The sequence below is a fragment of the Aplidium turbinatum genome, chromosome 6 (assembly GCF_918807975.1).
Source record: "Aplidium turbinatum chromosome 6, kaAplTurb1.1, whole genome shotgun sequence".
Lineage (NCBI taxonomy): Eukaryota > Metazoa > Chordata > Ascidiacea > Aplousobranchia > Polyclinidae > Aplidium > Aplidium turbinatum.
This window is the reverse complement of record NC_137477.1, coordinates 11,639,574-11,691,019: the sequence shown is the minus strand read 5'-3', so window position 1 is coordinate 11,691,019 and position 51,446 is coordinate 11,639,574. Positions and strand designations below refer to the sequence as shown.

Here is a 51,446-nt window from a genome sequence, read left to right as displayed (position 1 = left end):
CCAGCTTTTTGTACAAATTGCTTGCGGTTGTAATGTTTAGGCCAAAGTGTTAGTTTTTGTAGTGTAGGCCTAACTGAATATCTGAGAATGAACATTCATGACGAATTAAATATTTAGACAACTATTATAATTGTATCATACCAGTCTAACACTTATTTCATTATTCCATTAACCATTATTCCATGTCTAACACTGGATTTTGGTCCTGCAACGTTAAAATTAAGATTGTTCATGACTTCTAAACATTAAATGGATGTATGATCACGACATGGGCGAAGCACAATTTGACAGATTTTTATTTTTGATTTGTTTTGGAAATGCTCTCAGAGCGCACCAAATTGGAAGTGTTTTTCAAAAATTTCTGGGGGAGGCCCCCCAGACCCCCCGCTGGAAATGTTGCCTTCGGCAACACACCTTCGGGCTTCGCCCGACGGTTACGCCCTTCGTGCCTACTAGCCTACCTTGCTGTAGCACAGGGGTCACCAACCTTTTTTGCATGCGGGCCACTTTGGCACTAAGGAGAGCTGTGGCGGGCCGCACTAATAAAATGTTAGGTAAGTTGACTTTTATGCTAGAAAAGAACGCATTTCGCACCCAGTATCCAGCGTTACATGTTGTTCATATTTATGTTAGAATACCGCAGCAATAAAATTAATCGAACAACGCTACTGCCAGGCCAAGCTCCTTTTACAACACTTTTGACTTTTTTAACAATGCCTAATAAACGAGGCCATTTGTTTTGTGCACTTATAGCGAGGCGAGCGGTTTCATCAGAATATACATCGCCAAGCAAGAGTGGTGTTGTTACTTCGCTTCGCAAAAGATATCTTGCAATTAACAGTTTCAGTAAACAAGGAAATGTTTGACACATCGCAATACAGGCAACAATAGTGACCTGCAAACGTATCAGCGAAAAATAGGCTGCAATAACAGGGAAAAAGAAACCAGGTACCATGAAACAAACGCTTGTGGAAATCACCGAAAAATCGTAATTCTATCGTAATTCATGAACAGTCTTCCCTCTAAAAAAGCAATGAGTTGGTTTTTCATTCTTTTTGTGAGAGTCTATAAAACCGTCTTTCTTTGATTACTAGACAACTGTCACTTGCGGTGCTTATCAGCGTGGCAAGAATTTGTTGATTAACAACATTTTGCAATACTTGCTTTGGCAGTAGCCTACATATACTATAATTGGAACGATACACAGAAGATTAGCATGGCTTCTGCGCAAGGATGACACGCAAAATCGTGAAGCGTTCCATATTTCTTAAAAAAAAACGTTTTGCAGTAGAAGCTAAATATTTTCATAATACAACCAGAAAAAGTCTCTAAATTTATATATAATATTTTGCCAATTTATTATAAATTGAGTTGGCACACCGACCTATTTTGCAAACAAAAACTTGCATAAAGAGAACACTGCTCGTGAAGCACAATAACGGTGAAACTCGCACTAGTGTTTACATAACATTTACAAACTTAAAATAAGCAACCCTATGCTCACAGACAATTTCGAAGTTCAAAAAATTTAATCAACCACTGGGACAGTGTGGCTGGACATCGCATTGGAATAACTTTAAGCAACCCCCACCTAGCTAGAACTAAGTTATAATCTGATTGGTTGGTCGGTGGAATCGTATGCAATGCGAATTTATGCTTCCCGGAAAGTATTTTTTGCCTTCGTGCTCTTTAACTCCTCAAGAAAAGTATTTTTGGTTATACTGGTACGCTGATACCTTCCGCGGGCCGCAGCGATACAGCGTGGCGGGCCGCATGCGGCCCGCCATTTGGTGACCCCTGCTGTAGCATATTTCCAAGTTGCTTTCCCAACGGTTTAAGCCACCGAACGTCACTGCTTTATATCATTACACAGAAGCCTCAGAAAGCTGAAAATATAGCAACACGTGTATATAATTAGGCTATAGATCGCCATGGGCTATACACATATACACAGTAGCGTACCTAGGGTGTGGCAGGCATGGTTCGAGCCATGGGCGCCACATTGAAAAGGGGGGGCGCAAAAATCGGTTGGTAAAAGAAAAATTTGTGACTTACACTTTCTTCAAAATCTAGCCTAATTTGCGCCCAATACAAAAGGTTCCCATTATACTAAGCCTTCGGCACTAACAAGAGTAGGGTGGCCAGTTCCTTTCTTTTGGGCGCCTTTCCTTCAGCAACTACGCCCACCCAATTTATTACACCTTGGGTTAAGGTGAGCGGTGTTTTTCAACAACCAGCTTAAGACGGGAGTCGAGCTAGGTTTGCATGATTGGAAAGCGAGCGCCTTATCCGCTGCGCCATCCCAGTCAACAACAATAATTGGAAGTTTAGTAAAGTCGCTAAGCAGCGATTAGTTGAAGTTTAGAAGTAGCAACAGAACTTATTTATTAATTTTTATAAGAATTTATAAATCTAATCTGTTTGACTTCAATTTGGCCTGACCAGAGCACTCAGTCTGTTCTAGGAGGAAATTAGAAGTAGGCCTAAAGTATTATTGAGCCTATAAGCATAATTATACCGTACGAAATTCTGAGGCCAAGAATTAGGCTAGGTAGGCTATGACTTACTTTTACTTTCTATGCTGGCGCTGCCTAGCACTTAGCAGTCTAAAGTTTTGAGGTTCATTCACAACTTCACAAGCTGTGCTTTATAAATATACGCCGGTACCGTACTTTTACCTAACTTCTTTTCAATGGAATAGTGTCTTTCGAGCGCCAGTTACTATCGTAATATAGGCTACGACATGCAACAAATAACTTAATGTAACATACCTTCCAATCTAAATGTGTTTCATTTACAAAGAAATTGCAGTTTTAATATGTTGTATATAATTTTTTTGTAAGATTGTCAATTTGGTTTGCCAGTAGCCTACTACCGTATGATAATGTGCCTATTTGAAGATGTTATGGTCCATATGAATATTTCATACAATGATTTTATTTGCAGGGAAGTTTTGCTTAAGTTATTTTGTTGCTTAGGCGGAACATTTTATTGCGGCTACGGTCAATCGAGAGTTAAACCACAATAGACTTCCACCCTTCGTTTAGGGACAAGTAGATTGACGCGCTTTAGTTGGTTGGTAGCGGTAGGGCCTAATCTGTATTTAAAACAAGACCAGTATGCAGGGCCGGATTTAGACAGTGAGAGGCCCTAGGCTATTCCATTTGTGAGGCCCCTCCCTATTTTTTAGCTCAGAATTTCTCTCTAAACAACATCACATGTCATTGCTTAATATTAAAAATATGAGTGCATTAAACTCTTCGTTCTTTTCTTTTTCCACATTCGTGGGTGCAAATTTTTAATGAAAAGAATAAAAATTTAGTTAGGGCAGTTTTGCTTTTAATTTTAATTTCTTTGATCAAACAACCGTTACAATAATTGTAAAGTTTATTTACGAGGACATAAGAAATAGTTACCGCCATCAAATAGAGTAAGACTACAGACTAGGCTACCAATTTTTTTTCTAGCTTTCGTCAAAGCAAAATCATGCAAAAGTTCATCAAAATTTATCTGTTTAAGTTTGTCACTCTCAATACACAGAATGCTCAGTGCGGACAATCTTTCTTGAGACATTGTGGATCTCAGTTTATTTTTGATGCTTTTGAGCCTTGAGAAAGATCTCTCTCCTGAGCAGTTATTGACCATTAAGCTTGTTTCCACATTAGGAAAGGCAGTGTTAATTTTTTCCTTGCACATAATTTCATAAAAGTCTCCATGAGACAAGGAAATAGATTGCTCTTCTGTACCGGTAAGCCCTTGGTTTTGTGTTTGTCTCACGTACAAATGAAAATGTAGAAGTTCATCAGTAAGTTTCGGGTCAACATCTTCCGGATACGCTTCTACGTTTCCTTTAAAAGTTCTACGCCTCGTACAATTTCTACCTTAGTTGCTTTCAGATTAGCAAGAAAGAGAAACATTTCCGCAGTGTCACTGTACGCATTAGCTCTTCTCCATTAGCTTCAAGTGCGTCGAGCATACCCGCACAGCAAACAATGTCGGCTGATCGTTGGCCAACGGTCGCGAACGTCGCGGTCGGCTTTTCGTTGCAAAACAACCGTTTGCCAACTAACATTATTTCTTTAACTGTACAAAGAATCACTAAAAAAGGGTACCCCATGTTATAATTTGGTGATATAAACCACATAAAACATTTTTTTACCAAATATATATTGTGTAAAACTTGGTTGTTGACACAATGCTAAGGCAATGGTGGGCCAACGTCGCATTTGTCGTCGTGGGCATTCAGTTGAAAACCAACCTCCAGCCATCGATTGTTTATTTTGATATTCCGGGTGAAATAATGTTACATAATGAAAAGTACCCATTACAATTCTGTGAATTGAAGCTTTTATAAATTTTTATTTCAACAAACGTCAATATCATAAATAGGTTGTTAACACAACGTTGAACCAACGAAGAACCAACGTCACGTACGTCACCGTGGGCATTCGGTTGTCAGCCAACCTTTTGAGCATAAATCTCAATTTTGGTGTTTCTGGCAAACGAATTAAGAAATATGGCAAGTATGTATTATAAGTCTGTGAAATGAAGAATTTTTAAAGTTTATTTCAACAAAAATTTAATATGACTAATGTAGTTGTTGACGCGACGTTGTGCCAATGGTGGATCCCACAGCGCGTTCGTCGCCGTGGGCATTCGGTTGTGAACCAACCTTTTTACAACAAATATCATTTTTCGTATTCACAACAAAATAATTCTAAGCATTGGCCAGTATATGTTACAATTTGACGAAATTAAAGTGAACAAAGGTTTATTCTAACAAAAACGCTATATAAAAAATAGTTTGTTGAAGCGACGTTGAGCCAATGGTGGGCCCCACAGCGCGTTCGTCGCCGTGGGCATTCGGTTGTGAACCAACCTTTTTACAACAAATATCATTTTTTGTATTCACAACAAAATAATTCTAAGCATTGGCCAGTATATGTTTCAATTTGACGAAATTAAAGTGAACAAAGGTTTATTCTAACAAAAACGCTATATAAAAAATAGTTTGTTGAAGCGACGTTGAGCCAATGGTGGGCCCCACAGCGCGTTCGTCGCCGTGGGCATTCGGTTGTGAACCAACCTTTCTACAACAAAATCATTTTTCGTATTCACAACAAAATAATTCTAAGTATTGGCCAGTATGTGTTACAATTTGACGAAATTAAAGTGAACAAAGGTTTATTCTAACAAAAACGCTATATAAAAAATAGTTTGTTGACGTGACGTTGAGCCAATGGTGGGCCCCACAGCGTGTTCGTCGCCGTGGGCATTCGGTTGTAAGCAAACCTTTTGCCAACAAATCTTAATTTTATTTTATTTATTTATTTGCAATCAGACTCAAAGTCCATAGAATTCAAAATGCTTATGCAATTGAATCAAATAGTTTTCAATTAGAGAAAACACAAGTCTCACGAAACAAAATGTTACAATCACTCATACAAATAGCCTATATTAAAATGTTGCATGACCAAATGCTGCATAAATTTGATTAAAGAAATTCATCTTCTTTTGATAAACGTTTTTACAGCTTTTCAATAGTTTATAAGTCAGTAAATCGGTTGCATATCGGAAATTTTTGGAAATGAAATATAAGCCGTCGCCAAAAATTCATATAAAAATAATATTTTGTTGAAAATATAACCAAGAAAACTCAAAATGCAAAAATGTTGTCTTGTTTGAGGATAAGGAATTTCATTAGCCTACATCTGCCGTATTTAACGTTTGACTAGAATTAACTACATCAAAATAAAATAATTTAATTTGGACCAAAAAAATGATTTCATCATGTTTTTACAATAACCGCAAATATCCCCCATAAAGTAGCCTACAAATGATCATAATGAATGTTTGTGGTGGGCAAAAACTATTTCTCAACCATTCAGACTTTCGAGTGTTCAATACAAATTACTTCCTTTAGCCACAAAACTTGTTGTTCTCATCTCGTTTGCTTCGAATTTTCGAAGTATTTCGTTTCGACCTAAAAGTTTCTTTTGAAAAGCAAAGTGCAATTTTTTCACATTCATCCAATGTTTGAAGATGTTGAATCAATGTAAAATGGCTGATTTTGTTCGCCAGTGATTTAACCCAAATAGAATTGTGGTTTAATTAAATCCAAAGTTTGATTGAATTGAATTAAGTTTAATTACTAGATTCACCCGGACAACAGAGCAGAAATTGATTTTCATTGATTCAACGTTCACAGATGTTGATACAAAAGCATGCTTTGCTGGCTGGCCATAAACAGCTCTTTGTTAATTAGGTCATGCATTGGTGTTAATTAGGTCATCCTCTTCTTTTTTCATTTTTTTCCTATGCTGCCCTGCTTTCAAATTTATTCACAGTGAGTTGTGACGGCTTGAGGGCTTGTACGAATTACAAAGATAATATTGCGGTGCTTTGGTATGTCAGCAAAGTCCAACCAATGAAATTGCGAAAGATTTTAAGCCTACAAGCTCCAGCCTCGAATAAAATCATTTGTCGCCTGGAAAAGCATTGGAGAGTGCATAGGTACTGCATATCGCTGTTTTTATTGTTGTTAGCATTTTTGATAAAGCATGAGATGGTTCAATTAGTTCAATGTAGTACTATAATTAATTATAATGCAATACCGATACATAATTATTCATAAATTTAGATTTTAGGACACACCTGGGTGTGTATTGTGCAGTGCATTGATTTTTGTGTTAGTTTCGATAATACTAAATAGCTTATCTCCTGTTTTTTCAATGAAGTCAACTTTTTGTAGCAAGCTTGCGCGGTGCGTTTTTTGTAAAGATTCTGAAAGTAAGGAAAAGGTTACAGATGCTTATTTAATAGATCAATGAAAAGTCAATTCAACACTATTACTTATTTCAAGTCAGTTTGTTTTAAATGGACACTGGTAAACAAAGTGTTTCCTCCTACATTGATAAAAAAAGCTCACCCTCAATAATTTGTTTATTTTTATGTCACCAGTTTTATGGCTCAGACTACTGTGTTGTATCACAATTTTGCAATTTTGGTACGATCTAATTGATTAAAAGCAATTAGTTTTAACATAAAATCTAAAAAAACACTAAATTATTTGGTCAAGTTTTTGTTAGGTCATTAAGGTCATTTTCACATTTTAAAGCAAATTGTTTTGAATATACAGGTCCATACAGGTCGATGAAAACTTGCTCTATTTGTGAGGAATAGGCTGATGATGATGGATGATGGTGATGACGGATGATGATGAGGCTACATCAGATTTCGATAATCCTTTTTCACTCCAAGCACAAGCATGGTCGGCATTTACCCCTTTAGCCTACCTTATGTTTCTTTTTCAACAAACTCTCAGTTTTTAATGAATAATAACTACAGACAAAGCTTCTGTAGTTAATTTAATGCAAGGTTGCATGAAACAGATGTTTATTACAGTGACGAAAAATCATAATTTTGTATTTGTAATAGAAGTAATTCGCAAAATCTTTGAAGAAATGGTTTCAAAGTTTATTTGTAGCAGGATGATTCTCATTTTTTTTTCCAGACTGTTGTAATCAATGTAATTCTGAGTTTATCCATGGGAGATACTTTCAGAGCTTTTTCAGTGTGATTAGTTCATTGCTTTATGGGAAAAAGTTGCTTGTTAGAGTTAGTTACGTGGCTTCAGTAACCAACCTTTTCCACTAGACATATTGGTTTGGACCAGCTATTGGCAATTTATCCCAATGACATTACTATTTTTAGATGGAGTACGAAGAACCCATAACTTGTCCACAGCAACAAATTCAAATATCCATGCCGCTATTTCAGACTGGCTGAAATACGCAAGAGATAAACGACTGGCTGAAAAACGCAAGGAAGACAGGAAATTTGATTTTAATTTGCCTCATGCCCTTTCTGGACCGCTGTTATATTTAGCATGTTCTTTGTTTTTGCTGTGATGGTTAGAAATAAACACAAACTTAACTGCCATCTGTCTTACTTTTTGCTTGTATGAATGCCTTTTCTAGCAATGTTGTACCGAGTGGAATGCTAGTATGATAAGTGATAAGGTGTACTGCGAATTGAGGCCTCGATCCCACGTCTTCGTGGTCATCATTTTCAGCACAGATTAACTCGAAAAAAGTGAGTTAACAACACGCCACCATGTGGTCAAAGTTAAGAAACGTTTTCGGTTTGGTGAGGTCGTAATGTCTAACCCTTGTCAGAGCAAAACGTGAGCGTTTGGTCGTAGATTAGCAAATGATGGCCAAGACTAGGCCCACGAGTAACCAAATCGCTTTCGCCACAGAAGGGATGATTGTAAATTGCGTCTTCCACGTCGACCCAACGAAAGCGTTTGGTCGTAGGTTGGCCAACAGTGCACTAACGTTGGTTCTACGATTAAACAACTCTTTTTTGCCACAGTGAGGATAGTTGTAAATTGCGTCGTGGATTCCACGTCGAACCGACGAAAGCGTTTGGTCGTAGGTGGCAAATGGTCGGGAAAGGGTTGGCCAACAGTGCAGCAACGTTGGGTCTACGATTAGCCAAGCCTTTGTTCGCCACAGTGAGGATAGTTGTAAACTGCGCCGTGGATTCCACGTCGAACCAACGAAAGCGTTTGGTCGTCAGGTTGGTCGCAGGTGGCAAATGGTTGGGAAAGGGTTGGCCAACAGTGCATCAACGTTGGGTCTACGATTAGCCAAGCCTTTTTTCGCCACAATGAGGATAGTTGTAAATTGCGTCGTGGATCCCACGTCGAACCAACGAAAGCGTTTGGTCGCAGGTTGGTCGCAGGTGGCAAATGGTTGGGAAAGGGTTGGCCAACAGTGTGCCACCGGGGGATCGACGTTTAACCAACCGATTTTTGTGACTGACGATTCGCCCAAGGTGGCCCGCTGGCCAAATTTGTTACGCGCCAACGTCGGAAACCATCGGAGGGCCCACGGGACGTTTCGGATGGTCTAACGTTGGACCAACGACACGTTGTTGTGCGGGTAGGGATAAAGGAATTTATTTTAAACCTTTCCTTTGAAGAGAGTTCACTTAAAGCGTCAGGTGTATTTCTTTGCCTCCTAGTGACAGCTCTGTAGTTAATATTAGGCAAGGTTGCTTTTGCTTGTTGATCAAACTCGTCAAACTCATCTCTAATTTCGCTTAGGTTATCAGTATCACGGAGAGCATTGCACGCTTGAGGCAAAGCTCCCTATTCTATCGGTCAGAATATCACGTGCTGAGTCGCATGACTGAAATCAGCTGATTCGCAAGGAAAACTGTCCGATGTCAAAGTGTCTACCGTTTTTTGCAGAGAAGACCGCGATACTTTTGTGTATAGAATTTTCTACTCTGAAAAGCTTGATATATAGCCAGTGACGATCGGTGAGGGACATCAAGGAAAGCAGTGCTTACCTGAGCAAAAACTATGCAAAATATAATGACTGAATTCTAGGTTTAACTTCTTATTATTTTTATCACGTCTATTTTAACTTGAAAATTACTGTATTCGTGACTATAGAATTACTCGTAACGCTTGTGAGTAGTCTAAGTCCTCACCAAACCGCATGTCTTGCCTATAGATGCCAATTAACGCAAACGCTTCTGTCAGAAACAACCACTGAAGCTCCAAGGAAGCAACTATCAAACTTGCTTTCCCAGGCTCAAAAATGTCAAAAAACGCCTTCGTTTTATCCAATCTTCACTCGTTTTGCAAAACGTCACTAGCTGCTTAGCCAATGAGATGTGTTGTAGAGTTGCTTACCCAGTGATGTCAATGCGTACATTCGCTAGAGCGGCTAGACCAGCGGTTCTCAACCAGTGGGCCATGGCTCACTGGTGGACCATAGAAGCATTTTGAAGTGGGCCACACACATATTTGAAAAATTGAGAGATTTATTGAAAATTTTTGTTTTATTTTTCTCACTATAGTTAATTTTACACTTGTGTGCTTGTTTAGTAGTTTTAATGTTAGCAGCAAAGAATGATGATGCTGTTTTTAGCTACAATGTGGCAATCATTATTCTAATAATTGCCACACACAGTCTTAGCCTACATCAACTCAGTTTTTACAACACTTTATGGTGTAATTATCTACTTTGTGGTTACAAATAAGGCATCTTTGAAAGCGGTCGCCTACTTGAACTTCTACAGAACCTTTTTTTACTACAACCTTCTCAATTTAACTTTATGAAACTACCAACATTGCATCTTGCTCCCAGCTCTTGGTGTTTTGCAGATACATGACAGAAAAAGACCTAAATGACAATTTCCCGTTTTGCTCTGCATTAGAGACCAATGTTAGAGCTGTTGATGTGAGGGAAAGGTTGGCAGCGTTTTTTGACCATGAAGGAATCGGTTGGAAAAATGTTTGTGGTGTATGCAATGATGGTGCTCCTGCCATGTTAGGAGCTAGAAGTGGCCTACAAACATCAGTTGGTAGTCGTTTACCTCATGCCGTCTCAATGCATTGCATGATACACAGACAAGCCCTTGCATCGAAAACTCTTTCAGAATGTCTTCAAAATGTTCTGAACACAGTTAGCCTATCAAGACGGTAAACTTTGTCAATAATGGAACATTAAACACACGGGTATTCAAAAAATTATGCTAGGAGATAAATGCTAAATACTTAAATTTACTTCACTATACCCTGGTTCGTTAGCTGACCAAGGGTAATGTTTAGCAAGAGTTGTTGAACTATGGAAAGAATTAAAAGAATTTCTGAACATGCAGGGAAAGTACGAATTGGAATTTTTCTTTAGGGATGGTACCTTTATGTTTAAATTTGCTTATCTAGTTGATATTTTTGACCAATTGAACCGCTTAAATCTCCTCAAGCTACTGTACAAAGAAGGAATACGACTGTACTTGACTTTATCGACGCTCTAAATGCGTTTGTGCAAAAACTTGAAGCGAAAAGCTGTAAGGGAGATTTTGCAATGTTTGAGACCATTTCATCTGTGACTGAAGATAACTTGGAGATAAATTTATCGTCTGAAATATTGCAGCATCTTGTCAGACTCCGGAAAAAAAAACATGAATTTACGACTCTACTTGTAAAGACATATTAGAGACCTCATCAATCTGCGAATTTTGGGCAAGCATGTGTTCTTCTTATCAGCGTATTGGTAAAGAATGTATAAAAATGCTGCCTTTCAGCAGTGCAGGACGTATTTATTTAAAGCAGGTTTTTCCACTTTGGTGCAGATGACGTGCTAAATTGAATGGCTAGGAACCACCTTGAAGTGGAAGATGGTGCGCATTGTGCGCTATCTTCAATCTCTCCAAAAATTCATATGTTGCTTAACAATGTTCAGGAGCAAGCCTCTCACTAATGATCAGTTAAATAAATAATCCGCTTTGAAATATGTTCTGCTGTTTTTTGTTTATAAACCTATTTTGTAGTTTTTTATATCATATAAAAACTTATTGGGCCTCAGAATTTTTATGCAATGAAAAATGGGCCACGAGAGAAAAAAGGTTGAGAACCACTGGGCTAGACCAACTTGTCAGAATAGTCTCTCGTCACGGTACACAGCACAGCATCATAATGCCAAAATAATTGTTGCTGTTTTTTGATATCTCCTCGCCATGTACTTTAGCCTACTAGCTTTCATAGTCATGCCTTTGCCCTTTTCACAGCGTTGATATAACGTTACTTCGCCAATGAACGTTCAGGTGCGGATGCAATAGTTCGTTAGGCCTAAGCTTCTATACGCAGGAGGCAAACTTATCCAGCTTTTTGTACAAATTGCTTGCGGTTGTAATGTTTAGGCCAAAGTGTTAGTTTTTGTAGTGTAGGCCTAACTGAATATCTGAGAATGAACATTCATGACGAATTAAACATTTAGACAACTATTATTCCATGTCTAACACAGGATTTTGGTCCTGCAACGTTAAAATTAAAATTGTTCATGACTTCTAAACATTAAATGGATGTATGATCACGACATAGGCGAAGCACAATTTGACAGATTTTTATTTTTGATTTGTTTTGGAAATAGTCTCAGAGCGCAACCAAATTGGAAGTGTTTTTTAAAAATTTCTGGGGGAGGCCTCCCAGACCCCCCGCTGGAAGTGTTGCCTTCGCCCGACGGTTACGCCCTTCGTGTCTACTACCTTGCTGCAGCATATTTCCAAGTTGCTTTCCCAAACGGTTTAAGCCACCGAACGTCACTGCTGTGTGAGTGTGTAGCTACAGTTTTACTGTACATAAACAACTCTACTTGTAAGTTACGTTAGCTCAGTGGTTACGCGTCGGGCTCAAAATCACGCGGCGCTGGTTCGACTCTCGGGGTGTGCGCTTGAGCAACGCATTTCAGGACTGCTCTCCATTCAGCGGCACCTAGTGAAAGCGGCACCTAGTGAATGGAATAATTTCTCGGCAACAACACTTCAACAATCGGAAAACTTCACTCTGCCAATCTCGGTAACCGGCCCTGCGTCAAGAGCCTCTACAAGTATGCGAACAAGTACCAGGAATAACCTATCAAGGCTTTGTCAGTCCGAGGATAAAGATTCAAAAAACCAAACCAAACCAATTAAAAAATGCAGGCATAATTTTACATATTTCCTTAGGATGATGAAACGCAGGATATCTGCCAAGGAAAAGCAGATTCCCCTTTGAACATGGCAGGCTGCAGCCTACAGAAAATCAGCTCAGGTCTGTTTGTTTTTATTTCAGACCATCACAACGAAAAACAATATAGCCTAATCAGGAAGGCTACGGTAGCCTACATTTTTTGGTAATAGTCTACTTTAAGTTTAAAATAAAATAGATACCGTAACTTATACATCATAAGCTAAATCATACCAATGGGTCTAGTGAGCAATAGCATGATGGCTATAGGCTACTTCTCCGCCTAGCATCTTCCTCTATTTACGCTACGCCACTGCACTGAAGTAGCAATAAATACGAGGCAAAAAGGTTCGAGTGTTTAATTCAGGCTTTAGGCCTACGAGTAGCCTAACTTTTGTGTTCACAACTACCGTTAACCAGTGGCTAAAAATCATGCAAAAGTTTAATTCCGGGATCCATACTACAGCTACTAATTTTGAATTTTCACATAACGTTGCAACTTGACATAGGTTTGGTTATAATATAATAATGCCACGAGGAATGTACTATAAATTGCAATTAATGGTATTCATAAATTATCATTTAATCGTTTTTCTGTAAAAATTAATTCAAAATCTCCACATAAAAAGATAAGCTGATAAAGTAATTTTTGAAAAACTTTAACAAAATTATTCAATGATAAAGAAAAAACTTTTTTTACAAAAGCGGATAGGAAAATTCCAAGATGGCTTGAATGCACGAAAGTAGGCTAGGTTAATTATATAAATACACAAAAAATGTAGGCCTACTCAGTACTCTGTGTTCTTTGCATCGACATTGTTACATTCTTTTGCATTGAATCAACGTTTGCAGAACCAATGAACACAACGGAGCAATGGGTTGATTGGACGGGATAATTGAGGAGTCGTGAGTTGCTTTGAATTCACAAAATCGTTTTATAAAACACGATTAGCTACACCAGGAACCAGAGTAGCTAACCTCAGCATAATATGTCAATAACCCTTGCATAAAAGTCGACAGAAGACAAGTAACAAAATACTGTACAAAGTAGGCTAAGCACAAAAATCGACATATGAAAGTAATAACATCAATTGTTGTGGTGATCGAAGAATAATAAAAAGGCCTGACACGTTTAAGGCTAATGCAGACTGCTGCTGAGGTGCAAGCAGAAAAAGGCAGCTGAGAAATTTCCATGTTATTAAACAGAATAGTTCAATACCATTGCTCTATAGTTCCATGATGAAGAAACGAAAGCTCTGGTCAACAATTCTTTTGTTGTGCTTTTTCTTGACAAACTTTTAACAATTGATGACAAAGATTATAATAATTCTGAAATTTGAACATGAGTTTCATCTATATTTTTTTTAGCTTATTACATTTTTGGTACAGACTGCTATTTTTGCCAAAAATGACAGAGTTTATGCTGCATTTACCACTTTTAGGCCTATATACAATGAGATTATGAGATGCTTGCACCTGGAAGGCAAAAATAGTTGAAGCAAATATAATTTTTGTGCAAATTCTTCGCTTATGCAAAATATTAGCAAAGAGGTCCAGGGTCCAGTCATAGCACGTGCCTTGCTTGGGGGCATTTCACCACGACCCTCTTTTAGGCACATGCCGAATAGTTTTTGCACTGGAAAGCAGCAGTTCTGTAAGAATGCATTGTCAAACTAGCGTAGTTTTGTACTTGCCTCAATTCTTAGGCATAATGCTCAAGATACTATTTTGACAACACACATTAAACGTTTTTAATTGATCATTGTGTGAATGCTATGCTTTAATCAATGCTCAAAAAATCATACATAACAAGTGCTTGACAGTGCATTGCTAAAGGAACATCAGGGAATGTGGGGAAATGTTACATGAAAGAACATTTTAGTTAAAAACAAAAGGAAAAAGTCTATCGACGTTGTGTAAGGCCTGTAATATTGTACGGTAGCGAGCCATGGATTCTCAGAGAATGTAAACTGGCAATTACACGGATGAGAAGAATGGAAAGAGCACTGGTGAGAGCAATGTGTGGGATTAAAAACGAAAAAAGAAAAAGACCGAAGAATTGGTGGATACGCTAAAAATGAAGGAGCTTATAGACCACTTGCAAAAGCAAATGGGGTAAGATGGTGTACTAACGTACTAAGGATAAGGCAGACAAGGTTGGACTGAAGGAGGAAGATGCGATATACGTGAACCGGTGAAAAGTGGTGAAAACAATCACTGTAAGGAAAAAAAACAGCTACTCTCCATTAGTAGTGAGAACAAAACCGAACTCAGATAATGATGAATGCGAAAAAACGGGTTGATCATTGAAATACACCGTATCAACAGATCCAATTATAGCCTGGTTTCAATAAAGAAAATATTTAGATTGGAACACTACACTGGCATACTTAACACAACTCTGTCCTGTTTTATTTATATGTCATAAGGTATAACGGGTACACGCTTGCATCTTTGAACACTACGAACACGGCTGGAGCGGCCATATTATCTACAACAGAATCATATAAATCGCTAGATTGGCCGCCCGGTCGCACCGGTGGAACAACGTAGTTGGTTTTGCCTTGACAATACTCTCCAGTTACCACATCAGCAAGAAACATTTTTCGCTCTCCTTGGTTGTCAGGTTGAGCATACCCATTCGAATAGCTCGAGTTTACAGCAAAGTAGACCCCCCTTCCATGGACGGTACCTGTAATGGGGCATTAGTTAAACTAACGAAGCAATTAGCATTATGACACAGAAGTACCTAGTTGAAAGGGTGATTTTACTGAACTGGATTAATTTCGTCCTTAATTTCGAACAATCATTTTTGTACGCTATCATTATTCCAGGTCTAGCTCCTTGTGTACAGTATATTCCAGTAAACCAGTATTCCAACCAGTATATCCAGTATTCCAGTATTTACAGTAAACGAACTCGTATTCAATTCATTGATCAAGCAACTGATACGTTTTCAAAATTATTTTCATCCTAAAACCATCCCTGCTTAAAACTTTGAAAATTTTCAAAACATTTTAATGCTCAGTCTTTTCAAGTACGCTCAGTTCGTTAGCGATAAAAATAAAGCCTTAATAGGTTATTCCTGGTAGTTTCGCGTAAGTTACTTGTAGAGGCTTTTAACTCAGCCCTTTTACGGAGGTTACCCCATATTGGGAACCTGTGCTCTAGAGGTATAATCCACACAACTTTTCCTTGCTCCCATTCCATAAATAAACTCGCTTTTTACAGCTGTGTTCGCAAAAGTGGTTTGATGTGTTGAGTTGAAATTAAAAGGTTTGTTTTAAAAAGGCACAAATACGTTTCTTTTAAAAATGTTTAATGAAAACTATAGTAAAAGACGCTTACTGATAAATGCATAACTTCTACTGTACTTTGTTATAGTACCATTCCATAAGAGCAACTGTTGATAAAGGTTTGTAGTTAATCAATATTTATATGTAACCCTGAAGCCAATATTATGTAAACAGTTTTCCAAATCTAAAGCATAAACGACGTGTTAAAGGCACAGCTTGAGGTAAATTTTATCCAAACCACTTATTGGTATGGTTATAATTACATGGATGATAAAACATGGATTGTACAGATTAGAAAATAACGTAATCGTACCATTTTTTCCGGCAAATCCACGATCAAATCCAGACTTATAAATCTGGGCACAAGTGTTGGATGCGGTCCCGTGGAAAAGCTCTCTCGTTACCGGATTTTTTGCTCCAGATTTCTTCATGCGTTCCTCTACCTCTTCCTTCTGAGCTTTGAATTGAGTGTAGAGTCGTTTGTTCTCAATGCGCTCAATCTGAAAATGCTGTTTTTAAAACGAGGTTTCTTGTGATAGGGAAAGCGAACCAACACGAACCAAGAGACTCTTGCAGTGATAAATCTCTTTTTTCACTAAGCGTGCCAAGGTAACGTTGTTAACCAACAAAGTAGGTATGCTTCGGAATTAGGCCAAAATATAGTAGAAACTGCGTTGACATCAATTGTCAGCCCTTTTAGCGAAACTAAATGGAAACAAACTGGTCACTCTACCAAAATATGCTGTTGTCCTGGATAATTCGTCATTGATAGCAAAATTTCCATATTAACAACGTTTGCAGACAGTTAGCCTTGTTTTTCAATGTCAAGTCCTGAAACAGCTTTTTTCCTTTCTATTATATTAACACTTGAAGTTCTCGAAACCAGTGCAAAATAGTCGAGAAAATAAACCGTTCATTTTTTTTTCAAAAAGTCTAAATCAAGTCAGTTTAAACGCTTCGATGGCTCCATATAAGAGTAAATGAAATCTTTAAAACAGGTTGCGTTATAGGAAGTTTCACCACATGTGGCTCAATCAGAATGGCAGCAAAAGGCCAAAGGCGGTCAGCTAGCCAGCCACTTCCCTATAAAGATATAGTCATTAGGCAAGACGGCAGTTGAAAGAAGAGAACACATGAGCACACTCACCCTAACAACGTTCATTTGCTGCGTTGCCAAGAACTTATTGACGACATCGTTATACTCTTTTGAACCATTAGTCAAGGGAACCAGTTGAACAGGTTTGCTTTTAATCCAATTGCTCGGGTACGCTATAGAAAACACACACCGTGATTTACTAAGTATCTATATTAATCAAAAATTACACTGCAGTATCTAATTTCTTGAGTAGCTAGAATATACTGTATGTTAAGCTAAGGCATGTATTTTTGTATGGTAACATTTAATTTATGTAGTAGACGAACCGCGTGCGTTTATTGTGTTAAGTTTACCAATTACGTTTTGGGCATATTACCACATCCCTATCTGTGCCTTCTGTTTCATCAATACCAATTACCCAAGCAACGTTTTCAGTGTAGTTTTTAATGAAACACTCTCTAATGATAATAAACAAACATTCTTCTCGGCTTGACTTGGTGTGCGACCAGCTTAGTGGCCGAGTGGTTATCGCCGGCTATAGTGCTGGTAAATCTGGAATCGATTCCAGGTCGGGGCAAACAGATAACTCTACAGATTATTTTTCTTGCAGTGAGGATTAAGTCGGGCAAAATGTGGTGACATTGTCAATATCTGATAGAAAATTGAAAATGAGCCCTGCCGCGAAAAGACCTTGGCAGTTGCAGATCGTCAATAAATAACCTTCAACTTTATTGACCTAGTGCTTAAACAAAATCTACTGCATGAAACCGTACATTTGTCAGAAAAAACAAAACAAAAAACTATTGGCTTTTACTCACTGGCGTCAACACTTGATATTGAAAACTGCTTAATTTCATGGATAACCTGATTGTCCAGTCGCTTCATGGTCATTCGACTGAAATCCACGCTGATTTTAACTGGTACCCCTTTAATCTTTGTGTCTAGTTTGATTTGGGCATTATTATTTTCCTGCAAAAATAATTTGACAACGTTATTTAGAACAGGACAACAAGTGATGTGATTGAAATTCAGATGTTATACAAGCACAAAACTTTAAATAACCTTCCTCTGAGCATGCGGGCCAAGTGTTTCAACGGGCGTCGTAGATATTTTGGGGCTGCCTGTTATTTCTTAACTTCTGGTAAACAATTTCATAAATTTCAACATAATACAATTACGATTTGCATAGAAAGTTATACACGCACATACACTGTGGAAAGTACTGTAGTATATCACAGTAGCAGTAAGTTATATTGTCGCATAAATCTAAATTATTTAATTCAATTAAAAATGTCCTGGTTGAAAAGACAAGGAGCTTGAAGTTCATCCCAGATGAGATTCAAATTAAACATCTCAAGACATATAGAACCGAGTCACCACATTATTGAGTCGTCATCTAAGCCCGCGTTTCGAGTTCGGTTCCTACATCGATCAGTCGCCTCTCTGTCTACTCGAGAATGAGACAGCTCAATATGTAATCATTTCTTTGATGGACGCAAATACTACGTGAAAAGGATCTTGAAATTCACAATATTATGTTGATCTAGTGCTGGTGTGTATGCCTTTATAAAAAAGAACAAAGGAACACCGAGAAGTAGAAATAAGATACAGAGCACACTTTACTTCATCGAAACCGCTTTCCTAGCAAACTTAAATCGTCGCGCCAAGTACAGAACACTCAGTTAAAACTTACTTTGTATGTTGTCTCAAGATGTGCATTTGTCAAACGTGGAAAGCTTTCCCAAGTATTCGCCTGTTTCTGCATGAATTTCCAATCCACATAGTCAGAATAAGCCATGGCGATGTTGTACTTGTGCAGCATAGATAAGGCATCGGCGTAAGCATCCGTCACATTCCTTGAGAGGCCTGAGATCAGCAGAGTGTTTGTTTTTCTGAAACAAACAAAACGCGAGAATTTAATTCTGGTTTGACAATGTTAAAAATACACAAAAAAAACGACAATTTTTGATCGTCAAATAGTGATCACCACTATTGGTAAAATTAAAAAAAACCTACACTGAGGAATCGAACCAAGAATTAGAGTTCACAAAAATTTGACATACGAGCTATCGTCTGGTCGCGTGATGGTGACATGGTACTTTTCTTCGAGAGCCATAATTTCGTCCAAGTCATCCTCATCCAAGGTTTCCAGCACATCGTCTTCTACGGGTCTCTTGTCACACTTTGAGTCAGCCTTTTCACAAATCATGTTCCACGCCTGAAAGTGACAAAATATTTCTTATGCGTGGAAAATAAAAAAGCAAAGCTGTTTTGCTTGATTAGCCTGCATTCTGTGCTGTATACTCTCTCATCGCTAGCGAGAAATAAACACGATGACCACCCTGTGACATTGAGTCCACCAGATTTTTACTCAACAGCTTTACATCCCAATGGAAAGTAGACAATAAGATATCTCATAAGACTACTGTCAGCGTGTTTGTGATTTGCAGGTCGCTGCAACAGATCAGGTTTATTAACCAATCAGAAGGCAAGATTTAAATCAGCTGACTGCAGTCATGCGGCGCATGCACGTTAGAAAGTAAATTAATTGAACGTTTCACCGTTTCCAGCGTGGCCTAGAGCAGTGCTCTTCAACCTTTTTTGCCACGCCGCACTTTTAAAAATATTGTGACAAACCCATGCATGCACCATTTCCCTATTTATACTCAAAAGGTAAACCGAGGTGAATCCCGGTATGAAAATCATCTTGCAAAGTGACTAGTACACAATATGAAGTACACAAGCAAAAATTGAGGAAATTATATTTAATGGCTTTGTTGTTACTGCATGTTATTAAAGCAAGAACTCAAACCGAGGAATGCTCTATTTTTCAATAGTTTCCCTCACTTGAGATTTGATTTCATACTACCGGTGTGTAGTAAAAAAATATACTTTTCGCATGAAGACGTTGTTACTGGTTGAAAAAGCATAAAAATTGCCTTTTCAGCTATGTTTCTGTATTCTGGCACATTCAACAAGTCCACCCAAACTTCAGGGCATGGTGTCTCTTTTAATAATGCTATCATGCCAAAGTCTGAATAGAAATCAATTAAATCTTCGAGTTTTGTAGTAATTCTATCATAAATGAAAGGTTAAGTATAACACCCAAGAAAAAGCTTTAGTGTGGCATTTCATTCAGCATTGAAATGCCTTTTTAAATTTTCTTGCCACTAAGATGGGCATCAATAAGTAAATGCAGTTGCTCTTAAAAATGGTCATGTTCTTTCATTAAATTGCTAATGTGTTAATTTTGCGCTGAAATGTCATCTTACAGTAACGGTAGCCCATGGCGGTAGCCATTGGCGGTAGCCCAAGATGTGCCCACTGACGCAATTACTCCGAAATTAATTCGAAACAATTTTTGGTCATCTCAAACTCATCAAAGCATAATGAAGTGTACAAATACTACAAACAGAACTTATAACCGGTAGAAATTATTGGATTTATCACTTACCACACGATGCTTTATAATCCTAAGACATAGTTTTATCTTCTTTATTTGTAATTTTAAAGGTTAAGCAAATTTAGAGTTTTAGACCATGGCGACTTTTTTAATTGTATAATTGTATTGTATATAGATCGCTATGGTTTAGACTAATTTTGTTTAACCTAACATTTGTCATGGTTTTAAATAGATAAAATTTGTTTAACCACCGTATCACTTTACAATAGCATTTTTGCTTAAGTGTAAAAAACAAAATAATAGCAAGAAATAACTTCGTAAAAATGAAAAAGACATTAACAACACGCAAAATTAACATCAACACCCGAAAACGAATTATGAAATGCTATATATGGACTACGTTACTTTACAATGCAGAAACATGGACACTGTCATCACAAATGATTAAACGACTTGAGGCATTCGAAATGTGGATTTATAGAAGAATGTTTAAAATTTCATGGAAGGCTAAAATCACAAACTGTGTACTAATCAGAATACAAACCAACATGGAAATTTTACAAACAATTTAATCAAGAAAATTGAAATATTTTGGCCACATGATTCGCAATAATTCTATTTATAGACAACTACTAAAAGGAAAAATGAACGGCAAACGAAATAGGGGCAGACCGCCAAGAATTTGATGATATTGAAGACTGGTCAGGACTTAATTACAAAACTGCAAGAGAAAAATCTCACAACAGAGAAACTTGGCGTCTCATTGCCTCCAACCCTCGACGAAAGGAAGGAACTTAATGATGATGATAAAAAACAACTGGCAATTTTTTTTAACGCACCCTCTTCTTGGCAGTTAAGGTAGCCTAGTTTGAAATCTCGTTCTTCTGAATACCTGGGTTAATGGTTTATTTTTTCAAACAAACAGTTTTCGTAAAAAGCAACTGTTTAATGTGACAAGTATGTGATGTACCCTTTCGTATTGGTGTACCCCATAGATATTTTGGTGCACCGTGCATACCGGTTGAAGAGCACTGGCCTAGATGGTTAAGGAATAGTCATTTCGATGATGTGAGTTCGATTCCCATCCTTGCCATAACTCTTTTTTCTTCTGTAATCACAGAACAAAGTTCAAAGCAAGAATCAACTCTCTGGCTGAGTGCTAGAAGGGTCACAATGCTGCAGTCAGCTGGTTTATAGAGAAAGTTGTCCTATGTTTAAGTATATATCGGTCAAAACACCCCATCTGCTGCAGCGACCTACATATTGCAAATACGCGTACTGTGACATACGATTACGAAATCAATTGGCGATCATCAGTGCTGGATATTAGATTCCTTGTCTCCCTGTCCTCTTCATATAAATATTCATCCACCAGCCAATCGACCTATTTATGTCAGAAAACTAGTTGCATCAGTTTATGGTGTTCGTATGTATCTCATCAACTCACCCTCTGTCGGCTGGAGTTGCTATTAGAAGTTAAATAAACGTCAATTGCGTGCTTTGCGTTGACTGCGTCACTCGACGGTAAAGTGCTCAGAACGTTTGACCTTGACGCCACTTTTGGAGTGAAACTTGCAGATGATGAAGAGCTTGTGAGGTTTGCATTGGAAATTTGGTTTTGAAACAAAGGTATCAATGTTTGATCGAATATAACAATGTCAATTCTTGTCAACACTTTTGGATTAGTCTGAGAAAAATTGGAAAGGGCGGTTGCAAATGCTTGGGCAACACTGGCAGCTGGCAATTGAGCGTTACCTGTAATTTAAAGATAGACCCAGATTACAACTATAGTAGGCCTAAATAATAATGAAAAATGTGTAGTCGTGACAGTTCATATATGAAGCTGATGAAACGTTTTACGTGGTTTAAATTGAATCTGAAAACAATACAAGCAAATCTATTGCGGCAGTCAGTTGTTGGGTCGTCGTTGTCGTCGTGTGAGCGTCTGGGGCCAAGGGTCTATCCTTTTACCACCCCAGATTCACGATGTTCCCGGACTACACTGGAAGGCTACTAGAGAGCAGTCAGTCTTTGGTTTCATCATCCATGACACGCAGACCTTCCACTCCGTTAGATGGCTTGAAGATGGAGCAGTCATTGATGATGTGGTCTGCGGTCTGTTCCTCGCCACCACATTCACAGGAGGAGGAAGAGGCTATTCCCCATTGGTGCATGGTTGAACGGAAAGGCCCGACGCCTGTACGGAGACGGTTGAGGCGCACCCATGCCTGTCTTGGTAGTGTTAGACCGATGGGGCGTGTGTCGGCGTCGAGGATGAACGAATAGAGTCTGGTGGCGGTTGACTTCCATTCAGAACTCCATTTATGGTTCGCCCAAGCAGCCGCAAAGATGTCTTGTACATCAGCTTCGTTGATAAGAAGTTGAGCGGCTGGCACGAATGAGTGTCTTGATTTCAGTCGACGGGGGTGCTCGTTTGGGAGAGCAGAGATCTTGTGGTGGAGAAGGTGGTTAGGCTCCGGTGCCCGTCGACCGAGGGACAGAGTGGCTTCTTCGCGACGAAGCTCAGCGGGTTGGATGCCAGCGAGAATGGGGAGATTGTTCAATGGTGTGGGACGCAGGCATCCGGTCACTGTGCGCAGGGCGCTGTTTATGGCAGTGTCGATGTTATGGCAGTGAGCACTGCGGCACCAAGCAGTTGCACAGTACTCTGCTGAAGAGAAGACAAGGGCTAAGGCTGGTATACGCAGTGTCAGCCCTCGCCCCCCAGCTAGAGCCTGCCAGGCGCTTGAGTAGCGCAGCGCGGGATGTGAGTTTCTTGCGCAGTGACACCAAATGGTGGCGGTATGTGAGCGATCTGTCCAGTGTCACCCCAAGATATCTTGGTTCAGGGCAGAAGCATAGAAATTTTCTGCTGTTCTGGACGTGTAGCTCACGATCAGCTTCCCTATTATGGAGGTGGAAAGCTGCTGCCACAGTTTTGGTTTCGCTGAGTTTCAGTCGCCAGTTCTGGAGATAGGCCGAGAGACTTTTCATGTCCTGGCTCAAGGTGTCTTTTAGATTTTCCCACGACTTTGTTGAGTGGAGAATTGCCAGGTCGTCCGCATAAGCATATTTTGCGGAGACCGTAGTTGGCAGGTCGTGGGTGTAGATGTTGAAAAGAAGTGGAGTCAGGACCGATCCCTGTGGGACGCCGTTTTTTAGGCGTCTCAGTCTGCTTCGCCGTGAGCTACCGGTGGTGAGGGTTAAGCTTCGATTCCTGACAAGCTCCATAATATGAACCATATGTCGGTCAGGAAGCAGGCAAAGCAGCTTGCAAGTAAGGCAGCGATGCCATACGGTGTCATAGGCAGCTGTAAGATCTAGAAAGACAGCGCCGGCCTTCTTTTTTGCCTCAAAGCAATCCTCGATGTCTTGGGTTAAGAGTGTGACCTGATCTACGGTGGATTTTCTGCGCAGAAACCCAGCTTGCTCTTTTGGAAGGAGCGGGTCGATGATTGGGTTGACGCGTGCGTAGATCAGTCTTTCGAGGATCTTGAAAGGAACACAGAGGAGGGATATCGGACGATAACTCCTTGGGTCCTCTGGTGACTTGTGAGGCTTAGGGATCGCAACTACTAAAGCTCTTCTCCAGATTTTTTGTCCCCCCCCAAAAAAAATTTGTTGGGTAATGACGCTTTAAAAATCACAACGTTCGGTTGTATCCTGAATGAAGGATTCTTGTATAACTTTTCATTTTCAATAACACCGAGTAACCAGAACAGAGGCTGCGAGACATCAGCGTCTATTTCATAACTTAAAATATCTAAGATTTAGTTTTTTCTTCCATCTACCTGCTCCAATGGTTGGGATCGCCAGGGAGGAGAGTTGGAGTTTGTCATTGGCAAGAGCAAATACCTCCTCCAATCCGTTGGATAAAGCTTGAGGATTGCCAGGTGTCACAAAGTGAATAATATTTTGGAATTTCAGTTTTCCTCCAGATGAAATTCTGTAGTTGTTAGATTGGTATTGTTGCGGTCCTTTGCATTCCCTGTCGATTGATCTCCCGCCTTTTTTGATCACCTGGGAAGACACCTGACTTGCTGCAACACACAAAGTTAAATCGTAAGCTTATAAAGTGTGCTGTTTACAAGGCAACAAATAGTGTTATATTTTGCGGCAAAAAGAAAATAATTTGCCTACTATTGTTCTTTTTAACCATGGAGTCATAGACAAATAAAACCCAACAATCAAAAGGCATGTGAAGAGAGGGGCGTTCTTCCTGGCTATCAGCACAAGGCTGAGCACTCGCTAGTACAGCGAGCAGCTGCGATTCGCTAACCATAACGGTGTAGCTTCCACGCAAGCCATTCAGACTTTCCAATCAACGATATGTTTCTCGGCAGCCGATTTGTAGCAAGAATTGACACCAGGAAGAACGCCCCTCTCTTCACATGTCCTCTGCCCTGGCGCCTGCTGGTTTTGTTGGCTCTTTCTTTGTTTCCACAAAGATAAGAGTTAAACTGACTGGTAAAGCGGTGGTCGAATATCATTGTGGCAGATTAGTGGTGCGATACTGACGAGCCCAGCCTCATGGGCGAAACACGGTGTCTATCGCTGTCAATTCTTGCTACAAATCGGCTGCCGAGAAACAAATCAAAAGGCATTTAACATAATAACATGAAAGGTAAACTAAAAATTACAAACGTTTTCGGCCATACTCATGTTAGTCCTTTTCAAGTAAGCAACTGACTGATGTTTGTCATTAATTGAAATTACAAAACTCATCTACATACACAAAAATCGAAAACAGAAATGCATAAGAATGAAACGGCAAGGCAGAGGAGAGGCAAACTCACATGACCCAAAATCACTCAAAAATGTTTGTAATTTTTAGTTTATTTTCATGTTATAATGTTAAATGCCGTGTGGTTGTTAGGTTTTATTTGTCTATGGTTAAAAAAATCACCTCTCTACCAAAATTGTATTGTTCTTTTCGTTTTGAAATCTTTTCATGTATTGGTGCATAACAGGCTCTGAAATTCATTATACCATATATGTGCATTATACGCTCTGATGTTCGGTAATATAGCATAGGAAACGTTAGTGGCACACAACAAATATAACAAATTATTGCTTCTCTTTCTCAAAGGGAAATTTAGTTTATATCTGAGAAAGTCATGAAAATGCACCATCCTCTGAAAAGATAGTTTTGCATCCCGTACTTTCAGAAATCCCTGTTTTTTAGCATAAGATAAGGTTTCAATGAAGCAACTGGTCCTGTTAAAGAACAGAGCTATTCCGTACTTTTGTCTGCAATCCTGTCTGACGTATCCTCAAACAAAAAACAAGTTAATTGAACATTTACTTGATCTTATGGAGCAAACGAGTCCGGTATGCAGAGCATGATAAACCTGCGACTTTTCGGTCTATCAGGTTTATCAAAAAATAACTGCAACTAAAAGTGGATCAACGGTTTTCTGGGCGCAACTGGTTTTCATGTACTGTATATAAAACAAGGAGATAAAAATATTTTAAAATTCGTCATTGAAATCGTTGGGACTCATATTCGCTGGTGAGTGGTGAGTCACGTGTTAGGCTAATTGTAACGAATAAAGGTTAATCAAGCCATCGCCGGGGTGATACAAGGCTAAAACTTGTTAGGAAAAAAATAAACATCCTCTAGCTAAACGTTGAAGACTTTGCCACCACCACCCTGCACACGTGCGCACAAAAAAAAAAATGAAAGCGGTACATTTTTGGAACAAATGATGACTGTTCTTGAGCATGTCCGAAAAATAACCTTATTCATCAAAACTGGTTTCAGTTTTCACCAAATACTGTATGATAATCAAACAGACACAAGTCACAAAACAAGACATTAAAAGACGTAGAATCAATATTCAATGCTCATACTTGTCAAGTTAAAATCAGATCCGGTTGTGTTGATCATGGCATCACAATTTGATGTCAAAATATCACCAGACTTCACAGTAACTTGGATTGGCAGTGTCCACCGAGGGGCTGCTCGGGGGGTCGGTTTGGAGGCTGACGCAGAAGATGGTGGTGAGACAGTGGACCTAGGTCGACCTTGAACAGTAGTTTGGGACTTAGAAAAAGCCTTTTTGAAATCATTGACCATATTACGATCAAACACAACCACGTCAATCCGAGTTAAGTTGACGGGACTCGTCGCTTTGAAGTCGTTGATGGCTTTATGGATTGTCTTTGCAACATCAGAGCTCGATAAGCCCAGCTGGCCTGTAAAAAAAGCAAAAAACCTTTAGAACAACAAGCCATACATAAAAGTCATATGCTACTAAACACTATATATTGACATCTCAACCCAGTACTTTACGGGGTTCACCATCTAAACTCACTTTTTATTTCTGCACTTCTTAAATAATTGTTTAGCTATTAGGCTAAAAACCTAACCCTTTTATATCAATGCCCATTAATGGGGTTGGGTATAAGACACTATACTTTATGAGGTTCATATGACCCTCATGAGTTGCATACGGTGAAATCAGAACAAAAATCGTTTTCAAGACTGATAAAACTTTCTCCATAATTAGAACAAGACTCTAGAGTGCAGAAACACGAACTGTCGAATTTGATGAAGGACAGCGACGGTTGGTAGAACTATGTCAATGGTGTCCGGGCATGGCCGAATGATGATGATGAGACTGAAATTTTTGACAGCTTATAACACCCTTATATGCAAAAGAAACAAACTACAAAGTAAAGTTAAATTGAACCGTAAATAAATAAAGTTACCTGTCCCAATCGCGGGAATGGCTAATGATTGAAGTTGCATCTGAGTTTCAAGCATATCAAACACCTTCTTGAGGATTGGAGCAATCTTATCGGCTGTGTCAGGAGTAATGAGATGAATGATGGCCTTGAACGGAAGATTCGGAGCAGTTGTTATCTTGAACATCCCAGGAGCAACGGCAATCGGGTTTCTTTTACATTCATCCGCCATTTCTTGACCTCCAATTGCGAGCAGCTTTGCAGAAAGTTGACTCGCTGGAAAGAGATACAGTAGTAAAACCTAAATTTATCAAAGAATCAAGAAAAGAAATTTCTTAGGCCATCAACCAGTTTCACATTGAATTAAAAAAAAAACGTTGAGTTAGAATGTTAGATAATGCTTTTTCGTGAGGTAAAGAACTATAAAGGCGTACTCTCCACAAGGCCAGTAATGGACTGGATTTTGCTGGGACCATGCGGCGGGTCTGCTACTATTCGGTGAGTCCGATTCGGTGAGTTCCTAACCTCTAACCCCTAACCCTAAAACGGCAATGATAATTAGGCTACGGTACCCGATAATTTAAAAAAAATTGAAAAAATCCCCCGTTAAGGGATCGGACTCACCGAATCGGACTCACCGAAACGGGCCATTCCGCCATGTGGCAATGCACTATCGAAATCGAAAGGTCTGGGTTTCGACTCCAGAAAGAAACACTTCAGGGTACAGCACACAGAAATAATAGCAAAGAAAAGTAAAATAACAGCTAAATGAATAATTATTTCTTTACCAGACAAGTCGTAGTTCGATCCAACCGTATTAATGATGACGTCACAATCGGAGGTGAGAATGTCGCCATTTATTACAGTGACTTCAACAGAAGCTTCTTGCTGAGGGGTTAGATGGGATTTTAAACCAAACCAACGCTGAAATGTAATTTATAACGTTTGCAATAAATTTTCAAGATTATTTTCTAGTTCATCTGCTCTTTTGGCAACTCTTTCTTTTTTTTTAATTGAAAAGAAAAGAGAATCGGTCCATACAATCTTTATGGTGCTTTTCTGCTATAAGTTCGATATTGTTAATGTGTAGCACGATTTTTAGACATCATATTATGTTGTTACACAGCCGCAGTCACCACACCTTCACTTCTTGCTTAGCGGTTTCTAAGATGCCAGGCTTAGGTTCTCCTTTCTCTTGACGGGCCCGTGCGTTGACATCGGCACCAACGACAACAAATTCTTCCTGCTGAAAAATATCGATTAGTGCAAAAATAACACTTTTCTGTTCAGGTATTTTCTTATTTTGAAAAAAGGTTCCAGAAATTTTTGAAAATCACAACTCTATTTTCGGCCACTACAAGACTGGTCGTTCGTCAAGCTTTCAACAACTTAAAAAATAAACAAGCACAATATCTAGAAGATTCTTAAACAATTCGCAATAAAACTTCTCCAGCCAGACTTGTTCTTTCTGACAAGTCGTCAGAAACGAGTCGATTGATTAAATGTTGAGTGATTGCGTGAATCTATATCCTCGGACTGGGAAAGCTTAAACCTAGCAGTTTCGCATCTTTGAAGAGGCTTTGAATCACTGACGCAGGTCTGGTCACGGAGATTGACACAGTGAAGTTTCCACTGCTTAAAGTGTGATTGTCAGAATTATTCCATCGATTAGGAGTCACTGAAAAAGCAGTCCTTGAAATGCGTTGCACAAGCGCACTCTCCAAGAGCTGTTCCAGTGCACCTTCAAGAGGTTTCTCCACTTACAGAAAACCTATCCGACATAGCCTCTCCTCACATGCCTACGGTGGCCCTGGATCTGTAAGTCTAATGAAGGCTAAGCGAGACTGCTAGAGTAACTTCGTATGATACCAAGTTAGGCCAACACTGTGTTCAAAGCTTCAACGTTGTGTATTAGTCATCTTTTCTTTCTGTACAGCTTTGTCAAACAAGCCAGCACACTTGCTGAACATTGAACATCATGAACAACATACTCGCTGTTATCATTGAACGCCTTATTAAATCTCAAACAAACTTAAACTGCTAGTGTTATCAGGTAGTCATGATCCGGGTAAGCGCTTCACAAGAATAGGAAACAGCTTTGACATGTCTCCAAGTAAAAATAGTGTTTCTAAAAGTAAAGAAGCCTAATACAAAGTGGTGGTACCTTAATATTCCACCTTAGAGGTGAAAAAATATTAACTGTTACTCCAAAGCATATACTCGAAGAAACCACCTCAACAACGCATAGACACGGAAGTGAGATTAGTTTTAAAAACGTTTTGTGGTGCTTTTACTTTCCCATCCTTTGCTGGTTGATTCCATTCAGCGGATTCAATGGAATCGACTTGGATCACACAACGGGTGTCGTTGGATGTGGTTTTCAGGAACTGTTTTCCACCTTGATCTCGAAGGAAGTCAGCCATCCCTGGCACCTTCATTGTCTCTTGCTCTGTCTGTATGCTTCTCACAGCTTCACCGATCCAGGTTTTAGCTACAAATGCCAATAATTGTAAAGATAAGTATTTCATTGCTGTTTCAGCACTTATGGAAGAAGGTTTCTTTGCGCATAGGCCTATACTGTAAAGGCATCGATGTCAGAAATACATGTTAAGCAAAAACAAAGTCTGTGTAAAGAACATTGACTCTTACTTTATTATTGTTATTGCTCTGTGGATCAATGCAATTTTCTAATTGCGTTATTGATGTGTTCGCAGAGGGAAAGCATGCAATACATGTCACGTAAGTTACAGTATGTCTTAAAACTTATCACAATGCCACGAAATAAAAAAAATAACGCCAGCAAAAGTACAATGACTATAAAAATGGTTTATGGTAAAGAAAAAAGATGCTCATGTCGAGTTAGTGTTATAATTATATGTTTTAAAATTGAGAATTTTTTAAAAATATAGTGGTAGAAATTAAACGGTTATTCTTTACCAACCTTAATGACTGGGTCTTTTCCTGATTTTAATCAAATTTAGGAAATTTGGTAAAAAAAAGTAAAATCTTTACCTTTTTCAACAAGGCGAGCCCTTCCTTTCAGATGAATACCTCCGGCTTCTTTGTAATAGTCAACATCAGCTAGTCCAGTTCTCACGCCACTCTCGTCGGGGTACTCGATCATGAACATGGTCTGGGCGTAAGGTAATTCGACCTTGTCTTCCATTTCAACGTTTTGTTTAAAATATGCGGTGACTTGAGTCAACGCTTTCTCAAAGTTCATGGGTAGTCCGACAAGTTGAACAGCAGAAGCTTTGTACTGCAAAATTAATATAAAAAAATTACTTCGACACAATTGAGAATAGAACTGTGGTCACTGGGTCTTCCCAATCACATACGTTAGATACCGTGACGTAAAAGTTTTCCAAACTAACAAGCAGCATTGGTGGAGGGGTTTCTGCATTGCACTCAATTAAAGTCTTTGTCAATAAATAAGATAAATAGGTGATAGATGTACATGAGTATTTTGACAAATACAATTTTGGTAGGGAGATTACTTTGTTAAGCCATAAATAAACGAAACCAAGCATCTTCACAACAGTGATCGTGATATAATAGAAAAACAATAAATGCGAACCTTTTCGGCTATACATCCAGCCGTTGTCAAGCACTTACAAGACTCTTACATGTAGCAATAAAATGCATTGCCTAAAACGTTTACATTTTTTTGTCATGATGAAGTCCGTGGTATAGCTTGATTTTGTTTGGTTATTGTATAAACATTATGCAAAACTTGGATGTAGTGCGGCATATAAGTAACGGCGGCAAGTTCATGAGCTGGGAAAGAATTTATGGCTCATTTGATAAACAGAATTTATAACTAAACATCGATAACCTAGCGTAGTAATAAGATAGACCTTGAGGTTTATAGGCTCAATCAAATAAAAGGAACCAATGACTTACGTTCTTATAAATAACAAGAGTTCCAGAAGATTCGACATTTTCTTGCAGATTCTTCCATTCATCCTCTTTCGTCAGTTCATCAAATCCATTCGGGCAGTTGATGGTTTGGCTCTTGATCAAGGCCTCGATCTTTACGCGAGCTTTCTCTATCGCATCACTCTTGTTGGGGGAGTAAATCAACCTTGCAGAGTCGCCATTAGAAACCAGACGCACTGAAATACACAGAGATTTAAGTCACCATTTTCCCCAAAGCTGGGTAATTACACGATATACTTCATCGCTTGCTATAAATTATTTTAAATGTATTTATCAGAGTGCTGAAAACTCTTTGTGGAGGGATTTGAACAAATGAAGAAAAAGTAGTCACTGGTATCTGACACCTTACAAGAAGTAAATTATTGTTTGGTTTGTTTAAACAACGATTTCTGTTGCGGTGTGATTGAGTTACTACAGGCAGTTTCAAATTACTTTTGTAGAAAACACCAACATTTAAAGCCGGCACTAAATCTGCGTAGTTCAATCGAACGAGTCCATAACTTTTGCATTTGAAACCATGTAAGAGTAAACTACTGCTGATGTGTACCACCTCAGAGTCACATATTTTGGATAGATACAAAACTACGGAGCTGTAGCCTCCGAAATTTGTAAACAAGTGAAGCGTTTACCTTTAATGTTGTTTTGCTTCAGTTTATCACGGAGGTATTCGATGACGTCAATTCTATGGGATGACGTGTCAGTGGAGATGGCTTCACGTAAAAATTTTAGTTGTAAAGGTGCCAGGTATGTCAAATCGCATTCCACCGTTTTCTGCAAAAAAATAAAAAATAAATGGAAATTATGTTTCGTTTTAACTCATTTTACCGTTCATTTACTAATGCTACGCAAAGATTATCCAAGGCTTACGTACAAGTTACTCATTTTCAAACTTTAAAACCAAAATGTAAAACTTCATTCTATGCCACTCGTCAAAAAGTTGAAAAAACCTAAACAAAAATATTTGTGGGCCTAAAAATATCATTTTCTGTATACGCCAATGAAAACTTTTTTAACCCCTTCTTCCAAATACAAAGAAATAATTCAAAGGCTGAAAACACCATATAAAGTTAAACATTATTCTAAATACATGTTACGTCATCCAAGACAACAAAATTGCATTTTGTTAAACTCAGAAACTTTCAGATAAGGTCAAAAATTCAACTTTGGCTGGCTGGGACGATCTCCATACCGTGCAACCACACTGTTAACTTAAAAGTGGGAATTACAAATTCTTGGGTTTACCTTCAAGATGCTTTTAACAGCCTGTTTTGCTGGAGAAACCGACTCTCTTGACCCTTCATAAGTAACAGCGCGTCTTTCTTTATCTACGTCGATGCTGACATTGCCATGAAAGAAATTCTTGGTCTCTTCCACTATTCCACAATCCATAAGGATTCTAAAAACAATGTCTGTTTCATCCAAGCCCTTTGATTTTTTTGTTTTTGTAAAGATGGTTTTATACAATGATACTTTGAATTAGTAATTTTGTAGTGTTGGTCAGCGGGAAAGCCATTAAAGTTATGATATCATGCTATATTTAGACGGGTTATTGAACCTAGTGAAAGAATTGTCCAAGACAAGCACTTTTACTACTGAGCCATTGCAGCGACTCAGTGAAGGGTTTGCCACGCAAGGAAGAAAATCTTGTCTTGCATTTTAATTGCGTACTGCAATAAGAGTTTTGCAAACAGCTATTTTTTAAATTTTCTATAAAATAATAGAAGTTGTTGAAACCGCATATTTAGATACAGTACAAGTACCGTATTGGAAAAGGGAAAAGGGACATCTATTATATCAATCGCATACAAAGTTAATACAACAAAGATTTTGCTCGGCGGCTTTTCTTTAATCTCTTTCGTGGGTTACAGGTTCGAATGAAAGCAATAACTGAAGGACGTGAAGGTTGATATAGTTTTCTTCATTCAGTTGTTCTATCGTTTGCTTATTTTGAATTGAATTAATGACTCACTGGAATTCGTAATCTTCGTATGTCTCTGTGTCTTCCATGAAACTGCACTTCTCCCCGAAAAAACCTAAAAAAGCGTTTGCTTTCCTATCAGCGCTGACCACCTTTACTGCGTTGGATTCGCGATCTTCCCATCTGCAAGATAATTTAGTAATTAGGATATTCCATTTTTTGCATGATTTTTTCTTTTGTCAGTTCTAGGTTCAAGAGAAGCTATTTTCAGAAGGTGGTAAATTAAGCTATAAGACAATAATGCAATCAGCTGCGCCTCGTGGGGCTGCGCTAAAGCCATCTGCTTTGTAAAGCGCATAAAGCAATTCATATCTACCAAATGGATACAGCTCTACATAAAATAAAACCTCCTTACTATAAATACTATATTATCATTTTTTATTATTATGATATGCCAGGACTGATATGAAGAAGTTGTTTAGTCGCTTAGCTCAAGCAGGTCACAAACCCTGCTTGAAACTTTTGCATCGGCAACTGCCATTAATTGCGATGTAAATAGATCCAAATAGAATGACAAGATACAAATCACGTTGGTACTTGTATGAGTGTTAAAGCCGTCAACTAGTCATTCAAGCTACAAAAGAAATCGCCTGTTTTTAAGAGGATCTTTACCGATTTCACAAGGTCCGAAGCCATTTTTTTTTGCCATTTTGATACCAAGACATTAACCTCTTGCAATGAAAAGATATCACCTTTCTTATAAAAAACGAGAACTTTAATCCTAATGATTTTCGCATGACTTTTTTCAAACACAGCGATAAACAGTAGCAAAAGTACATTAGTGCTATCAAAGCCCGTCATTTTTACATTGATTCAACGTCTACAGACGTTAAATCAATGTAAAAATGATGGACTTTGCTGTCTGGGATTGTACCTCACAAACACATTTATTGTTTCGTTTTTCAATTTCACTTCAACCATCTCCGCATCGCTGGTCCAGTGGAAATCCTTTCTAACTCTTTCCCTGTCTTCATCACCAAACCTTTGAGTTTTGACCTGGCACTTATTGCAGAACTTTTGGATGTGTCTTTTGCAATCGTTTTCAAAGTTTTCTTGTTCCATTTCTTGGCTTTCTTTCTGAGATTTCAAACCATGTTTGTGAGATCGCTATCGGTTTGTAAGATGAATTTTTTTAATAAACTGCAACTTTATGAATCAGAACTATAAGATCCTTATCTAGTTAACATTCTTGTTATTTCCTTCCAAAAAAAACAAAAAAACGAGTGAAATCATGTAATTTCCACAGAGTGGAGTTACATGTACTTCACAGGTGGCTGATATTTTAATTTTCATTTTTTAGATAAATTTTGAGGCAGTTTCAAGAAAAGAGAAACCAGGTTCAGATCGTTAAAAGTTGGCAGAATAAACATATTACCAGGAAAGTTGTTTTTAGATACATTTTGTCAAGAGAACAAATCAGTCCAAGCAAATTTTTAGCTTCAAAATACCAGAAATTCAGCAACAATTTCCGTAGAAATTCTTTGCAACCTATTGGTTCCAATGCATTCCCAAAATCGTGACTAAAAAACTGTACAGTCTAATTGACTTTAATGTTGTTCTGCTTTACAATATCAGGAACTCTAGGTTTCACATTGTTATATTTGTGATGGGCAAAAGAGGAACGAATTAAACAGAATATATTGTGGTTCACTCACCGCAGACAGAAGCGGTTTTATATTGGCAACAAATCTATCACTCGATGATGAGTCGTGGACAAATTCAACATCAGCAAGATGTCCTATTTCTTTGTGGAAATTTTGCTTTAGATCAGGAGAATTTAGAATAAATTCAATGATGTCTGTATCCACATCAAGTTCGTGCGTAAACTGATGAAGATTGAATGGTGAAATTTCAACAGAACCTACACAAAAACAAACATGACAAAGTAACTGATATTGGATAGCAACAAATTAATGTATAATAAAGACGCAAGTTAATGTAAAAGCAACGCACAGCGTATATGACACATTAACCCAGACAGCAAAATCTGTCACTTTTACATTGGTTCGACGTCTGCAGACGTTAAATCAAAGCAAAAGTGATGGATTTTACTTTCTGCAAACTTGCTTTCGAAAGTCAACAATTTGACTGGAAGTATGTTTGCATTGATGACGTAAGAGGACATGTACAATTGTACAAACACCGCAAACGACCAGAAAACAATTCAGTAGGACGTTAACTAAACATAAAATTGAAACAAGGTTTCAAAGTACGTCAAGATAAACAAGAAACCAGACGATTGTGGCAATAGCGATTCTTATGTTTCTCGGCAGCCAATTGCAGCAAGAATTGACAGCGAGACACCGTATTGCGCCCATGAAGCTAGGCTCGCCAGTATCGCACCACTAACTCATGCCACAAGAGTATTCGACCACCGCTTTTACCACTCAGTTTAACTCTTATCTTTGTGGAATAAAAAGGGCCAACAAAACCAGCAAGCGCCAAGGGAGGACATTGTGAAGGGAGGGTTCTTCTTGGCCAAGAGATAAACTGAATAGTAAAAGCGGTGGTCGAAGACTCTTGTGGCATGAATCAGTGCTACGGTACTGACGAGCCCAGCCTCATGTGCGAAACACGGTGTCCATCGCTGTCAATTCTTGCTACAATCGGCTGCCGAGAAACCATAAAGTTGATCGGATGATCTAAATGGCTAGCGTGGAAGCTACACCGTTATGGTCAGCGAATCGCAAGTGCTCGCAGTGCAGGTGAGTGCTCAGCCTTGTGCTGATAGCCAGGAAGAACGCTCCCTTCTTCACAGCGATTTCGTATGGTTGAGAAAAAACTACGCTTAGTTAAAGAAAAGCACATTATATTTTTACACAAAATGTTTATCAAATGACTTTCTGTTGTGATGCATCGATAATTGTCGATTATAATCTACCCTAGTTTAGTTTTGCACCAGAAGTACGTTAACTGCCATACTTTTAAAGTCTCACAATTTGCCCAACTTTTCTTGATCTTTCATCACCGAGCTTGTTTATAGGAATAAAAAAACTAAACAGGCCTCATGGTCTTTAGCATTGTGAAGAAACAAATTAAAAAACAAAAAATTATAAGATTCAATGATCTCATAAAAAAGCATCTCATACAAAAGTACTTACTCGACCTATTTAACGTTTTTGGGTAGTGGCTATTACTGTTGCTAAGATGTTACAACTTACTTCTGTTAAATTTAGTCCCATGTTCCTGAATCTGTATATGTGCATACAAAATCGGACATAGCCTACTACAGTACTAAGCTACGTTATGAAAATGTATCAGCAAAGTGTTTTCACCTTTTATTCCAGGGCAAAAAATGGAAATTTCAACTGCTTGCTTGGCCACTTTAACTTTTTGTCCTTTTGATGCTTTTGCCACTTTTTCTGCATCTATTGGAACAAGTACAATGCAACTTAAAGAGACGAATATTTGAAAAACTCAAAAAGCATGCAAATTGTATTTAAAAAATATCCGATTTCGACATGACTATTTCACTAGGACTGCATCAAGTATGCTCGTGCAGGGTCAAGAAAAATAGATATAAAGTGATTTGATTGATATTTTTGTTAGTGCAAAATATATTTTTGCTTTAACATTTTATTTTGACACATCTTGTATATTTGTTTATGCATAATAGAATGTTTCAACACAGAGTCGTTTTTTCTTAATTGATTGCGATGCAGTGACCTCCACGGAATTATCATAGGCATTGTAAATGATGACACTTAAAAGGGCGTCTGTTCGACACCGTTCAGTTCGACATGCAAAAGTATGTGGCTGTGCCTTTGGCAAGACACACAAGGCGTGCCTAAGGTGGACATGAAGTTGTCTTTCCGTTTGCTTCATCCAAATCTTCAACCAATAGTCCTTAGCTAGGATACCACAAAAAGTAAAAAGTACTCTATGGTAACCGCCAGGTCTAAGATTCCAAAAAAGCTTTTTCGGTCTGAAAATCTGCCCACCATCGGTGAACTTACCTTTATAATTGGCGAAGTACACAAGAGCCGTGTTAGTCGATTCGTCTTGAGTGACTAAAGTAACATCTCCGTCGTGTAGCTTCTTGTTCATGAAGGCGATTCTCACCTTTTCGACCGTCGTCCCTTTCTTCACGTTTTGCAGTTTAATGCAATCGGATCGACAAACTTCCAAAATCTGTATTTAAATTTGTTTATTACAAGCCACCTGCTGCATGGTTGAACTGTGAAAACATCCAACCAAGTTTCGAACGTTTGCGGTTCAAAAGTCATCGAAAGCACAAAGTTGTGTCTTGAAAAACTAAAGGTGGTCACGAAAATTGGCTTTCTCGCCCACCTCATTTCTTTAAAGAAGTGAGTCAAGACAAAACGGATAAAATCAAAATTTGTGATCATGAATGCCTGACCGATCAATATAACAATAATACAATTTTGGTAAATAAATAAAACCTAACAACAAGACGACATTTAACACAATAACATGAAAAGAAACTAAACATTACAAACGTTTTCGGTCACACTCATGTTAGCCCTTTCAAAGGGCGAACATGTCTGTCCGTAGTAGCCCTTTCCGTCCGTAGCAAGAAAATAGAAAGAACAAAAAATATAAGGCCAGCGTTGGTGAAAGAAAACATTAAAGTACAAAAATTCGTTGAAATCAACATCAAGAAGCCGGAAGCATGGAGAAAATGCTGCAAAAACAGGCGGGCTCCTGCTAGTATGGACAGTTGGACACTGGACAGACGATTGAATTATTGAAGACGGGCAAAGGCAGGATGCTTCCCAGAAGATACGATAACTCTTCGCAAAGTTACTACATTGTAAAAAGTAGTTACCTGCGGCTTCAGATTAGACAACGACAATTTCTTCAGTTGATATTTGAAGCCAGCGATGTCTATAAAAAAGGCATTTACGCAATAGGTACGTTTGTTTAAATTTTGGCTTTACTTTTTTTTTTATCTTAGCTCAAGCAGTTCATTCAAAGCTGGCTCATTTTCAGCAGCGGTTTCTGTTGGTAGATGGTAAATGTGCGGACACACTAGCTAGTAGCCTACGCTTTTCAAAAATCTAGCACAGTCGTCTCCACAAAAGATATTGATTACCTAAATAATGATGATTAGGCATAATGCAAAAATTAAACAACCACAGTCGGCAGTTTTATAACGTACAACAAATTCAAATTGGAGTTGGTACAGTCTGCACGACTGCACTGCATCACTTATGGCAAAAATATGCGCTGGAACATATCAGCTCAAAGCAAGAAACTTGTGTAAATGTAGACTCGCCTAGTAGACTACATTGCATGTATACCTAATTACCTATGCTTTCGTCAAAGACAGCAAGAAACATTCCAGAATTACGCTGCTTTTGAACTTTGAATGTAACATCCGTGCAACCTTCCAGTACTTCTTCGATCTCATCTCGACTGCTTTGTGTGAAGTTTCCCTGGAAATCAAGAACAGCAACGTTTGCCTTTGCATGTGTAGCCTGGTAAGGTGACCAATATCAAGTTAGGATGAATTGCTGCATCAAACGCAAAGCGCCAAGATGTTCAGTAGACTTGTGATGAAGAAAAACAACCGCGGAAGAGAACATAACTTGTTTTTCTTCATCACAAGTCCATTGAACATCATGGCGCTTTGCGTTTGTTGCAGCAATTCATCTTAATTTGATATTGGATCGCCATGGAAGAGAAAATAACTTAAGTATCGAACAGGACAGCACTCTACTGACAGTAGTTGGCCGTTTCATATACCAATCTTTCGACAGCGGTGCTTAGGCTACTAAGCTATCTTAGATACTGCGTGAACAGACACACACTTCATAATGCAGATATATTCGTGTTTAACTGTTTACTGCACTTGTGATGGTTTGAAATTGTAACCGCTTAAACGTAAGAAAATAAATTTATTAATTGTTGGCTGCAGTGCATTTATCACTCACATACCTTGATCAGTATTCGGTCGTCATATACTGGAGGCACATGCTTCCTGTAGACATTGATAGTAGTGTTTCTAATTTCATGATTTCTATTTCGAATCACATTGGCAGCATCTGTTGTCAGGGTAATGAAAAATAGACATGAAATAATGTTAAAATTCATAAAAAAATGTTGCAACTTTATTATATTTTTATCTGTTTTACAAAGTGAAGGTAGATAGTTCTTATAATGGTTGTGGCGGCTTGTTTCCATAAAAACTTCAGTCCAAAAAACAATTATTTGGAGTTGGAAAATATGCTCCAAGGGTAAGAACATTAGTTTAGATATGCAACGTAGGCTACACTCAATATACAGTTTGTATGTGCAAAATTGCAGTAAAAAACTCGAGTAAAGTATCAACATTAAAAGCTAAAAAATCTTCACTGCAAGTGGTCAAAAAACGGAAAGTTGTCGAGCCCTTGGGCGGGTCAACTTAAAGCGAACTACTTGAACCCTGTTCACTTGCCTTTTTCATTTCCAAAAGCTACAAGAATGCCATCAGCCAACAAATTTACTTCTCTTATACGATTATGGAAATGTGTGTTTAACTCCGCAATAGTGACATTCTTTGGTGCCTCTTGTACCAGTATACAACTGCATAAAAACAATAGTTGTAAAAGCACGAACTCAGAAAAGACATTTTAATGTTTTCTTGCAACAGTTATCGGTTTGAACACTACTGTGTGTCTGACATGGTGTTTCAAAAAAGTAACCATCCAATGTTCTAATGCACCAACCCACAAAGGTTCCAATAAAACTAAAAAAATAGGTGCGACTCTACCATGCAGTTGCAATTTGCTGCTGTTAGAAATATTGAGCAACAAAAAAATTTTCCTGTTAGGTGGTTTGACGTCTGTACTCTATAGCTGCCAATGGTACGCCAATAAACGTTTAAGCGAAGTAAAAAGAAAAGTTTTGTCGCATAGTTATGCGGGTCTGCTACTATTCGGTGAGTCCGATTCGGTGAGTTCCTAACCTCTAACCCTAACCCTAAAATGGCAATGATAATTAGGCTACGGTACCCGATAATTTAAAAAAAAAAATTGAAAAAATCACCAAATAGGGATCGGACTCACCGAATCGGACTCACCGAAATGGGCCATTCCGTAGTTATGCAGTGTACCTGTTTGGGTATTTTTCAAATAGGATTGGATTCTTCTGTAATAGACCGAACCAATCAAGCGGCTTCTTGGGAAGCCTTGTGATGTCTAAGTTTGGACTTAAACGTGATTCTAAAAACAAAAAAAAATCACACAATTTAATCATCCAAACCTATTTAGTGTTAATTAAGATGCAACGACGTCTTAGGAGGAGCCTAAGAATAGTTTTCACATTAATCGATGATTTGCTTGACACTTCTTTTGTTTGGAAACTAGTTTAACAACACACTTCGCCCAACTTATAGAGAAGACAGCAGCTGAACGATCTAAAAATGATTAGTTTTTGCGTCAAAAAGTAACAAAATAATTTACCGCATTTTGTTATGACAGGCTACATGTAATGTTGAGTTTCCATTGCAGTATAGAATAAAATTAACTTACCGGCTTCACTTTCGCTTGAGTCGGAAAACTCGTTATTAGGTTTAAAACGTTGCGACCTAGCTGGCTTTGATCGAAAACGGTCCCCACTGCCTATAAAATAAAGCAACAAACCTAGCTAATTAAACAGTAATAACAATAATACTGTACTTATACTACAATAGCATATATGCTGTTTTTACATGATGTACTTCCTTCAACCAATATCTTCCAGTGCGCTGTGCCGTAGAAAAGAAGTAGCTCAATTGTGGTCTAAACCATGTCATAAGTGAAGAATAAATTATGATACCGTAGCTAATTAATTATTATGCACTAGTCTCATTTGGTTATCTGCGCATTAGGATGACCTTAGCACGCATGTTGACAGTCTGAGAGCGACTGATTTGATTCAACATCTAAGTTTGATTAGATATTGGTAAAAGAACATACCACAATATAGTGACATATACCGGACTACCGGTACTATAAATCAGGTAAGCCTTCGCAATCAAGATTACAGTAGACCCAGTCAGTCACGACTGCTTTTTAATTTCCGTTGCAAGAATTCCATAAACAATAAACTCAACTTAAACATATGGATTCAACCTAAACATATCAACTTATTACACTTGCCTGTTTTTGTTTCTTCGTCCAACGATGATATACTGTCATCATCAGAGGACTCCGGAAGTGTTGGTTTCCCTCTGCCAAATGGTTTAAATCCAGAACCATGATCTGAGATAACAAGAGTCATAAGTCTGTTAAGGTGAAAAGATGTGTTGCTGCTGGCCTCTTTTGATTTCGATTCATGTTTAAGAAGCCTAAGCTTACGTAAAAAAGCCGGAATGGCCCGTTTCGGTGAGTCCAATTTGGTGAGTTCCCTATTTGGTGAGAGCCTTTTTCGGAGAGTTCCCTATTCGGTAATTTTTTGAATTTTTTTTTAAATTATCGGGTACCGTAGCCTAATTATCATTGCCGTTTTAGGGTTAGGGGGATAGGGTCTTATTTCAACGTTTAGCGACGTTAAAACGATGCAAAAGCGGCAATGATAATTAGGCTACGGTACCCGATATTTCATCGAATAGTAGCAGACCCTAAAAAAGCATTAGTATAACCAATATAATACCATAAGTTATCAAGTAATCAGCTCAAATGGAACAACCACTTCCAGTTAATGGTAGACAAAATCTCAAAAATAATCCTGACATGTCACAGTACAATAAAGTAACATTAGATTGCGTTGCAATCATAATAACTGCAACATAGCTATGTGCCAATGCTGAAAGAGAATCGGCGACTTCAAAAAGATCTAGCCGCTTTAGATATTATAAGTATGTCATCAACAAAAGCAAATAATTTCATCATGTGCAAATAAAGTTTCCAACAATGTAACTGACAATGCAGTTAATATAGACTAGAACAGTGGGTTACCTCTCTTTTTATCGCTTGCATGAGCATCGTATCTTGGCGGAGTAAAACCTAAACGCAAAATCAAAATCGGCAAGTCTGAAGAAAAAGTAATGTTGCAGGTAGGCTACACATACAGTCGTACATTTGTTGCCCTCGTGTGGAAGATAGTGGTATATTTATAAATCCAATAGTTTTGGTGAAAAATTAACACATGACAAGCTATTGTCCACAACTCAACTCAAAGGGCATTGGCTAATTCTCTTGATTTGTCACTTTTTCTCAATCCTTGAGGTGAGAAATTAGACAAATTCAACTGCACAGTGCACATACATCTTCGCAAGCGGAGCCTGTTGTAGGCCATACAAAATGTAATGTAACTTTTTTGTCCATTTCTCAGAAGAGATACATGTTTATCAAGTTTCAATGTTTCTTCATCCACTATATATATAATATGTGTTTCAAAAAAATAGCAAGAAAATTTTGTGTTTGTACTTCTCTTATTAGATGATGACTGTTGAGCAGGTAGACTAAGACTTGGTCGGGATCTTGTGACCTTTAAAGTATATAAATCATCGTGATATTCCAAGTCAATCTCAACTTCAGCAACCAATCTCTCAACATCTGAAACAAACAACTTCAGTGAATTTAACTGCTAAACTATTAAAGTACCGGTATTATAATGGGCATTTTGGTGTAAAAGTGAAAGCATGCGACTAGATTGTCTGTTAACTTTTAAATGAATGTTTCAATTTCAGCTTTAGTGTGGCAGCTTGTGAGATATATTGCTTATTTTTTAACAATATTTTCTGCAATAATTTTTATATTTTTGACAAATGCCTTTCGTTTGTCAATTTCCAGATAAAAACATGAAGTTACAAAAACTGGTAAAGTCTGATAAAAGTTTTATCATCACAATTTTAATTATACAAGCCATGACTTCATCCTCATGTTGAGGGTGTGGCCTGTTTGTCTGCCAAGAGCGAAGCCTTCCTCTTCATATCTTGCGGTCTGTTGGGTTGGCAGAATCCATGTTCAGGGGTAAAAGGTAATGCTCACAAGTTCTTCCCAAAAAAGTTTTGGTCTACCTTGACCCCACTGTGCTGCAACATCACTGCACCTGAGAAATCCAGCTAGAGCTGCGTTTAACGTGCCCAAGCCATCTGATTCTGCCCAATTGAAGGACTCCACCAATGTCTCTTATTTTAAGCCTGGATAAAAGGGTCTCAAATTCAAACTGAATGTTAGGCTTAACCAGGGAGGTACATCTTACTATCGCTCTGTCAAAACTTAGTTGGGAAAATAAGAACAAAGCTGCAAAATAGAACATGATGTAATATATTAATAAGTGATAGCTTATGCTGACATAGTGGGTGGAAGTAAGAAAGGTGTGCTTTTTTACCTTTTGTAAGTGTTTCCTAATGCCAATGACTACAGAAGTGGCAGTAATTTCATGCTTGTCAGTATGCTACATTGAAAAAATGATTTATGTAACCAAATGCTCAATTGTGTATTTTAAATGGCTGTGCTTAAACTATCATTATTGTGCAGTGTTGAAAACAAAGCATGTATTTTTTGAACGTAGCAGTTTACAAAAAGTGCATAGTTGTTGTGTTATCATCACATAAAGTTGAGCAATTACCAAAACCACAAATTAAATAATATTATCATGAAGCTGTTATTTCTCGTCATATCTCATTGTTATTTCTGTTTCGATAAAAGAACTATGACCATTTTAAAAACGCACTTTTCTAAACTTAATTAACATTGAACACTGATGGATGACTTTCAAATAGAGATAGACGCTTAAATGTCTATTTCTCATTTGAGAAATTTGTTTAACATTTTATTTCAACACTTATCTAAAAATTACACAAGCATTTATAATTCAACTATTAAATTTGGTCGTTGCACCACATGGAGGAAGATGTTCTTAATTTACATAAAACAGCTGTGTGATGTAAAAGTTATATTTCTTGTGTTACGGTACTGTTTCAATACTTTGCTAGTAGGCTCATAAAACTCCCATGATACCCCACTGTACCAAACCATATTTGTTATCAAAAAATTAATATTTGCAAAGGAATCTGCACAATCGTTTAAGATAATATATAGAAGGTTGGTTCTTACAGGTAGGCCTATAAGTTTAAGTCAAACATATAGCTTTAGTCAAACATAATGTACATGCATTAACTTATACCTTCTGCATTTTCCAAACTAATTATGAACTTTCCATCAACAACAGAACCATCAGGTCTCCTGCATAGTTTCACATTATTTACAGATCCTTTCCTTTCCAAAACTTCAACAAGTCGATTTTTGATGTTTATGAGTTTACAATTTTTCGGGGCGCCAGATAAGATTATGCTTGCAACTGGATTGCCTTGGTCCATTGCCAAAGCTTGTCCAAAGCACTTTATCCTGATAACAAATAATGTAAAATTTGAGTCACATATAATAATACATACAATAAAACAGTATATAATAATTTATAGTACTTACAACAAAGAGTAGACACCCTAACCCTAATCACATTAAGTCAGAGATGTCCACAATTCCTATCCGGCTAGACTGCTAGAAGTTTGATTTCTGCCCAAGACACATGGATATGCATTATGCATAACTGATGATCCTAAACGGTGAAACTCGAGTACAGTATTACATCTTCTAGTTTTGTTCGGTTGGGCCTTAATGAGTAGACATAGCATAGAACAGATGGTGTTTAAACTAACAGTAGTAACAAATTTGACCACTAGGGTGTACCAAAAAAACCTTACTTTCACTGATCTTGCTGTTGGCTGGCAAAAAGTTGTGTTTGGGGTCAAAACTAATGCTAATATAAAAATTTTTAAATTTCATTGATGTTTGACGCCTATTTTCTTTACGTTTCCATGGAAACAACCCAAATTTAAAAAAAATGGCGTAACTTGAAAACCACTATAGTTAGAAAGCTCTAATAAACACCAAAAGTTTCAGAACACCAATATTCCTATGAGTGTTTAATACATTTTATGGGTCTAGGTAATGTAGTTTTTTAGATATTTCCTAAAATAGCATTTTTGTAAAAAATCTAGTTTTAAATTTACTCTAAAAATTATTTTATACAAATTTTTGCTATAGCTGGCTAAAGTGGCAATGTAACAGTCACACAATAGTCTGGCAATGTAAACAAAAAATTAAAGTATATAATTGACTAAAAACTTAAATTACCGGTATACATACAGTATATATATGCACTATGCAGTAAGCAATGCTATTTTACTTCCTTTGACAATGCTCAAGACAAAAGGTATACCAGTGGTTCGGTACCTGTGTAGCCGTAATGTGATATGCATTGTTTTACGCATCATATCAATGTTGCTTGATTTGTAGTTTTTACAAGTACAGTTTCATTCCTTTTTTAGTAACTCTTTCTGATGATGTAGCAACTGTGGCTTGTTTTTCTCTCATCCTTTGATATGATCTTTAAAATATTTTGTTTTGCTGTAGAATTTCAGGTGAGTTTGTCATAAAATTCAGTAAGAAGACCCAATGCTCGTTCAGATGCATCATTGACAACTGGGATTGCTTTGATTATATTTCTTACCTTTAAGTACAGTAGATTTTTGTGCCAAAACTTGGGATTAGCTGTTAAAAAACTTGTATCTAATTTGAGCAAATTGAACCAAGTCCATGAGTCTTTTCCTATAAGGTTGTGGAGTTGAGTTTGTTGTTGAAGAACTGGCATTTGCTGGATTCTGGTTTTTGGAAGTTTACTTGATTTAAATACTCCATCATACTTTAAAAGTTCTCTAGCCATTTTCTGTTTCTGAGTGAAGGAAACATGATCACTAAATAGTGCAAAAATAACTAGGCGCTCAGAAAGGTACCACAAATGTTAACCAAACTTTGTCAAATATGCTGAAGGTGAAGGTATTTCAATAAAAAGTGGAGGTATAGTTGCAGAATATTTTTTCATCTCTTTCATATCATTGCTCAACTGGCAATGTAGTTTTAAACCACCATTGATTGGAGAATCAAGAAAATTGGGTGTAGTAAACCAGGGCTCTATATGATATAAAACTAGAAAAACTGCCAGGATGCCAGACAAGTATTCCATTTTCAAGCTCCAGGAGCATCACATCATGCTCATTGGATGAGTAGAATATCAATAATATATTCTTTGAAAATATCTTCATTCAAATCACAATTGCTGAAGTTAAATCTGGTATCTGAAGCAACATTGAATGAAATCTCATCTCTGGCAGTTTTTCTAGTATTATATCATATAGAGCCCTGGTTTACTGCATCCAATTCTCTTGATTTTCCAATCAATGATTTAAAACTACATTGCCAATTAAGCAATGATATGAAAGAGATGCAAAAATATTCTGCAACTATACCTCCACTTTTTATTGAAATAACTTTCAGCATATTTGACAAAGTTTGATAAACATTTGTGGTACCTTTCTGAGCGCCTAGTTATTTTTGCACTATTCAGCGATCATGTTTCCTTCACTCAGAAACAGAAAATGGCTAGAGAACTTTTAAAGTATGATGAAGTATTTAAATCAAGTAAACTTCCAAAAACCAGAATCCAGCAAATGCCAGTTCTTCAACAACAAACTCAACTCCACAACCTTATAGGAAAAGACTCATGGACTTGGTTCAATTTGCTCAAATTAGATACAAGTTTTTTAACAGCAAATCCCAAGTTTTGGCACAAAAATCTACTGTACTTAAAGGTAAGAAATATAATCAAAGCAATCCCAGTTGTCAATGATGCATCTGAACGAGCATTGGGTCTTCTTACTGAATTTTATGACAAACTCACCTGAAATTCTACAGCAAAACACAATATTTTAAAGATCATATCAAAGGATTGAGAGAAAAACAAGCCACAGTTGCTACATCATCAGAAATAGTTACTAAAAAAGGAATGAAACTGTACTTGTAAAAACTACAAATCAAGCAACATTGATATGATGCGTAAAACAATGCATATCACATTACGGCTACACAGGTACCGGACCACTGGTATACCTTTTGTCTTGAGCATTGTCAAAGGAAGTAAAATAGTATTGCTTACTGCATATATATACTGTATATACATTGTACAATGTATGTATATACTGTATGTATACCGCTAATTTAAGTTTTTAGTCAATTATATACTTTAATTTTTTGTTTACATTGCCAGACTATTGTGTGATTGTTACATTGCCACTTTAGCCAGCTATAGCAAAAATTTGTATAAAATAATTTTTAAAGTAAATTAACTAGATTTTTTCCAAAGCGCTATTTTAGGAAATATCTAAAAAACTACATTACCTAGACCCATAAAATGTATTAAACACTCATAGGAATATTGGTGTTCTGGAACGTTTGGTGTGTATTAGAGCTTTCTAACTATAGTGGTTTTCAAGTTATGCAATTTTTTAAAAATTTGGGTTGTTTCCATGGAAACGTAAAGAAAATAGGCGTCAAACATCAATGAAATTAAAAATTTTTTATATTAGCATTAGTTTTGACCCCAAACACAACTTTTTGCCAGCCAACAGCAAGATCAGTGAAAGTAAGGTTTTTTTGGTACACCCTATTGACCACACAAACTTAAGTGCTGATTTAGTAAAAAATACCATGATATCATAGTCAGGAATCGAACAACCATGTAGGGTGAAACTACTTTACCTTTGCTTTACTGTTAACACACTTCAACCCATATGTGTCTTGGTCGATTCCTGTCTATCACATCATAGTATTTTATACCAGAGCGGAGACTTGTACACCAGCCCCCATAAATTTCATCCTTATCAGCCAAAACCTACCAATTAAAATTGTTGTGGTAGTACCTTGACACAGCGAATTATTTCTAAATATTATCAAATAAATATTAGACAGCTAGAAATAAAATCAGGTGCATTTTAAATACTGATACAAATTTTCAGTTTACATAGTATAGTTACTAGTTATGTTCACTTGTTTTTAAATTAACTTTTACAGCGACAAAATAATTTTACACATAATAGTAAATAACACTACGGTAGCCTTACTAAAGTTTGCGTTCTCAAAATCCCTTTTAATTTCATGTTAGTTTAAAGCAAAGTTATTGGGAGATCATTTATTTTAAATATTAGTTTTTAGACAATTAAATATATTAGCATGTAGATTGTAGAATGTAGATATAGGCTATCTGTTTGATGTCGGTAATATTTATCTATAACAGCATTGCAGGATAAATGTTTTAGAAAAGTTTTAAAGTGGAATGTTCCAAAATGCAGTTATTCTGTGAAGTTCTAGTAGACTCTTTTAATACTTAGATCTTTTTCAATCCGTTCGTATTCATTTTTTTCTGTTCTACTTTTCTTCTTCTTTTTTATTGTGTCAATTTGTCATTTAAAAATGCAATAATTGCTTTCGAATAACTGTTTGAATGAGAGACTTTAGACTCGCTGACCTCCTACACCAGGGGTTCCCAACCTTTTCATGTTCTCGTACCACTTAGCCACCACGGATTGTCAACACGTACCACTATTTTCAAAACAACTAATTTGATCCAATATTAAATTATTTGCAAGATGATGAATCTGAATGTAAAGTCAGCGAAAGTAGCAAATTTGCCAACAAAACATCACAGAGTTCATTACACCACACAGCACAGACCGCATCAGCATAACAAAGAAAAAGACACAACTAAACACAAACACAATACAACTAAATTTAATGAGATTTTTGTTTTTGTTTATCTTTCACCAGTTGATCGATGCGTGGCATAACTTTGCTAATAGCACATCTGAAGTCATGTCCAGGGGCACTAAGTCGGTTTTGATTTTTTGATTTGATGTTCATAAGAATAGAAAATCTCTGCACGCATTCCCAGGGTCTGCTACTATTCGGTGAGTCCGATTCGGTGAGTCTGATTCGGTGAGTTCCTAACTTCTAACCCCATAACCTTAACTCCTAACCCCTAACCCTAAAACGGCAATGATAATTAGGCCACGGTACCCAATAATTAAAAAAAAAATTGAAAAAATCCCCCGTTAAGGGATCGGACTCACCGAATCGGACTAACCGAATCGGACTCACCGAATCGGACTCACCAAAACGGGCCATTCCGGCATTCCCAAGTAGAAAGAAAAATCAGTAGTTGTGGAACAGCATGGGAAGCTAGCGTTGGGTATGAAGAAGCCATACTAAGTCAGAAGTTTATTGCAGAACATTCTTTGCGTTGTTTTTTTACTGTCTGATCCTCCTGCATGTCTATCAGTTCTTCTTGTTCCCCTGTACCGACAGGTAGGTCGGCTGGGTCCACTGAGAAAAGATCTGTGATGTATGGGCAGCTTGTGGTATCTGGAAAGTAATGCTGCAATTCAGCAGTTAGCAGCGAGAGGTGCTGGGTAATTTCTCTGGAAAAGTCATCACTGATTTCCATTTCAAGGGCTGACAGAAATTTAAACATACCATAGCGCTTGTTTTCCACATTTTTCCTCCATAATTCCAGCTTTCGGATAAAAGCTCCCAGTTTTGAAACAAAGTCAACGACAGTGCAGTTTTGCCCTTGAAGTGACAGATTTAAATGATTGAAAGCTTCAAATATATCTGACAAATAAGCCAATCTTGCAATGAATTCCTCGTCCTCCAGATCGTTTTGAAATTCATGGTCTTTCTGTTGGAAAAATGAAAGTAATTCATTCCTCATTTCAAAAAGACGCTTAGTTGTATTTCCTCGAGAGAGCCAGCGCACTTCTGTGTGATAGAAGAGACAAGTGTGGTCTGAGCCGAGATCTTCACAAAGAACCTTAAACAATCGAGTATTTAAAGCTGGTGTTTTAACAAAATTTACGATTTTGACTACCCTGTTCAGTGTTCAAGCACATTAACAACTTTGCAGGAAGAACCTTTGTGCAAAGAGCAAACCTGTGTGTGAAACAGTAAACACTTATGACGCGAGGTGACACAGCTTTGACATGGGCTTGAAATCCAGACTTTCTACCAAGCATAGAGGGAGCCCCATCTGTCGTACATCCGACAAGATTTCCCCAATCCAGTTCATTTTCCTTGAAAAAATTATCCAAAGAGTTGAAAATATCTTTTCCTTTTGATGTAGTGGACACCTCATGATTCAACAATAATTCCGTTTTTACAGCATCGTTCTGTGTAAAGCTGATGTAGACAAGCAGTTGGCAGCAGTTTGTGACATCTGTGGATTCATCAAGTTGTAAGGCAAATCCAAACTTCGAATCTCTTACTCCTGCAATCACTTGGTCAGTGATATCAACTGACATTTCCTCGATGCGTCGTTTCACAGTATTGTTAGAAAGCGATACACTATCCAACTTTGCCACTGAATCTTCTCCAATCAAGTTTTTGACTAATATCTTTGCTGCTGGCAAAACAAGTGACTCCGCAATGACATGAGCTTTTTTGTTTTGGGCCACCAGAAGAGATACTTCATAGGATGCCTTCACAATTCCGGCATTATTTCGGTAAAACTGGCCTGTGTGATCCATGCGCTGTCGCTTCACGTTCTTCACAAGTCGCTCAAAATAACTCTTATCTCGATTCATCTTATCTGCATGATTGGACTCAAGATGCCGCAGCAAACTTGGTTTCAAAGCTGCATTTGAAAGGGTTTTCATACAGATCACGCACTGAGGTAAGCTATCTCCACGATGTTGAATAGCAATAAAGCCATACTTAATATAATCTGTGCTTTACTTTCGCTTCGACATTTTCAAATATTTAAACAAAAATGTAATGCTGTTCAGGATTCAGTCACTACACGTCGGAAAACCAACATCAGAATAAACGCAATTCTGCAATTGCACAGACCACAGTGCACACGTAATAGTTTTGTCACAGACACCATTAAGTTCGCACAGCAGAATTGTATTAATAACAATGACAGCAGGGAGCAAGCTCGACAAAAGTAGCTTACTGAGTGCAGAGAATTCAGTACGGAAAGAAATAAAAGTGTTGTTCACATATTTTAGAAACTCAATATTAAATAATTGTTGCAATAGGCCTACTTTATTTGACAATACTACTACATATCGCATGCAACGGAGAGTTGTTTGCGTACCACCTGAAAAGCTCCCGCGTACCACTAGTGGTACGCGTACCACCGGTTGGCAACTCCTGTCCTACACCATATTAGGGCTACAGTCTTTCGCACTGTCTCATTGGATGCACACAGTATGTTTTTCTTTTTTTCATAAACGTTTTGTTTCGCATCCAAACAAAAATTAGTGACCATCCATCCATCCAACCTTATAATAACTGTTTGATGAATTGGTTTATAGTGAGTAGAAGGTTGCTCATAGCTTAAAGCTACAATTTTTCACCTGACTCATTGAAGCTATGGCTACCATACATGATAACTCTAGCTATTATTTTGCATTGTTTTGATATAATTTTAGATACCGGTACAAACTAAACTAAATCAATCATTATCTTCTAGTACTGCCCCTATTGCAACTGCAATAGTTGAGCTTCAATAAGTTTGTTTGTACATTTTGAATTTTTGCATGATATTCCAAATAATCTAGTCAATTAGTTAAGTCAGAAAGTTTATTTTAGATTCTTTATGACTAATATAATTGAATGGATTATTTGGAATTTCATAATCTAAAATAATTAACCTAAACAATAATAAGTAATCTATCTAAACAATTCAATAAT

At 37.7% G+C, this 51,446-nt stretch overlaps 1 protein-coding gene and 1 non-coding gene across 3 annotated transcripts; one reads left to right on the top strand and one right to left on the bottom strand.

Moving 5' to 3' along the window:
- Window positions 1-1,164: 1,164 nt before the first annotated feature.
- On the top strand, window positions 1,165-1,268 carry LOC145773087 (U6 spliceosomal RNA). Its single transcript, XR_014289498.1, has one exon. It is a non-coding gene; the product is annotated as a U6 spliceosomal RNA (small nuclear RNA).
- Window positions 1,269-12,612: 11,344 nt separating this feature from the next.
- LOC145772308 (protein mono-ADP-ribosyltransferase PARP14-like) lies at window positions 12,613-39,434 on the bottom strand. Of its 2 annotated transcripts, XM_082584181.1 has the most exons (26): window positions 39,329-39,434; window positions 38,830-38,936; window positions 38,201-38,327; window positions 37,718-37,776; window positions 36,885-37,059; window positions 36,204-36,296; window positions 34,584-34,789; window positions 33,803-34,005; window positions 32,920-33,051; window positions 32,193-32,346; window positions 31,580-31,721; window positions 30,915-31,126; window positions 30,024-30,270; window positions 29,306-29,502; window positions 28,153-28,257; window positions 27,800-27,935; window positions 27,036-27,287; window positions 26,175-26,519; window positions 24,113-24,361; window positions 21,769-22,076; window positions 18,982-19,136; window positions 18,612-18,810; window positions 17,737-17,887; window positions 16,970-17,091; window positions 16,136-16,322; window positions 12,613-15,218 (listed from the first exon to the last, which is right to left on the bottom strand). In XM_082584181.1, the coding sequence occupies exons 3-26, from the start codon at window positions 38,229-38,231 to the stop codon at window positions 14,938-14,940; spliced, it is 4,341 nt and encodes a 1,446-aa protein (XP_082440307.1). In that variant the 5' UTR covers window positions 38,232-38,327; window positions 38,830-38,936; window positions 39,329-39,434; the 3' UTR covers window positions 12,613-14,937. The 2 variants fall into 2 exon arrangements, with proteins under 2 accessions (XP_082440307.1, XP_082440308.1); XM_082584182.1 differs by lacking the exons at window positions 37,718-37,776; window positions 38,830-38,936; window positions 39,329-39,434 and having other exon boundaries at window positions 38,201-38,250.
- Window positions 39,435-51,446: the final 12,012 nt, after the last annotated feature.

Coding starts and splice junctions, on each gene's coding strand:
- LOC145772308 (XM_082584181.1), bottom strand. CDS start 38,231: ATGTTTCTTGCTGTCTTTGACGAAAGCATAG. Junction 28,258..29,305: donor AACCAGCAAAGGATGGGAAA/GTAAAAGCACCA, acceptor GATATTTTTCAG/CAGGAAGAATTTGTTGTCGT. Junction 15,219..16,135: donor TGGATTTGCCGGAAAAAATG/GTACGATTACGT, acceptor GCCCCATTACAG/GTACCGTCCATGGAAGGGGG.